Genomic DNA, 60,948 nt, shown 5'->3' with positions numbered 1-60,948 from the left:
GACCTGCTTCACAGCTTGTGAAGCGACGCCCCTGCAGGTGGGGAGCCAGGGGCTCCAACCCGGATCCTTACACCAATACTTGGGTTTTGTGCCAAGTGCGCTTAACCCGTTGCGCTACTGCCCAACTCCCTTTGAGACCTTAAAGACCTTTGAGGTAATGGAATTGTCTTTGTCTCTGATGTAACATACAGAACCCTCTAGTCTGAAGTGACTACTGAGTATTTGGAATATGTTTAGAGTAATAGAGGTGGAAATATTGAAGAACTTTGAAACTTAATTTGCATTTCATTTAATTCTAATTTAACCAATGTGTCCAAATTTGCGCCTTTTAAAAAATATTTATTTAGCCTTTTGTTGCCCTTGTATTTTTTCTTTTTTTTTTTAACCAGAGCACTGTTCAGCTCTGGCTTATGGTGGTGCGGGGGATTGAACCTGGGAAGATAGAGAGGGGGAGAGAAAGACAGACACCTGCAGACCTGCTTCACCGCCTGTGAAGTGACTCCCCTGCAGGTGGGGAGCCTGGGGTTGGAACCGGGATTCTTACTCAGGTCCTTGCGCTTTGCACCACCTGCGCTTAACCCGCTGTGTTACCGCCCGACTCCCAAATTTGCACCTTTTAACACATGTCAGGAAATTGTTCTGGGCCAGCAAGATAATTTACCTGATCTTTGCCAGGCTCGATACTCAGATTTGAGCCCAGCCCCTACCGGGGTCTTCGAGCTCTTGGTTTATTATTATAACTGTTGTTATTACCACCATACCACTGCTCAGCTCTGGATTGTGGTGCTGCTGGGGACTGAACCTCAAGAAATGAAAGTCTTTCTGCATAACTATTACCCTGCGCCCACTCGCCCCCCCACCTCCGTGTAAGTCTTAAATAACTAATCCAGGGTCACCCAGCCAGTACTTTTTATTTATTATTCACCATAGCTCTGCTAAGCTCTGGCTCATGGTGGTGCGGGAGATTGAACCTAAGTCTTTGAAGCCTCAGGCATGAGAGTCTCTTTGCATAATTATTACCTACCCCCCACCCGCCAGTACCTTTTCATTCAGCTGGACTTTGAATTCAGGTAGTTCCAGCTCCTGCGCTTTAACTCGCTCTGCAGTGCTTCTTCAAAGGGCGGGTCAGTAAACTATTCCTAACAGTGTGCCTACTGTGACTGCTGTATGTGCATGCGTCCACAGCAAAGGTTTACGGGGGCCCTCTTTGTACAGGTGGGCAACGTGAGGCTTTGTAAATTGCTCGAGGTCACATAAGCAGGGACTCAAAACCAGGGAGCCAGCCCCGCAACGTACAACCCAAAGCCCCAAGTAGCTTGCAGCAGAAGGAAGCGCAGACCCACGCGAGCAGGTGGGCGTGGCCCCGTTCGACCCCGCCCACTCCCCGGGCCCGCTCCCGCGACACGCCTCCCAGCGCACGCGCTCTGGGGCTCCGGGGGGTCGGCGCGCGGCGGGCGCGAGGACGGCGTCGGGGAGCGTGCGCGCGGTGACGTGCCTGGCGCCATGTTGGAGAGCTGGTGGTAGTGGCTCGGGCAAGTGCTCGCTCGCTCGCTCCGTCTCGCTCTCTCGCTCGCTTCCCCCGGCTCCCTTCGGTGCCCCCCCCAGTCGCTTGCGTGCCAGAGTGTGTGCGAGGCCGGGGGAGGGCGTCGGGGGGGTGGGGGGAGGCGTTCCGGTCCCCGGGAGACCCGCGGAGGGAGGCGGAGACTGCGAGGACTCCGGGAAGCCATGGACGTCGAGAGGCTGCAGGAGGCGCTGAAAGGTGGGGGTAGCTGCCCCTCTCCCTTCCCCCCTCGCCCTCCGAGGGCTTCTCCGCTCTCTTCAGGCAGGGTGGCTTCGAGGGCCGCGGTCGGGGCCGGCCGGCGGGGAGCTCCCCCCTCCCATCCCCCTTCCACCTCCCAAGGGGCGGGGAGCCCTGTGGGCAGCTCCCTCCCGCCCCGCTCCGGGCTTTGTGTCGGCCGCTGGCGGCGGCGCTGGGGGAGGGGAGCCGGGGCCGGTCCCCGGGGGCGAGTCGAGGGCCACAGCCCCTTCCCGGGCCGTCGCGGTTCTCCGGCCCCCGCACGCAAGGCGTCGGGATGGGGAGAGAGAGAGGGAGGGAAGGGAAGAAAAACAAAGTAAAAGGTTTTTCTTTGGGGGAGGGTGGGGGCTGGGGGCGCGGTGCGGAGGAGGAGCCGCGGAGCAACTTTGAAGTGTCTCGGGGACCCGGGGCCGCGGCTGCCCGAGTCGCCCTCCACGGGCGCCTCGCCCCGGGGTCGCCGCTCGCCACGCGGAGCAACAGGCTGGCCGACCCCGAGCCGCAGGTTTCAGCCCTGCTGACACCCAGAACCATCCGGTTCCGATCCCGACCCGCAGGTTTCAGCCCTGCTGACATCCAGAACCGCTTGGTTCCGACCCCGAGCCACAGGCTTCAGCCCTGCTGACATCCAGAACCACCTGGTTCCGACCCCGAACCACAGGTTTCAGCCTTGCTGACATCCAGAACCTCCTGGTTCCGACACTGAACAGCAGGTTTCAGCCTTTTTGACACCTAGAACCATCCGGTTCTGACCCCGAGCCACAGGCTTCAGCCCTGCTGACATCCAGAACCGCCTGGTTCCGACCCCGACCCGCAGGTTTCAGCCCTGCTGACATCCAGAACCTCCTGGTTCCGACCCCGACCCGCAGGTTTCAGCCCTGCTGACATCCAGAACCACCTGGTTCCGACACTGAACCACCAGAACCATGGTGGGGGGCTCGCGGGCGCAGCTGGTGTTTTTTTAAAGACGGGTTTGCGGTGTGTCAGAAGATGAATCCTGAGAGGTGGGGGGGAGGGGGGTTGTATCTGAACGTGGTTCCCAGGTCAAAACTGATGCTAGTGTCGTCCCCCTCCCCTTAAATCGCACTTTGAGAAGGACTGCTGTTAGGACGGCGGTGACCCGCCCAGAGTTTGAGTGCTCTCTTTAGGAGTACTTCGGTGATCGCTGAAGGAGCTTTGTTGCAGGGAGACTTGGAAGAGTGGCGGTGGGTAATTTATGAGAAGCCAACTGACAACGGGTTGATGATGGACTGGAACAAATTTTGGCTTTCGAGGGGATTTGGAAAGGGTTGATGGAGGAATACTGATAACTTTTCTTTCCCTGTTCTAGACTTTGAGAAGAGGGGGAAAAAGGAAGTCTGTCCCGTCCTGGATCAGTTTCTTTGTCATGTAGCCAAGACTGGAGAAACAATGTGAGTTGAAAACAAACTCGTTGCTATAGACTTAGGTATCAGTAAGAATCGCTTAGGAAGAGGAGGGAAGGGGGCTCATTTCAGAAGAACTAAATAAGCCATCAGCAATAAGCCATCCAGACTCCAGTCATTTAAGTTGTTTATGAAGTGCATGTACTTTATTTACCTTGTATACAGTACTGTTAACGAATTTTGAATGTTGAAATTTTCTTTATAGCTATACTTTTGCTGTTAAAACTAAAGAGTTTTTGCTCAGGAGAGCCAGAGAAAAGAAAGAACTCTTTTTGGCCATAGCAACAGGCTTGTTTCTAAATGCTTTGTATTTGATTATGTTGCAGATTCTTTTGTTGGTATTTCTTTATATTGTCCTACATGCGACCTTTCATGATACACATTCTGAGTGTTTGAAGTGTCACTCCTACTTATTCTCCTAAGGACACAGGGTTATTAGCTGACAAATTCCAGATGCTAAACTTTCTAGGACAGCTAACTTGTTACATATGCACAGCGCTATGTTATGCTTGTTTCCAAATACTGTGAATTTGAAACTTTAAAAACTGTGGAGTTAGGGTTCTAGTTGATTGTGTGTAGTTTGTATGACAATTTGTTTTCACAGTCTTGCAGTTTATAGAGCATCCTTAAACTTTGGTGGTTTTCTTGTCTTTTCTCTGGGTAGGTGGGAGAGAATAGATGGGGCAAAAGTTTCTTTGGGAGCAGTTTTAACAAGTAGGGTTTTTTTTTTTTTTAATGTTTATTGCATGAGAGAAGAGAGAACCATCGTGATTTTAGAAAACCGGCACAAGATACCTAATTGATATTAATGTAGGTAAATTTCAATTAGTTTTCCAAGATAAATGCTTAGATTACCATAATTTATTTTGACTTGCTAGTTCTAACTTATTCCTCTTTCAAGAGGAAGAACATTTTACACAGATTGTACCAAAATATTTAAAGGTAAATGCTTAAAGCCTTTGTATTCAGCTTAACAAGTATATATCACCATCTCATTTTGACAAAATATGCTGTCTGTGAATATATAGTTATTTGCATGTTTCTAAGAGGAAGCTTTTTTATATAGATACTTATTTACTTATTAATGAGAGGGATAGCAGGAGAGAAAGAAAGAACCAGACATCACTCTGGTACATGTGCTGCCAGGGATCGAACTCAGGACCTCATGCTTGAGAGTCCAATGCTTTATCTACTTTGCCACTTTGCAGACTTTTTTTTTTTTTTTTTTTACTCCAGTGTTATTGCTGGTGCCCAGTGCTGGCACTACGAATCCACTGCTCTAGGAGGCTTTTTTTTTTTCTTTTTTTCCTTTTTTCTTTCTTTCTTTTTTTTTTTTTTTCTTTACCAGAGCACTGATCAGCTCTGGCTTATGGTGGTGCGGGGGATTGACCCTGAGACTTCGGAGCCTCAGGCATGAGTGTCTGTTTGCCTAACCATTATGCTGTCTACCCCACTCCCATTTTTTTTTTTTATTATCTTTATTTATTTATTGGAGAGAGACAGCCAGAAACTGAGAGGGAAGGGGTAGATAGAGGGAAGAGAGAGACAGAGATACCTGGCAGCCCTGCTTCACTCGCAGAGCTTTCACCCCTGCAGGTGGGGACCAGGGGCTTGAACCTGGGTACTTGTGCACTGTAACATGTGTAGTCAACCACGTGTGCTACCACCTGGCTATTTTTTCCCGTTTTTAATTAGGAAGGATAGAGAAATTAAGAGAGATGGGGAGAGAATGACACCTGTAGACCTGCTTGCCACCTCCCCCCCCCCCCCCATTAATTTGTCCTGGTAGAGGATTTAAACACTTCCCCCACATTTAGGTGTTTGTTCATTTAAAATTTTTGGTTTGTACATTTTTCTTTTCTTTTTTTTTTTTCCTCCAGGATTATTGCTGGGCTCGGTGCCTGCACTATGAATCCACCGCTCCTGGAGGCCATTTTTCCCCCTTTTGTTGCCCTTGTTGTTGTAGCCTCGTTGTGGTTATTATTATTGTCATTGTTGATGTTGTTCGTTGTTGGATAGGACAGAGAGAAATGGAGAGAGGAGGGGAAGACAGAGAGGGGGAGAGAAAGACAGACACCTGCAGACCTGCTTCACCGCCTGTGAAGCGACTCCCCTGCAGGTGGGGAGCCGGGGGCTCGAACTGGGTTCCTTAACACCGGTCCTTGCGCTGTGCGCCACATGCGCTTAACCCACTGCACCACCGCCCGACCCCCGGTTTGTACATTTTTAAAGAATATTTTTGTTGTTGTTGTTTTGCCTCCAGGGTTATCGCTGGGGCTTGGCGCTGGCACTATTAATTCACTGCTCCTGGAGGCCATTTTTTCACTTTTTTAATGGATAGGACACAGAGAAATTGAGAGGGGAGGGGAGATACAGGAGAGCAACAGACAACCTGCAGATCTGCTTCACCACTTGTGAAGTGACCACCCCACAGGTGGAGAGCTGAGGGCTTGAACCAGGATCCTTTGTCCTGTGTGTACTTTGTCCTGTGTGTACTTTGTCCTGTGTGTACTTCACCTGGTGCTGCCTCTTGGCCCCCAGGATATTTGTTTATAGTTAGAGATGACCACTGTCTCACAACATCGTATGTGTGCCAGGTGAATGAGTTCACACTGCTTCAACTATATTTCACCACACCCTCTCTACTACCAAAGTGCCATTATTACCCTGCACTACTCTCTGTTGGACCCCTTCCAGCTCTGTGCTCTTCTCCCTTCCCTCTAGTAACCCAGTCCTGCAGTCAGAATCCAAGGGTCTGTTTTGGTTTAGTCTGTTTGATTAGTTTTTTCTTTTTTGTGTGTAAGATTTGCTGGCTCGGTTTATTACTGTGAGAGAGTGCGTGTGTGTGCATGCAGCAGGACATCAGTCTGGCATTTATGATGCTGGGGATCAGACTGGGACCTCATGATTTTAAGTCCAGCACTCCAGTCACTGCGCTATTTCCTAGCCACAAGACTATTTTTTTATATTTATTTTCCCTTTTGTTGCTCATGTTTTTTTTTTATTGTTGTCATAGTTGTTGTTATTGCTGTTGTCGTCGTTAGATAGGACAGAGAAATGGAGAGAGGAGGGGAAGAAAGACACCTGCTTCACCACTTCGCACCGAGTGCACATAACCTGCTGTGCTACCGCCCAACTCTCCCCACAAGACTATTCTAAAAGGTGTCAGTTTGAACTGGAATCAGGTTTGTAAGTCCTCAGTGGTGTCATCTTTACTAGAATACAACTTTCTAGGGAGTCGAGTGGTAGTGTTGCGGATTAAGGCGCAACGTACAGGGACCAGTGTAAGGATCCCGGTTTGAGCCCCCGGCTCCCCACCTGCAGGGGAGTCCCTTCACAGGCTGTGAAGCAGGTCTGAAGGTATCTATCTTTCTCTCCCCCTCTCTGTCTTCCCCTCCTCTCTCCATTTCTCTCTGTCCTATCCAACAATGACATCAATAACAACAATAATAATTACAACAATAAAACAAGGTCAACAAAAGGGAATAAATAATTTTTTTTAAAAATGCAACTTTTCCAAATGATCCTGTTAACTTTGGTAGTTTTGTATGGAGCTTGGATCATCTGGAGCCTACTGAGGCCATAGTTTTTTTTTTAAGATTTTTTTTTTTATTTATGAGAAAGGAGAGAGAAAGAACCAGACATCAGTCATTGTGGCACATGTGGTGCTGGGGATTGAACTCGGGACCTCATGCTTGAAAGTCCAGTACTTTATCCACTGCACCACCTCCCGGACCACGTGAGGCCATAGTTTTATCATTACTAAGTCAATTAATTTGATATAGATCAGAGTTTCCTTATCTACTAAATGAGGGACTTCTCATAGCGTGGTCTCCAAGACTCCTTCCAGGAGCCTGCAGGCCTCTGTTCCCTCCCTGGGTGTGTATGGGGCTTAGTGTCACTGCAGCAGTAGTGGTTAAGGATATAGAAAGGGGCAGCAGTGATTATGGCTGACGCTGCAGTTTTCTGTGTGGCTGGGATCTAGCTACACAGGTAAGACATTGGGCGTACACGCCTGACATTGCCAGCACTGCATGTCGCCAGGGGTGTTCAGATTTGTCTCATTATCTTGCGTGAAAATCGTGTGTGTGTGTGTGTGTGTGTGTGTGTGTGTGTGTGTGTGATTGACAGTGGTGAAAGGTTTATCCCCCCAGCCATTTTTACACCCCCCCTTTATTTGTTAAGACAGAGACATTTAGAATGGAGAGGGAGGGAGGGAGACACCTGTACCACTGCTTCACCACACGTGAAGCCTGCAGGTGGAGAGCAGAGGCTTGAACCCCAATCCAGGTCTATGCACATGGTGATGTGTGCGCCTGGCCCCTGGTGAAAGATAAAAGGATTTATTAACAGAAGAGAGAATCTGGCATAATTGAAGTCTGGAATTGAACTTGGGACCTCTTGCCTTTAGCTACTGGGCTGCACTTGTGAGAGATGGTAACTGTTGGGGAGTGTGCTGCAGAGGCAAATAATTGGGAGACAGTAAAAAATAAAATTGAGGATTTATTGTTCATATATATGGGAAAGTTCCCTCAGTGTTAACACTTACTAGAGCCACAAAAAGGGTTCCAGAGTGCTCATTTTAGTGTTACCTGAATGCACCTATGTGGTAGTTTTAGTTTACATTCAAAGGTTTTTTTGTGAATGCTAATGACTGAATTTATAAACAGCTTACTGGAAAACCTGTCTGTATTTGGGGTGGGGGTGTTGCTTCAAAAGATGGTATTAGTAATAAGGATTTCATAGTCTGGTATTTAATATGGTTGCCTGCTATTTTGTGGGCTGTAGGTCAGGCATGAGGATCTTTTTTTAAATTTATTTTATTTATTTATTTATTGGACAGAGACAACCAGAAATCAAGAGGGAAGGGGGTGATAGAGAGGGAGAGAGACAGAGACACCTGCAGCCCTGCTTCACCACTCATAAAGCTTTCCCCCTGCAGGTGGGGACTGGGGGCTGGAACCCAGGTCCTTGCGCATTGTATTACATGCCCTTAACCAGGTGCGCCACCACCCGGCCCCCTAGGCATGAGGATCTTACATAGCCATTATGCTATCTTCTGAACCCTAATAGGAACATATTTAGCAACAACAATTGAAGCCTGAGGTATTGTATATAAGGGATAGTTCCAATTAAATATGTTTGTTCTTTGTAAAGGTTTAACGTTCTACTTTTTTTTTTAATTAAAGTTTTTTTGATAACCAGAGCACTTCTCACCTCTGGTTTATAGTGATCCCAGGTTTGAACCTGGTGCTTAGGGACTTCGAGCATGAAAATCTGTTGTAAATGTTGCTGTGTGGATATTGGTCCACTCCTACTCCTGAACTGTTACTTCTTTTTCTTTTTCAAGATTTTTCTTAATATTTATTTCCTTTTTGTTGCCTTGTTTTTATTGTTGTAGTTATTATTGTTGTTATTGATGCCATCGTTGTTGGATAGGACAAAGAAATGGAGAGAGGAGAGAAAGACAGACACCTGCAGACCTGCTTCACCGCCTGTGAAGCGACTCCCCTGCAGGTGGGGAGCCGGGGGCTCAAACTGGGATCCTCACACCACGTGCGCTTAACCTGCTGCACTACCGCCCAACTCCCTAAACTGTTATTTCTGATGTCTACCAAACTGTCTTTGCAGTCACCTTCCAAAGACATATTTACAGTAAGAAACTTTAAATACAATATCTTTTTCTCTCCCACCAGCATTATGCTGGGTTTCAAGCCTGAACAACAACTCCATCACTTCCAGTGGCCTCTCTTTCTCTTTCTTATAGACAGAGAATTAAGAAAGGGTGGAAACACTGGCAATACTACTCCACCACTGGTGAAACTTAGCCCTGCAGGTGGGGGACCAGGGCCTTGAACCAGGACCCTTGTGCCTGGTAATACATGTGCTCAATGGGATATGCCATGCCCGGTCCCATCCAGTGTCTTTAATTCACATGACTGTCTTGAAAGTCTGTCCTTATAGCTGCTGTTTCTCCTCCTCCTCCTTCTCTTCCTCCTCCTCCTCCTCTCTCTCTTTTGGTAGAGTGGGGGGGGGGGGCTTGCTGCGTTAAAGTCATGGCTTGTTTAATTGTAAATAGGTCAAAGCAAACATCAGTTTGAAAAGAAATCCAGATTCTGCTTTTTTTGTTTGTGTTTTAGATAGGACAGAGAGAAATGGAGAGAGGAGGGGAAGACAGGGAGAGAAAGACAGACACCTGCAGACCTGCTTCACCGCCTGTGAAGTGACTCCCCTGCAGGTGAGGAGCCGGGGGCTTGAACCGGGATCTTTACGCCGGTCCTTGCTCTTCATGCCACGTGCGCTTAACCTGCTGCGCTACCACTCAACTCCCCAGATTCTGCTTTTTGCTAACTACTGAGAGCACTCAGATTTCAGAGGAATTCTGTTCAAGCAACAGAACTAAAACTACTAGCCTCAAAATGCACAATTAAAAACAGATTCTTAAAGATTAAACAGGAAGGGGGGAAAAAGATGAAATAGAGAGCTAGACTATCACTCAGGCACATCTGACACCAGGGATCAGACTTGGGACCTTGTGCTTCGAAATCCAGAGCTTCAGTCACAGTAGGTAAACCCCCCACCTTCTGCACCCCATAAAATATTTGGTCTGGGGTTGGGCAGTAGCACACCCGGTTTAGTGCACATGACATGAAGCACTAGGACCAGTGTAAAGATTTGGGTTTGCGCCCCCAGTTCCCCACCTGCAGGGGAGTCACTTCACAAGCAGTGAAGTAAGCGTGCAGGTGTCTGTCTTTCTCTCCTCCTCTGTCTTTGCCTCCTTTCTCAATTTCTCTCCTATGCAACAACAACAACAACAATGGAAAAAAGATGGCCACCAGGAGCAGTGGATTCATAGTGCAGACAGTGAGCCCCAGCAAATAATGCTGGAGGCAAAAAATATATATTTAAAAAAGTAATTTTTGGTCCATACTCCCAGAGGGGTAAAGAATAGGGAACCTTCCACTGGAGGGGGGGGGTGGGTATATGGAACTCTGGTGGTGGAAATTGTACCCCTCTTATTCCCACAATATTGTCAATCATTACTAAATCATTAATTAAAGAAAAGTCCAGAGCTTTATTCCATTCATATATATATATATATATATATATATATATGTTTTTTTTTTTATTTAATTTTTTAATTTTTTTTTACCAGAGCAGTATTCAGCTCTGGTTTATGGGGGAGGGGGGATTGAGCCTGGGACTTGGGAGCCTAAGGCATGAGAGTTTCTTTGTATAACCACTATGCTGTCTATTACCCCCCCACCCCCCTGCACAGAAGTCCAGAGCTTTAGCCACTGCACCATGTCCTGGGCTAAAAAAAAATGCATTCTTTTAAAAAATTAAAAAATGCACATTTAAAAAAATTTTTTTTAATTATCTTTGTTTATTGAGTAGAGACAGCCAGAAATCAAGAGGGAAGCAGGTGACAGAGAAGGAGGGAGAGAGACAGAAAGAGCTGGAACCTGGGTCCTTGCTCAGTGTAACATGTGCACTCAACTAGGTACACCACCACCTATAGCCCCACACTGTTTTCTTTCAGTTTTTTTTTTTTTTAATTCTTTTGGGGGTGCAGAAAGTCTGGCTTCTGTAATTACTTCTTTGCTGGACTTGGATGTTGGCAGGTCGAGCCATACCCTCAGCCTACTTCTTTTTTTAAATTTATTTTACCTTTTGTTGCCCTTGTTTTATTATTGTTGTTGTTACTGATGTTGTTTGATAGGACAGAGAAATGGAGAGAAGAGGGGAAGACAGGGAGTGGGAGAGAAAGATAGACACCTGCAGACCTGCTTCACCGCCTGTGAAGAGACCCCCCCTGAAGGTGGGGATCTGGGGGCTCAAACCGGGATCCTTACACCAAGTTTTTTTTTAAACTAAAGCACTGCTCAGCTCTGGCTTGTGGTGGTAGAGGGAGGAGGGGATTAAACCTGGGACTTGGAAGCTCAAGCATGAGACTCTTTGCATAACCATTATGCTGTCTCCTCACCAAACTATCCTTTTCTTTTTTTTCTTTTTCTTTCTTTCTTTTCTTAAGATTTTATTCATGAGAAAGAAAGGAGAAAGAACCAGACTTCACTCTGGTACATGTGCTGCTGCCGGGCATCAAACTCAGGAGCTCTTGCTTGAGAGTCCAAAGCTTTATCACCGCACCATCTCCCAGACCACCCCCCTTTCTTTTTCTCTCTTTTCCTTTCTCCCTTTCTCCTAGAGACAGAGAAAGGCAGAGAGAAACATATTAGCACCTAAACTGCTCTTCAGTGTAATGAGAAGCGGGACTTGAGGCTGGGTTGTGCATGTGGCAAAGCAGTTTACTAGCTGAGTGAGCTAATACTTAGCTAGTTCAAAATGCACATTTCTTAAAATTTCTTTTTTATTGTTTTTTTGTTTTATTTATTGTTTATTTTTTATTTATTTTTTAAATTTATTTCTTTATTGGGGAATTAATGTTTTACATTCAACAGTAAATACAATAGTTTGTACATGCATAACATTCCTCAGTTTCCCATTTAACAATACAACCCCCACTATGTCATTCATCATCCTTCATGGACCTGTATTCTCCCCACCCACCCACCCACCCCAGAGTCTTTTACTTGGGTGCAATATGCCAATTCCATTTCAGGTTCTACTTGTGTTTTTTTTTTTAATAATTTATTTCTTTATTGGGGAATTAATGTTTTACATTCAACAGTAAATACAATAGTTTGTACATGCATAACATTCCCCAGATTCCCATTTAACAATACAACCCCCACTATGTCATTCATCATCTTTCATGGACCTGTATTCTCCCCACCCACCCACGCACCCCAGAGTCTTTTACTTTGGTGTAATACTCCAATTTCATTTCAGGTTCGACTTGTGTTTTCTTTTCTGATCTTGTTTTTCAACTTCGGGCTGAGAGTGAGATCATCCCATAAGATTTCTTTCTTTTTTAACCAGGGCACTGTTCAGCTCTGCCTTAGGGTGGTGCAGGGGATTGAACCTGGGACTCTGAGCCTCAGGCATGAGAATCTCTACATAACCATTTTGCTATCTACCCCGCCCAAGATTTCTCTATCTTAAAAATCCATTTTGAATACTACCTACTTTTAACTAAAAATATTTAATTTGAGCAATTCTGTTTACTTAAGCTCATAAGACTTGACAGTAAATCGGAAGCAACATTAATTGGAAATGTTGAGATTTTTGAAGTGTGTAGTTTTCCTTAAAATTCGTATTTAGGGGGGTCGGGCGGTGGCACAGCAGGTTAAGCGCAGGTGGCGCAAAGCACAAGGACTGGCATAAGGATCCCGGTTCGAGCCCCCGGCTCCCCCCCTGCAGCGGAGTCGCTTCACAGGTGGTGAAGCAGGTCTGCAAGTGTCTATCTTTCCCCCTCTCTGTCTTCCCCATCTCTCTCCACTTCTCTCTGTCCTAACCAACAATGATGACAGCAGTAACAACAACAATACAACAATGATAACACAACAAGGGCAACAAAAGGGAATAAATAAATAAATATTTTTAAAAATTCGTATTTAGTTCTCTTTGTTGTCCCAACAGGGTTATCACTGGGTCTTGGTGCTGACACTATGAATCTACCATTCCTACTGGCCTTTTTTCTTTCTTTCTTTCTTTCTTTCTTTCTTTCTTTCTTTCTTTCTTTCTTTCTTTCTTTTTTCCTGTCTCTAAATTTGATATGAAAGAGAAATCAAGAGGGGAAAGAGATACCTGCAGACCTACTTTACTGCTCATGAAGTATCCTCCTTACAGGTGGGAGTGGGGGCTCAAGCTTGGATCCTTGTTCATAGTAATGTGTGTGCTCAGCTGTGCCACTGCCCAGCCCCTGTATTTAGTTCTATATTTGTATTCACTTGAATTTTTTAAAAAGGTTTATTTGCTGCTGGGAGAACCAGAGTATAAATCACTCTGTTAATGCAGTACAGGGGGAATTGGCACCTCTGCATTGCTTTACCATCCAGTGAGCTAATGGAACCATCTGTAGTGTTGTCATGTAATTCTAGGGCTCAAGTTTAGCTCCTCATGCATGGTAAGATGCTCATCCTACTGGGCAAGCTATTTTCTGACCCCTAACTTAGAGCTAAATTATAAATGATTTTATTAAAAATTGAGATCCTCCCATCATTGTGTCACATGGAAATGAAAGTGTGGAAAGAGGACTAGAACTAGCCCGGGGTTTGAAGCTATCTCAGTATATACGACTTTGGCGTGTTGCTGCATGAGGTTTCAGGTTGACTGGCTGTAAGAGATGATTAGAGAATGGAGTTGGGGAGATGAGAGAAAGTACATCTCAAATTTGGCTGCAGGTTCTTGACAGAATCAAGAAACAATTTCAGAGGGATACTTGTGGAAAATTGTATCCTTCAGGTTCAATCCCCCACAGCCCCATAAACCAGAGCTGAGCAGTGCTCTGGTTAAAAAAAATTTAATTAATTTAATTAATATTAAAAAAGTAAAATTATATCCTTATTCATGATTAAAGGTGTTTAATTTTTTAATTTATTTATTTATTAATGAGAAAGATAGAGGAGGAGGAGAGAGAAAGAACCAGACATCACTTTGATACATGTACTACTGGGGATTGAACTCGGGACCTAATGTTTGAGAATTCAATGCTTTATCCACTGCACCACTTCCCTGACCACTAAAGGTGTTTTTTTTTTTTTTTTCCCTCTTTTGTTGCCATTGTTGTAGTTATTGTTGGCCTTACTGATGTCGTCATTATTGGATAGGACAGAGAGAAATGGAGAGAGGAGGGGAAAACGGGGAGACCTGCTTTTACCACCAGTGAAGCGACTCCCCTGCAGGTGGAGAGCCAGGGGCTTGAACCGGGATCCTTATACTGGTCCTTGTACTTTGCGCCACATGCGCTTAACCCTCTGCGCTAATGCCCGGCTTCCTAAAGGTGTTTTTTAAGTTTAAAAAAGATTTTATTTTTATGAGGGAGAGACATCAGAATGATGCTATCTCCTATACCCATGTTATTGATTGATTGATTGATTGATTGTGTAGAGACAGGGTTCCTGAGGGAAAGGAGAAACACACCTGCAGCATTGTTTCACCATGAGGCTTTTTTTTTTTTTTTTGCCTCCAGGGTTATTGCTGGGGCTTGGTGCCTGCACCATGAATCCACTGCTCCTGGAGGCCTTTTTTTTCCCCCTTTTGCTGCCCTGTTGTTATTGTTGTTCTTGATGTCGTTTGTTGTTGGATAGGACAGAGAGAAATGCAGAGAGATGGGGGGGAGAGCAAGATAGACACCTACAGACCTGTTTCACCGCCTGTGAAGTGACTCCCCTGCAGGTGGGGAGCCGGGGGCTTGAACCAGGATTCTTAGCTGGTCTTTGCGCTTTGCGCCACATGCACTTAACCCGCTGTGCTACCACCCGACCCCCAAGGCTTTTTTTGTTTTTCATGAAGCTTCCTCCTGTAGGTGTGTGTGGGGGGGGACTGAGGGCTTGAACCAAGGTCTTTATACACTGTGTAATGTGCACTTAACCAGGTGCACCACTGCCTGGTCCCATGTATTTGAATTTTGGTTTTTTAAATACTTATTTATTCATTCACTTTTATTGCCCTTGTTGTTTTATTGTTGTAGTTATTATTGTTGTTATTGATGTCATTGTTGGATAGGACAGAGAGAAACGGAGAGAGGAGGGGAAGACGGGGGGGGAGATAGACAGATGGAGAGAGGAGGGGAAGACAGAGGGGGAGAAAAAGATAAGATACCTGAAGACTTGCTTCACCGCTTATGAAGAGACTCCCCTGCAGGTGGGGAGCCGGGGGCTCTAACTGGGATCCTTACACCCGTCCCTGTGCTTTGTGCCACGTGCGCTTAACTTGCTGCGCTACCGCCTGAGTCCCTGTGAATTTTTTTTTTATTGTGATATCAAGGAATCAACTTTATGAGCATGCAATGACATCAGCAACAAGTGGCCTCCCAGTCCCAATGTTTTAATTTTATTTAGAGGAAGAGAGAAAGGTAATACTGTAGCACTGCTCCTACATCTGTGTTGTTCCCATATGGTGCTAGGACTTGCACCTGGTAAAGTTCAGGCTCTACTAGTCAAACTCCCTCTGAGTCCCCTAAAGTAAGGTATAGAACATTAAAATGAAACTGGGCACTTGGAGAGCGGTCACTTAGTGGAGGAGTACAGAAACTGCACGGGTGAGGTCTTCACTGCATTATTGTGTCTGCAGTCTGGACCAGCTTATCACAGAGGCATATGGAGGTGCTGACGCTTTAGCCCCAGTTCACTGCAAGCAGGCACTCTCCTAGATGAGCTATCTTACCCAGCCCTTTTAGAAGATATTTCTTATTTGTTATTAATAGTAGGTTACAAGATTGTAAGATTATAGCGTAGAGTTCCACACACCAACACCAAAGTTCCCCTTTCTACCTCCCAAGATTTACTATATGCGGGTTAATTTTGTTTGGCATGAAGTGGGGTGTTAGGCCCCAGATAGTGCCAGGGGTAGAATTGAGCTTCAGGCATACACACCCTGCATTCTGTCAGCTGAGACATTTTCCAGAACTGCTTTACAATTTCTTAAGGCTGTAACTTTTGCGGAGTTAGTATCAAAGTGTTTTTACATTTTTTATGTTTTTTATTTATTTTCCCTTTTGTTCCTTGTTTTTCATTGTTGTTGTACTTGTTATTGATATAATCATTGTTGGATAGGACAGAGAGAAATGGAGAGAGGAGGGGAAGACGGGGGAGAGAAAGAGAGAGACCTGCACACCTGCTTCACCGCCTGTGAAGTGACTCCCCTGCAGGTGGGGAGCCGGGGGGCTTGAACCGGAATCCATATGCCAGTCCTTGTACTTTGTGCCACATGCACATAACCCGCTGTGCTACCACCCAACTCCCTGTTTTTACATTTTTAAAAAACTTATTTATTTCGGTAGAGACAAATCAAGAGGGGAGTAGGGAGATAGGGAGAGAAACAGACACCTGCAGCACTGCTTCACCACTTGTGAAGCTTTCCCCCTGAAGGTGGGGCCTGGGGCTTGAACCTGAGTCCTTGCACTTTATAGCATGTGCACTCAACCAGGTGTATCACTGTCTGGCCCCTCATAGTGTTACATAACAAAAACAGTTTCCTCCCCAAAGATAAATTTTGTTGCAGGATTCTTGACTTATTATTAGTAGAACTAGTGGTTATAGTCTGGGGCTGAAGGTAATAGTTGCTTTTAGGAAGCTGTAAACAATGCTTTGGGAGCAGTAGAGTAGGGAGTTGAGGGGCCTGGTAGTGGGGCACTTCAGGTTGAGGTAGAGTGTACATGGTACCATGCACACAGATGGGGGTTCAAACCTAGGCCCTCCCTTACCTGCAGGGGGGAAGTTTCACTAGCTGTAAACAGTGCTGCAGATCTGTCTCTGTCACTCTGTGTGTGTGTCTGTCTGTCTCCCCCACCCCCTTCATAGTTTTCTCTCTGTCCTATCTAAAAAAAAAAATTTTGCCAGGAGCAGTGGATTCATTGTGCAGTCAGAGCCCCAGCAATAAATCCCAGGTAACATTACTACAATAATAATAATGAAATTGGTTTCTGATAAAAGAGAACTGGAGAAAAACTTAGAAGCAATTCAGTTCAGGCTGAAGGAACAGAAGGAAGAATGAGCAAGGAATAAAAAGGAAAAAATATGGGGGTATGATAGTAAGTTGGAATAAATCAGAGTGTGTCTTGCTTTAATGCATAGAAGTTTGAATTTAGAAAGATCCTATGATTCTTTGGTTTTCCAAGAGGGAAGAGAGAAATCAGAACTTTGTCCTGTGGAATGTATCTGAATGGGGAGTTAAGTAAAATCTCTGAGGAGGGTGTTTTGGGATTTGAGGGTAGGAGGGAATGAGAATGTGATCGTGTTAGTGGTGGTGGACATCAAGATTCACGGAAGACCCTGGGCAGTATTTCTATAGACGTTTCTTATATCAACCTTTCTTAGTTTCTTTATAGAAAGCTCTTCCCCCCTCCATAACTGCAGTTTAGCTTGCCTCTCCTAATCTGTTCTATCTGCTGCCGTGTCGTACAATATAAGCATCATGCCATACAAGTGATTTAAAAACCCTTACTCTTCCTCTTACTCGAGTTAAAATGAAGGTCTTAGCTCACAACCAGTGAAAAAGTAGCTGAACTGACATTTAAACCCAATCGAACTTTTGGAATCTACTCCAGGTGGCTTTCTTAGGACAATAAATACATTTATATTCAGCAAATGTTGATTTGCTGGATATTGTTATACACTGGAACAGAACAGTTTCACATTTCCCCGAGACAGGTACTTTTTTTTTTTTTTTTTTGCCACCAGGATTATCACTGGGGCTCAACAATGTATGAGAGAAAAGCAGAGGGAACCAGAACATCACTCTGGCACATGCAGTAATGGGGATTTAACTCAGGACCTCATTCTTGAGAGTCCAACACTTAATCCATTGTATTTTTCTCAGGCCACAAGCTATTATTTATTATGATGATGATTTTTAAATTTTAGGGTGGAGGAGATAGTATTATGGTTATATAAATAAACTAATGCCTAAGGCTCCAAAGCCCCAGGTTCAGTCCCCCAAGCTACCATAAATCAGAGCTGAGCAGTGCTCTGGTAACATAATTAGTTAATTGTAGATAAGAGGAGACACTTATCTACACTCTTCTGCTATCCATGGAGTAGTCGTGTTGTGTCCCGTTATCCCCCCCACCCTACCCCCCGTCCTTGGTTATTTTTTCCTTTTTGTTGCCTTTGTTGTTGCTGCTGTTGCTGGATAGGACAGAGAGAAATCGAGAGAGGAGGGGGAGAGAAAGATGCAGACCTGCTTCACTACCTGTGAAGTGATCCCCCTGCAGGTGGGGACTGAGGGCTTGAACTGTGATCCTTGTGAATTGTAACGTGAGCACTCAGCAGGTGCACTATCACCTGGCCCCTGAATATTTTTATTGTGGTAAAAGAAACAACAAAATATGTCATTTAACCATTTTCTCCTGCCCTGCTCAAATATAATTGACATATAGCCATTTTAAGTGTAACTCAGTTGCATTAAATTAAGTACTTTTACAGTATTTACAGTATTCATCTGACCATCACCAATATCCATTTTTAGGTCTTTTCCCTGTCACTTCAACAGAAATTCTAAACCCATTAAGCAGTAGACTTTTCATTCTCCCCTTCTCCTAGCCCCTGAGAATCACCATTCTGCTTTCTGACTTTGATTTACCTTTTCCAGCCACTTACAAATGGTGCCATGCTATTTTTTTCTTTTCTGTCTAGTTTATGACATTAAATATAATTGTCTCAGAGTTCATCTGTACTGTACGTTTTGTCAGGATTTCCTTTTTAGGCTGAATAATATGTAGGGGTCCAGGTGGTGGTAGCGCAATGGGTTAAGCGCATGTGGCACAAAGCGCAGGGACTGGCATAAGATCCTGGTTCAAGCCACCGGCTCCCCACCTGTGGGGGTGGAGGTCGCTTCACAGGTGGTGAAGCAGGTCTGCAGGTGTCTATACCCCTCTTATCTTCCCCATCTCTCTCCATTTCTCTCTGTCCTATCTAACAATGACAGTAGTAACAACAGTAGCAACAATAACAGTAAACAACAAGGGCAACAAAAGGGAAAAAAAATGGCCTCCAGGAGCAGTGGATCATAGTGCAGGCACTGCGTTCCTGCGATAACCCTGGAGGCAAAAAATAGTAATAATAATAAATAATATGTAGGTAGATGTCTCTCCATATGTATATTATACATGTGTGGGCTCGCTCTGGTTTAGTTGGTTCCACCTGTAGACTGTCATGAACGATGTTGCTGTGAACATTAGTATTCAAGTATCTGTTTTGCTACGAGTAGAATTGCCGCACCATATGGCGGTTTCATTTAACCGTTTGAAAACCTTTTCCACAATTGCTGTGGCACTTTACATTCCCGTTAGCACTGCCTGGGTCACTCTTCTTCCCAATGCTGATATTTTTTTGATTCTCCATTTTCTTTTCTTTTTACTTTATTTACTTACTTATTGTGGATAGAAGCAGAGAGAAATTAAGAGAAGGGAAGAGAGAGAGAGAGGCAGGCACAGCACTGCTCTCACTGTGTAGATGGGAACTAGGGCCTTGGACCCTGGTCCTTGTGCCATCTGACTTTCCCCTGGGTGTGCCACTGCTCACCCTACTTGCCTCCATTTTCTGTATTCTTACTTTTTTGACCATGGTTGTTTTGATTTGGACGTCTAGTACTATTACTTTTCTGATTTGCTTCTCTTCCCTGTTAAGCAGCGTGCCGCCTTTTACCAAGTGTGTTATGGTGGCTCGCGCGCGCAGTAGAACACACTCATTACCATGTGGCGCTCTTCCCCATTCTGTGGGGAGTCTCTCTGTGGGTGGCGTTTTCTTCTGCTGTGCAGAGGCTATCCAGTATGATGATGTAGTCCCATAGGCTTGTTTTTTGTTTTCCTTTTGAGTAGACAAGTTATTGAAGTCACCTTTAAAACAGAATGAAAAGAGCTTCTGCCAATGTTTTCCTTTAAATATTTGATGGTGTCTGGTTTAACATCCAAACCCTTGATCAGTTTGGAGTTTACTTTGCTGTGCAATGCAGCGGTCCAATTTCAGTCTTCTGCATTTTTCAATGCAGATTCCCCAGCATAACTTGCTGAAGAGATTCTAATTTCTCCATTCAATATTTTGGGCTCCCTTGTCAAAAATTAGATGTCCATAGGTGTGGGGGCTTGTTTCTGGGCACGCAGTTCTGTTCCACTGGTCAGTGTGTCTATTTTTTTTTCCCCTCACTATCAGGCAGTTTTGATTATAATATAGTTTCAGATATGGGAGTGTGATGCCTCCAGCCTGTTCTTTTTTCCAGGATTGTTTTGTTGATCCTGGGTATTTTCTGAAACTTTTGTAGTTTTTGTTGTCTTCTCTTATGTTTCTTGTGACCTTGAAGGAGATTGCATCAAATCAGTATACGGCTCTGAGTAGTCATGTTGATGTTAATTCTTCTGATCTGTGAACATAGGGTATCTTTCCATTGTTTTTTTCTGTATTTGACTATTTTTAGATACCTAGAGTATATAGAATCACAAAACATTTAGCTTTTTGTCTGACTTAACAAGAAGTACCTGTCTTCAAGATAAACTAATATTGAATTTTCTTATAAGGCTAAATATCATCTCATTGTGCATGCCATGCTTACACCAACACCTGGCTATCCATATTTCCTTTTTTTTCATTTTTTTAATATTTATTCCCTTTCGTTGCCCTTGTTGTTTTATTGTTATAGTTGTTGTTGTTATTGATGTTGTTGGATAGGACAGAGAGAAATGGAGAGAGGAGGGGAAGACAGAAGGGGGGAGAAAAAGATAGACACCTGCAGACCTGCTTCACCGTCTGTGAAACGACTCCCCTGCAGGTGGGGAGCCAGGGGCTCGAACCGGCATCCTTAAGCTGGTTCTTGTGCTTTGCGCCACATCCACTTAACCTGTTGAGCTACCGCCTGACTCCCCCACATTTCCTTATTTTTTTAAATTTTACTTTAAATTATTTTACTATTGGATAGAGGCAAAGATTTGGGGTGCAGGAAGATAGAAAAGAGACAGACACACCTGCAGCCTTGCTTCACCACTCATAAAACTTTCCCCCTGCAGGTGGGGACCAGGGGCTTGAACCTAGGTCCTTATGCACTGTAATATGTGTGCTTACCCAGGTGTGCCACTGCATGGCTTCTGCTTTTTTACATCCTTACTAGCTGATACTTGTTATTTACTTGTTTGTGGCTAAATGTTAATTTTGAATGTGGAGTTCTATCTTACTGTGGTTACATTTCTTTTGTGGTTGACATAAAATGTGATTTATATTTCCGTTAAGACTTTTCTCCCATTACTTTAATTGCCTTTTTATACTTGTTACTAGTTTTTTGTTGTTAGTTTTTATTTTGATGAGACAGATAAATTGAGAGTGAATGGGGAGAGGGAGAGACAGCTACAGCACTGCTTCATTGCTTGTGAAGCTCCTTTTCCACCCTCCCCTCCCCCCGCAGGTGGGACTGGGGACTCGAACCTGTGTCCTTGTGCTTGGTAATATGTATGCTCAACCAGGTGTGTCATGGCCCACACCTCCTCCTCCTCCTTTTAATGTATTGTTGCTTCTTCTTTAGGTGTCCTATAGTATCAGGAATATCTAAGCTTTCAGGAACAGTTCTAGACTGAGGTTTTTGTTCTGTATTTCAGACTTTATTATTGACCACAAATATTTCAATTACTTCTCTTGAAAGGATAGGCTTACTTATTTTATTTTTGAGATGATATATGCCAAGTTCTTCTGATGTAGATAGAGCATTAATTATTTCAAAGCTTTTTTTTTTTTTTTTAAGATTTTATTTCTTTGTTAATGAAAGAGAGAGGAGAGAGAACAAAAGCCAGAACATCACTCTGGTACATGTGTTGGTGGGGATTGAACTCAGGATACTTTATCCATTGTGCCACCTCCCCGGCCACTGTTTCATAGCTCTTGCAAGTAAACTATGACTGAATGAGGGGCTAGAGAGAGAGAGTTCACTGGGTAGAGCTTGTGCTTTGCCATTAGATGTGGCCCAGGTTTGAGCCCTAGCACCACATTGGAAGTATCAGGGCACTAGAGGGAGCTGAGCTTCGGGGCTGTGGCTATCTCCCTCTCCCCCACTCCCAAGCTACATAGGTAGATGTGGATACATGGACCAGAGATCATACGAGCAGAAAGCCCTGGCTCAAAAAAAAAAAAAAAAAAAGGCGGGGGGAGACTCAGTTACAATTAGGAGCTACTTTAAGCAACAGTAATATCCAGCTGTTCTTGAGATAGCCATAGTGTTTGGTATACAGTAGCAGTCCTTTACAAAGACATTTTGTTACCTAGAAAATTAAAAAAGATGTGTAGTTTAGGGTTGAGATGTAATAAATTTTCATTTAATTTAAAGTGAATTTGTGATGGTGAAAAAGTTCTAACCGGAGGCGGGGTGGTGACACCCGGTTAAGCACACATAGCACTAAGTACAAGGATCTCAGTTTGAGCACCTGGCTCCCCACCTGCAGGGAGGATGCATCATCACAAGCAGTGAAGCAGGTCTGCAGGTGTCTATCTTTCTCACTCCCTCTCTGTCTCCCCCCTCCCCTCTCAATCTCTCTCTGCTCTGTCCAATTAAAAAAAAAGGAAAATAGCCATCAGGAACAGTGGATTTGTAGTGCCAGTACCTCGCCCTGGCAATAACCTGGAGTCAAAAAAAAAGTGATGACTATTAACTAGTACAGTTTGGTTCCTACTGCCTTGATGATGTGTTAGAGTGCCATCAGTTTTACTCACTTATGCTTTTGCAAGGGAGTAAGCACAGTGGAAAAGTCAATTTTTGTTTTTACAAAAATGATACTGGCTTCTTGGACCGTACTGCCAAGCAATAGCCCTGGCAGCCGAGGTTGTTGAATAGGATGGGAGAGTTGTGTGCAGATCAGTACCTCTTGCTCAAGTAGACATCTGCATAAGGGATCTGTATGCTGCCACTGATGGTTTGTACTGTCTGCTTGAGGAAAATGGTTTATTCCTGACTCCTGCATCTCCTGGGACTTAGGTTATTTTCTTATACTAATAAAATGGTAAGGGGACAGGGATAAAGATGTTTATTTTTAGTATTGAGTAAACTCTAGACATATTGGGTGGAGCCTTTGAAATGTGTCTTATTTTTTAAATTTCTTTTCCCTCATTTCCTTACTTTAGTATTTTCCTTTAAAATGACAAAATGTATGGGTAATATTTGAAAGCAAAAAGGAAAAACTAAAGTTTGTTACATAACAGATATAAGGTAGGAAACTTATTAGTCTTTGTGTTGATCTTAGCATATTATGTATGATCTTGGTATATGGACTTAATTCTGACTCAACTGCTTCAATTATGTGAACTTCACCAATTTCTAGTCTATCTAAAATGGAACAGAGTCATTTCCCTGGCTAGATTTTTAGGTAGATAAAGTCGAAACTAAATAGTGTTTTTAAATGTAAAGAATAGAATTTAGTACACAATAGGATTTCTAACCAGAAGTAGTTTTTATTTCAGTGATTTTTATCAGAGATTTGAATTTCGTTTGGGTAAGGAGTTGGGAAAGTTGGAACTTTTGAGTCTCACTGCTCAGGCATGGTGCCTGCTACTGAACAGAACCGTTCTCACTAGTCTCAGACATTAATTTTGCTAGCATTAAGGCAATTTTTGTGTTGCTGCTATGTGTTCAGGTATTGTAAAGCTACATAGTATTTTTCCCCCCTTTTCTGTTTATAGGATTCAGTGGTCCCAATTTAAAGGCTATTTTATTTTCAAACTGGAGAAAGTGATGGATGATTTCAGAACTTCAGCTCCTGAGCCAAGAGGTCCCCCCAACCCTAATGTCGAATATATCCCCTTTGATGAAATGAAGGAGAGAATACTGAAAATTGTCACTGGATTTAATGGGTATGCACTTAATACTACTTTAAAACTTTAGTAAAACTTGGCAGTTTTTTTTTTTTTTCCTTTACACTATGGTGTGTATAGTTATTTGCTACTAAGTATCCATTATTGCTACTAAGTATCCATTAGAATAAGTTTTATGTCTAGAGTAACATAAATATTTAAAATACTTTGTTTCTTTAACTTGAATCTCCTGTATGAGCTTCAGTGGCATTTAAAGTTTAAATGGGTATGACAGTGGAAAAATTTGTCATTTATATATTCATGCTTTCAAACATTTTGCATTTGATATTATACATCTCTATACTTTGTCTAGAACCTATATATTGGGTTGTCAGAAAAGTCATGGCTTATTCTTTTTAAACATATATATATATTTTTTTTACTTTGGGTAGAGACAGAAATTGAGAGGGAAAGGATAGTTGGGGGAGGGAGTGGGGGAGAGAGAGACAGACAGACACACATGTACTGTTTTATCACTAAAACAAAAAAAGTGAAGCTTCCCTCCTACAGGTGGGGAGGTGGGGACTAGAGGCTTGAACCTGTGTCCTTTTGTGTATTGTAAAGTGTTTGCTCGGCCAGTTGTACTGCCACCTGGCCCCTCATGACATATTTACTTATGCAAAAAATTGCATCATGACCTTTCTGACAACCCAAATGAGATAAGTCACATTTCTTTTAAGATGAAAAATGCCAACTTCTGAATGTATTCATTTACTTAGTGACTTTACATTTAAAAGTTATTGGGGCCTACCATGGCTTCCCAACAAGTAAACTTTTTTTTTTGGGCCAGATCACTGTTCTGATCTGGCTTTTATGGTGGTGCAGGGCTTGAACCTGGGACTTTGAAACCTTAGGCATTAGAGTCTTTTTGCATAACAGTTATGCTATCTATTCCCACTAGTTTTGATATCAACTATTTGGAGTACTAGGTGACAATACCAAATTTAATGAAGTGTAGATCTGTTAAGCCTTCAGGGGCAGGTTTTACTTGTAGAGGTGTCAGTTATGGCTGGTGTAGGTAGCATAATCTTCAGATATTTAATTATGATTTATAACATGAGAGTGTAATTCATAGAATCATTTGTTATGTGTCATGTTCCTCTTTTAAGTATAAATATTTTTTGTTAAAGTATCAAATTTGTATACATGGGTTTCATGTGTGTTAGAAAATTCTCTCTTTGAGCAATTACCTTTGAAGCCCAACAATTATAGTTGCCATTTAAGATTTAGGGATTGGGGAAAAATCTTTACCCTGTACCTTGTTGTACTGTTGAAAGCACTATTCGACCACGTATATATTTTTTCTGTAAATACAAATTTTTTAATATATTTATTTTCCCTTTTGTTGCCCTTTTTATTGTTATAGTTATTGTTGTTATTGATGTCGCCATTGTTAGGACAGAGAGAAATTTAGAGAGAAGGGGGGAGATAGAGAGGAAGAGAGGGAGAGAGAGAGACCCCTGCAGACCTGAAGCGACTCCCCTGCAGGTGGAGAGCCAGGGGCTTGAACCGAAATCCTTATGCCATTCCTTGTGCTTTGCATGCACCACATGCGCTTAACCTGCTGTGCTACTGCCTGACTCCCTATTTTATTTTATTTTATTTTAATTTGCGGTCTTATAAGAGTCCCAGGTTCAATTCCCCACCACCATAAGCCAGAGCTGAGCAGTAGTCTGGTTAAAAATAATAAATAAAACTAAAAGACATGTTTTTTTTAAATGCTTTTAATTTTAAAAAGATAACATTTAAAAATTTTATTTTAATGAGAGATACAGAGATAAAGACACAGATGCAGCACTGTTCAGCTCTGGCTTATGGTGCTGCTGCAGATTGAACCTGGAACCTCAGAGCCGCAGGCATGAAAGTCTTTTTGCATCACTATTATGCTGTCTCCCATCCTTCATGGATAACATTTAGTTAAGAATTAGTTAAGAAGCAGGTCACATTGTATCACTGTTTTGTGATATCTTGATAAGCTAATATTCTTGTGATTTTGAAATGCCAGTTCTTTCAAATAAGTTAAGCATACATGTTAAATACATCTAAATTTTGTAATTTCTTAGTCTGTAAACCAGGTAATTGACTTCTACTTCAGAAACAACTTGAGCAGTCATTTAATGCCTGAGCATACTTAAGCATAATTGCCTTAAAAACAGGTTTGTTTTTTTTTTAATCTTTGAACTACAAGTAACGTTGAACTTAAAAACTTTAAGCTTAAATTTTTAGGATAGCAGTTTATAAATCATTTCTCAAATCGCAAAATCATTTTTCAAATCATTTCTCATAATCGCAGAATCTGATTTATGAGTGGCTTTACATTCATTTCCCATTTTTAAGTTATCCTCTTTTTGTCTAATACTGTCTATGACCAATTCTAGGTTTGGGGTGGGTACAGGGGAATGAAGCCAGGGGTTTGTGCATGTGCACTGCCAGTTCTCTGGCTGTTAGCTGTCATTACCCCCACCCCCTTTTGGTGGATGGGAGTAGAGTGGTGCTTTGTCACTCTAGATTAAAAATTGGGGCCTGGTGGTGGTGTGCCTGGTTGAGCGCACATATTACAATGCACAAGGAACTGGTTTTGAGCCTCCTGGTCCCCACCTATAGGGGGAAAGCTTTGATTACCCCTCCCCTAGATTTTTTACTTTCTCTTTTTTTTAGTTTTTAAAAATTATCTGTATTTATGTATTGGCTAGAGACACTAATAAATATAAAGACAAAAATTGAGAGGGAAGGGAAGATAAAGACAGTACTACTTTATCACTTGAAAAACTCTCCCATGCAAGATATAACGGGGATGGGGTGGGAACGTGATACAACACCCCCCCCCCCCCCCGTTCTTGCGCATTGTATAACCAGGCCTCCTAAATAATCTTTTTTTTTTTTTTTTGCATCCAGGGTTATTGTTGGGGCTCAGTGCCTGCACTATGAATCTACTGCTCCTAGAGGCCATTTTTCTTTTCTTTTTTTTTTTAATTGAATAGGGCAGAAACTGAGAGGGGAGGGGAGATAGACACCTGCAGACCTGCTTCACTGCTTGTGAAAGTGACCCCTTGCAGGTGAGGAGCTGGGTCTTGAACCAGGATCTTTGTCCGGACCTTGTGCTTTGTACTATATGTGCTTAACCTGGTGTGTCATGGCCAGGCACCCCCCCCCCCCAATCTTTCCAATTATAAAATGGTAGATGTTCATAATTTTCAAAAGATTTTTTAAATGTTATGGGAGTATATAACCAAAGTAGAACCATGGCATATTGCTAGTTATATTTACCTTTAGAAGAAGTTTCATATCTTTCAAAGTACATTTAAAGCCATGCCTTTTGCTTATTTTATTTTAAATGGCTGCATTATTTTCTACTAGGCTATAATTTATTACTCTGACTTCCAGGTAGGTGTTTAATTTATAGAAATGGAATTGCTAGACCATAGTATATATGCACACAGATTTTTTTGTTTATTGCCTGAGGGACCTCCTAAGATGCATTCATTTATACTTTGTATATAAGTTCAAATAGGGTGATACTTCCTTATTTTTTGATTTCCAGTGAAATTGCACACTTGAATATTATTGACTTATAAATTGTGGATTTGTAACTTTTTGGTTTTGCTTTTAATTAATAAAATTTTTGTATTAGATGCTTCATAGTATTATGCCATAAAAGACAATCACTCAATTTACTTTAGTGTATTTTTAGCATATAAATACTTCCTCTTTGAAGTGGAAATTGTCATTTTGCTTATTGGTTTAATTCTCTGAACAGTGCAGTAAGGATCTGGACAGTAGCCTTTTTCCAAATAAGACCTAGAACAGAAGATTTGTGTTCACATTCGGGTTCTCAGATTCGTTGAACAAATCATTAAAAGGAATAAACACATTTCTTTTTTACCTACTTTTTATTAGTGATTTACAAAATTACAAGGTAATAGGGGCACAATTCCACACAGTTCCTACCACTAGAGTTTTGTGTTCCCATCTCCCTCGAGTGGAAACTCAGTAGTTCTCCCAAGATCACAGATAATGGGTTAACTTACATTTCTGTGTGTGAGTCTATGTGTGTATGTGTTTTTATTTGTCCATTAATAAAGCCACATTTCTATACCTTTATTTTGCCTATGGAGCATGGTATATAGAATTACATATGGTTGAATACTGATTTTTTAAATTTAGTTATGTTCTCTTAAAATTACTCTTGAACTTTAAAATTTTATAGGAGACGATGGATTTTAGCTACTCTCCAGAAGTGAAGTTACAGTATTTTAGGTGAGAAACACCAACAACTAAAATTAACAAACATAGAAACTTGAATGGAGTGGTCAAATAAATGATACCTTCTGCCATTTTACGCCCAGTGCAAAGGATTCTAATGAAGGGGCTTACAGAGACCAGAACCATTTACGAAAACCTGCTGGTAGATACCGTGAAAGGAGCTATTGCTCGTAGCTAAGAGTTCACTCCAGTAGTGGTACGCAGAGAAGGTTTCTGAGAGGCGTAACGTATTCCCAGTAGTTGTGAAAGATCCTTTGATGTCCTAAGTGATAGGGGTGGGGGGGTGAGTCTGAGTGTAGTTACTGAGTCTTACCCCTTCTTTCTAATTTTACTTTTTATTAATGATTTACAAAATTTACCCCTTTAATGCTACTAAAATAATAGTAAGTTGCACTTAAACTGTGTTAACTAAAGTAACATGACTACTTAGGAGGCGATTTGGGGAAAGTGCACAACCACTAGTACCTAAAGCTCCCTTTGTTGCATTATCTCTTAGATCACCTTCGAGTAGGTCACAGCTCAGAGAACTTAATTTCCTTTCGGCATGATAATCTTCTAAACATTTTAATGTAGCTGACTGACCAGATTTTGCTTTGTCATGGAAACTTTTACATGGTTATTTTACACGGTATGTAAGTAGAGACACTTCTAATTTCTGCACCTTAGAATGTGCCACATCATAGTTTTTTTGGGGGGAAATGTCAGGTGTAAGATTTTCATTTACATTTGTTTATCAGACTTTTTTTTTTTTAATTGCTATCTTTACTTACTGGCTAGGGACAGCCAGAAGTCGAGAGGCAGGGGGAGTTAGGGAGAGAGACTGATGCCTGCAGCACTGCTTCGCCACTTGTAAAAGCTTCCTTCCTGCAAGTGGGGACCGGTAGGTTGAATCTGGGTCCTTGCGCATTATAACGTGCACTCAGCAAGGTGCATCACCACACAGCCCCCGGCTATGTGGCTTATTCTTATGTTTCCTTTTAAACTCGTACCTTTTTGTTCTTGGTTTATGGCGTATTTCGTCTTTATAATACTGTAAATATTATTTTACTTGCACTTATTAATGTGATTTTAATTATATATTTGCTTCATCAAGTATAAGTGAGCAAGTATTTCTAGCTGTTAGTAGGTTCTTGTATTAATTTACAAGGTTAGAAAGTACAAACTGTGTAAAGAGACCTTACAGTGTAGTTTAATGTTTCCAGCAGACATTTATGTCCCAAGTAATGTTTGTATTAATCTGTTCAGGTAAGATAGGGGAGTGTTATATAAAGTTTTAGTGCCATCTATTGGACATTTGGTAAACTGATTTTTGACCGGTTGTGCTTAAAGTGTGTAAACTCATTTTATCATAGGCCATCATTGCTAACAAATTTCCAGTTATGTCTTATTTTTATAGGAATGAAAAAAAAGAAATGGAGATTGTACCAGGGCCTCACACATGCAAACTGCTACCACTTTTAGGGTGACTTTTTATGTTTATCAAGAGAGAGAGAGAGAGGTTGATTCATTCATTCTCTCACTCACTCACTTAGAGGAGGGCTGGAAATGACAGTGCTGTCGTGCCCACATGTGCTGTCTAGGCTATAACCCAGGCCCCCTTGCATGGGTAAAGCTCACATTCTATTGGATGAGTTATTTTTTCCTCCCTCTCCTTCTCTCCTCTTCTCCTCCTCCTCTCTCTTCTCTCCCTTATTGCCCTCCTCCATCTCCTTTTCCCTAGAGCACTGCTCAGCTCTAGCTTCTGGTAGTGGGGGGTTAACCTGGGACTTAACAGCCTCAGTGAGTTAATTCTTGTCACTCTCTCACTCCACATTAAAAAATTTTTTTTAAGAATTTATTTATTTTTCATGAGAAAGATATGGGGAGAGAAAGAACCAGCAGCCATCACTCTGGTACATGTGCTGCCGGAGATCAAACTTGGGACCTCATGCTTGAGAGTCTAGTGCCTTAGCCTCTGCATGACCTCCTGGACCACTTTTTTTTTTTTTTTTTTTTTCCCTCCAGGGTTATTGCTGGGCTCGGTGCCTGCACCATGAATCCACTGCTCCCGGAGGCCATTTTTTCCCTCTTTTGTTGCCCTTGTTATTGTAGCCTCGTTGTGGTTATTATTATTACCGTTGTTGATGTTGTTCCTTGTTGGATAGGACAGAGAGAAATGGAGAGAGATGGGGAAGACAGAGGGGGAGAGAAAGATAGACACCTGCAGACCTGCTTCACTGCTTGTGAAGCGACTCCCCTACAGGTGGAGAGCCAGGGGCTCGAACCGGGATCCCTACACCGGTCCTTGCGCTTTGCGCCACGTGTGCTTAACCCACTGCGCCACCGCCCGACCCCCCATTTTTTTTTTAACTCGGGCTACTCTATCTCAGATCTAAAGAAATTTCCTGATGATCATCAAAGAAGTTCTGTATTTCTCTTTTTTAAAAAAAGATTTTTTAATCTTTATTTATTGGTTGATTTATTGGATTGAAAAAGCCAGAAATTGAGAGGGAAGGGGGTAATAGGAAGAGAGAGAGACAGAGAGACACCTGCAACCCTGCTTCACCACTTGCAAAGTTTTCCCCTTGCAAGTGGGGACCGGGGGCTTGAATCTGGGTCCTTGCACACTGTAACATATGTGCAGATGCGCCACCAACCGGCCCCAAGTTGTGTATTTCTCATTTCCTCTGAATTATATTGGCAGAATGGTGGTTGACTAGGTTTTGATATTGAGATAAGATTGATTTTTTTTTTTTTGGCCTTAATAACAAAAAGTTTGTTTTCATGTGAATGATACTTTTCACCTTTCTAAAACTTAGACTAGGAAAAAAGCATAGTATTGATAGTAAGAATGAGTACTACATGTAGTTTTCCAAGGTAGAAAATAATCACTGGAAAGGATTTTGAAGTTGGAGAAGCTGGATTTGAGTCCAGGCATTAATTGCTTTGCTTTGTGGGGCAGGATATTGTGTCAGACTAACTACACACAGTATCAAATTTAGTAGGTAACTCGTATAAGTTGGGAATTTTGCAGTCACCTTTACAAGGAGAATAGATAGACGTCTATGATAGAAAATGAAGTCTGCAGTTGATATACTCAGTGCTCACTTACGCTTGCTGTTTAATATTTAATAGCGTGAATTCAAAACCAGCTTACGTTTAAAATGACTGCTATAATCAAATGAAATCCGGATGATAGTTAATGAGATACAGATTATATGTACAATTACAGTTATGGAACAGAGCCATTTTTATTAGTTTCTCATTAGAATAGAGCATTCTAGCTGGTAAAGTACTCGGTTTTTACTTGAACATTAGGAAGAAATATTTGGGTCCAAAAGAGTTTGTGCAGCCGGGGAGATACTGTTGTGGCCATGAAAACAGCTTTCATAACTGACTCTCTAAGGCCCAAGGTTTAGTGACCAGCACTTCCAGGAGCTGGAGCTTTTTCTGACAAAAACTTAACTCTAACTTGACTATTTGTGTTATACCTCTCTTATAAAATAAAATTGAAATTATCAGAATTCAAAATGTTAATTTTTTTCAGTGTGAAACTTTGTTTATTTTGTACGTCCTTTTTAAATGATTTCTTCTTTTATTTGTGCTTTTTTTAAACGTTAAGGCAAGGATGGGAATTGTTTTCTTGCTGATTAGGTGTGATTATTGTCCTATTTTTAAGTACTCACCCAATTCCTTTTGTGATTTAACACAAGAGTGACTAGATAAAACTTTTTAAAATAATAAGACTAATAAGTAAAGTTACTAATTCTCTTGATAATTATCTTAAACTGTAAAATTACTTTCTTTTGCAGTATCCCTTTTACTATTCAGCGACTATGTGAACTGCTAACAGATCCAAGGAGAAACTATACAGGAACAGACAAATTTCTCAGAGGAGTAGAAAAGGTATCTTAGTGCTAAAATGATATCCACTGTAATTTAAGGGCCAGGTGGTGGTGTACCTGGTTGAGCAGACCTGTTACAGCTCAAACCCCTAGCCCCCACCTGCAAGGGGAAAGCCTTACGAGCATCTTTCTCCCCCCCCCTTTTTTTAATAATTTATTTCTTTATTGGGGAATTAATGTTTTACATTCAACAGTAAATACAATAGTTTGTACATGCATAACATTCCCCAGATTCCCATTTAACAATACAACCCCCACTGTGTCATTCATCATCTTTCATGGACCTGTATTCTCCCCACCCACCCACCCACCCACCCCAGAGTCTTTTACTTTGGTGTAATACTCCAATTCCATTTCAGGTTCGACTTGTGTTTTCTTTTCTAATCTTGTTTTTCATCTTCGGCCTGAGAGTGAGATCATCCCATATTCATCCTTCTGTTTCTGACTTATTTCACTCAACATGATTTTTTCAGGGTCCATCCAAGATCGGCTAAAAACGGTGAAGTCACCATTTTTTACAGCTGAGTAGTATTCCATTGTGTATATATACCACATTTCTCTGATTGTCAGAGAAATGCAAATCAAGACAACAATGAGATATCACTTCACTCCTGTGAGAATGTCATACATCACAAAAGGTAACAGCAGCAAATGCTGGAGAGGGTATGGGGTCAAAGGAACCATCCTGCACTGCTGGTGGGAATGTCAATTGGTCCAACCTCTGTGGAGAACAGTCTGGAGAACTCTCAGAAGGCTAGAAATGGACCTACCCTATGATCCTGCAATTCCCCTCCTGGGGATATATCCTAAGGAACCCAACACATCCATCCAAAAAGATCTGTGTACACATATGTTCTTGGCAGCACAATTTGTAATAGCCAAAACCTGGAAGCAACCCAGGTGTCCAACAACAGATGAGTGGCTGAGCAAGTTGTGGTATATATACACAATGGAATACTACTTTCTTCCCCTTTTATCTACCCTTTCACTCTCAACTTCTCTCTGGCTCTCCAAAATAAGTAAATAGAATATAAAAAAGACAAATTAATTTTTTTCTTTTTTTAACTTTTTTAATTTACGTACTCCCTTTTGCAAGTTGCCCTTGTTGTTTTATTGTTGTAGTTATTATTGTTGTTGTCATTGTTGGATAGGACAGAGAGAAATGGAGAGAGGAGGGGAAGACGGGGGGAGAGAAAGAGAGACATCTGCAGACCTGCTTCACCGCTTGTGAAGCGACTCCCCTGCAGGAGGGGAGCCGGGGGCTCGAACCAGGATCCTTTTGCTGGTACTTGCACTTTGTACCACGTGTGCTTAACCCGCTGCATTACCGCCCTACTCCCAAGACAAAATAATTTAAATAGACTCCAGAAAAGTATACCAAGTTAAGATCTGACTCACTGCATCTGTTGCTCTTGTTTCATGTAAAATAAAAGCTAATATTGACTGACCAAAAAAAAAAAAAAAAAGATCTGTTACGAGCTCCTTTTCTTGATTAGGTTTCTCAGTCTTTTCCAGATTGTCTTCTCAGTGCCTAAGACAGATTTAATGACTGGACAACTAGAGTTTGGGAAAAGCATGTTGCCTCTTGGAAATTTGTAGTGTCTGACATCCTATTATTCTGGAAGTTCAGTGATTGATATTTTAATGCTAATGTTTCACAAGCTTGTTTATTCATGTAGTTAATTTTCTTTCCGCTGTTGTGTTAAGGGACACACAATTTTGGAAATTCATTGATGTGAAAAATTCTAATCTAATTCTAATCAAATTCAAATCAAATTCAGATTTCATTTGTGTGTGAAGGGAGTTAGTAATAAAGGAAAAAGAATAAATGACTTTCTGAACAAAGGAAAAAAGCGAACAAAGTTACTAGTGTGAGCAAATGAAGAAAGTGTGAATGAAAGAGAAAGGTAGTAGTAGCATTAGAGAAGTTGCTAGTTAACCCAGTTGGTGATTGAGCTTAAAAAATACAGGGGCCAGGTGGTAGCTCAGCGGGTTAGGCACACATGGCACAAAGTGCACAGACTGACATAAGAGTCCTGGTTCAACCCCCGGCTCCCCACCTGCAGACGGGTCGCTTCACAAGCAGTGAAGCAGGTCTGCAGGTGTCTGTCTTTCCTCCCCTCTGTCTTCCCCATCTCTTGTTTTCTCTCTGTCCTGTCTCAACAACAGCAGCAATGGGAACAACAAGGGCAACAAAACGGGGAAGATGGCCTCCAGGAGCAGTGGATTCATAGTGCAGGCATTAAGCCCCAGCCATAACCCTGGAGGCAAAAAACAAAAGAAAACAAATCAAAAACAAACAAAAAAGCAACTCCCAACTTTGATTTTTTAAGGTTACAACTCAAATTCAATTTGGAGCAGTTTTTTTTTTTAAATAGTTATTATTGGATAGAGATACAGAGAATTTGAGAGGATTTGGGAAGATAGGGAGAGGAAGACATAGACACCTGCAGTCCTGCTTCACCACTTGTGAAGCTTTCCCCCTGCAGGTGGGGACCAGGGGCTTGAACCTGGGACCTTATGCATTGTGATGTATGCGCTTAATCAGGTGCACCACCGCCTGGCCCCAGCCATTTCTTTTTTTTTTTTATTTCCTTATTGGGGAATTAATGTTTTACACTCAACAGTAAATACAATAGTTTGTACATGCATAACATTCCCCAGTTTCCCATATAACAATACAACCCCCACCAGGTCCTCTGAATCCTTGGACCTGTATTCTCTCCACCCACCCACCCCAGAGTCTCTTACTTTGGTACAATATACCAATTCCATTTCATGTTCTACTTGTGTTTTCTGATCTTGTTTTTCAACTTCGGCCTGAGAGTGAGATCATCCCATATTCATCCTTCTGTTTCTGACTTATTTCACTTAACATGAATTTTTCAAGGTCCATCCAAGATCGGCTGAAATCGGTGTACAGCTGAGTAGTATTCCATTGTGTTATATATACCACAACTTGCTCAGCCACTCATCTGTTGTTGGACACCTGGGTTGCTTCCAGGTTTGGCTATTACAAATTGTGCTCCCAAGAACATATGTGTACACAGATCTTTTTGGATGGATGTGTTGGGTTCCTTAGGATCTATCCCCAGGAGAGGAATTGCAGGATCATAGGGTAGGTCCATTTCTAGCCTTCTGAGAGTTCTCCAGACTGTTCTCCACAGAGGTTGGACCAATTGACATTCCCACCAGCCGTATAGAAGGGTTCTTTTGACCCCACAACCTCTCCAGCATTTGCCCAGCAGTTTCTTAAAAATCATTAGTGATTTACAATACTAATGTGTCTTGTTGAACTTCCATTCCCTTAGCATGATTCCTTTATGAAAGGAAGCAGATGTTTGTTGGTACTTATTTTCCAGTCCAACAACTTTTTTTTAATCATTGAATGAAGAGACCCCCCCCCCAAAAAAAAAATATCAGTATCACAGGCTTAACCCTGCTGTCTAATCAGGGCCACAGGTGTCACAGACATGCCACTATGAACCAGTTACTTGACCCAAGTCTTAGTTTCCTCACCTGTAAAATGTACATAATAGATCTGCAAGGAAGATTTAGTACAAAACACATGTTCTTCCTCCTAATAAGATTTTAGTGAGTATTGACTATTGATAAAGTTATTATCCAGAAGTGTCTATTTTTATTTATTTATTTATTTTTGCTACCAGCGTTACCATGGGGGCTTGGTGCCTGCATGAAGAATCTACTTCTGGTGGCTTTTTTTTTTTTTCCTTTTTATTTCATAGGACAGAGAGAAATTGAGAGGAAAAGGGAAGATCTTGAGATAGAGAGAAAGAAGGACCTGTAGACCTGCTTCACTATTCATGAGGTGTCCTCTTGATAAGTGGGGACTGTGGGCTCAAACCCAGTACATGGTAATGTGTTTGCTTAATCAGGTGCACTACCACTCCCCCCCCCCCTTAATGATTGCCTTTATTAATCAGGGAGAAAGAACCAGACATCACTCTGGTACATATGCTGCTGGGAATTGAGCTCAGGATCTTATTCTTGAGAGCCAAATGATTATCCATTGTATCGCCTCCTGGACCATCCCCCCCCCCTCTTTTTTTTTTTTTTTTTAAGATTTGAATGTCTTCAGTGGTATGTTGCTAATCATTAAGCACTGTTTTGTAAGAAAATACATTAGGCTAAATTTACAGACTTAAATTTTTTAGATATTTTGGGGGGTTGGTGTTACATAAAATAGGACCATGATTCAGCTCTGCTATATATGTCAGAGCTTCAAAGTACTTAAAGAAAAAATATGAGAGAGGCTAGGTGGTGGTGCACTGGTTGAATGCACACATTATGGTGCGTAGGGTTCAAGCCCCTTGTCCTCACCTGCAGGGGGTAAGCTTCACAAGCAGTGAAATAGTGTCGCATACCTCTCAACTTCTCTCATCTCTATCCTAAATAAAGATGCTTTTTAAATAATGTGGACATACTGAAGTAGACTACTAGGTCTTGATCTTTGGGTTTTTTTTTTTTTTTTTTTTAATTGCCTACATGGTTATTGCTGTGCCTTGGTGCTGCACAATGAATCTACTTCTTCCAGCAGCCTTTGTTCACCCATTTTTTTTCTTCCACTTTTATTTTTGATAGGATAGGGAAATTGAGAGGAGTGGGGGGAGAGAGAAAGAGGAGGGAGGGAGGGAAGTAGAGAGAGAGAGAGAGACCTGTAGCACTGTTTGACCACTCATGAAGCTTCCCCCCCTGCAGGTGGGGACTGGGTACTTGAACCTGGCTTATTACACCAGGCAATGTGTGCTTCACCCGGTGCGCCACCACCTGGTCCTGATATTGGTCTTTTATTGTTTTAAGTCACTTTCCTCTTAGTAAAATTAGGATAAGTGAAAACTTACCCAGGTGATTTTGAGAAATTGAAATCAAAAGTTGACACCTCACAGTGCTTTTTCTTGCTCAATAAACAATTTTTGTTATTGCAGAATGTGATGGTGGTTAGCTGTGTTCATCCATCCTCAGAGTAAGTAAATTGTCTATTTCTAGTATATTCTAATTAAACAAGTTGCATTTTTTTTGGTAACTAAGCATTGTAAAATACGTAATAATGTGGGATCCATTCCCTATGCCCCAAAGTAGTAGGGTATTACCAAACCATTTGTTGCCTATATATTTTCCAGTAAAGAGACTTTCATGAATGATTTGGACTGAAGAGGAGATAGCAGAAGGGCTATGCAAAAGGCTTTCATGCCTAAAGCACCAAAAGTCCCACATTTCAGTCCCCAGCACCACCATAACCAGAGCTTAGCAGTGCTCTGGTAATAAAGAAATAAGATAGATTGTGATTTACTACACTGGTTTTGTTGGGTTTGTGTATTATTGCAGTAGTGAAATGATCTCAACCTAGATCCTTTGAATTTCTCTAGAATAACTCCTAGGTTTGGAATAGCCGCTTACTGCCATTCTTTTCCATGGTGGAAAAGTATTTCTAGGTTTTAAGATATATTTAACAAGTTAAAAGTCCCCGTTTGATGCACATTCTTTAAAAGTACTGTTAATAACCTTGATAGAAAATAACAGGTTCAGGCGGTATCCTCTGACCTCTATTGGATGCCAATAGCTTCTCCCTGGGTGCCTCCTGCTGGCTTAAGGTTAAAATAGCTGTTTTTTTTTTTTTTTTTTAGGGGGGGGCGGTAGCGCAGCAGGTTAAGCGCAGGTGATGCAAAGCGCAAGGACTGGCGTAAAGATCCCGGTTCAAGCCCCCTGCTCCCCACCTACAGGGGAATTGCTTCATAGGCGGTGAAGCAGGTTTGCAGGTGTCTTATCTTTCTCTCCCCCTCTCTGTATTCCTCTCCTCTCCATTTCTCTTTGTCCTATCCAACAACAACAACAGTAATAACTACAACAATAAAAAACAAGGGAAACAAAGGGAATAAATAAATATTTTTTTAAAAGGCTGTTTTTCATTTTAAAAAAGTAGCGAGTTTAAGAGCTTTTACACATACTGTTAAATAGGGATACTAATATCCTATGATAGTTAATTCCTGTGTAAGTTCTTGGTTATTAGAAGTCTATATTTGATTGTCTGATAATGAGATTAAAAAATCAGATGCGTATTATCAAACTTAAAGAACTAAGTCAGTCCATTACTCTCTCTCTCCTATAGGAAAAACAATTCCAGTAGTTTAAATCGAATGAATGGTGTGATGTTTCCTGGAAATTCACCAAGCTATACTGAAAGGTAAGATCATTTTGAGGGTTTGTTCTTGTTTAGCTTTCACTGCCAGTGTTATTACTGGAGCTCAGTGCCTGCCAACAGCTTTAGTGCCCAGTGGCCATTTTCTCCTCTTCCCTCACCCCCTCTGGTTTTCTTTATTTTACTACTATTTTAAATGTTCAGGTTTAATTTTTTATGTATGGGGCATGCACCAAAGGGGAGGGGCTAGCATACCAGAGCATCACTCAGACATATTTGATGCCAGGGATTAAGCTCATACTTTTGAGTCCAGTGCTTTATCCATTGTACCACCTCCTGTGTTGCTTTCTGTTTCTGCTGGAGAAAAGAGTGATATCTGTAGCACCCCTCCACCACTCACGAAGTATCTCCCCTCCACCCAAGAAGGGGACCAAGGGCTCTGAGCATAGGTTGTCACTTATAGTAATTTATGCACACTTTACTGGGCACACCACTGCCAGCCCCCTTATCATGAGAAGGAGAGAGGTATATTTTCCTATTTTTGAGTTCTAGGTTCAATATGATTTTTTTTTTTAATTCAACATTCCTTGGAAGACATGAAAAAAACATAAATTTAAAAAAAAATTATTTCCCCTTTTTTGTTGCCCTTGTTGTTTAACATTGTTGTGGTTATTGATGTTGTTGTTGGTGTTGGATAGGACAGAGAGAAATGGAGAGAGGAGGGGAAAACGGGGAGAGAAAGATAGACACCTACAGACCTGCTTTACTGCTTGTGAATCGACTCCCCTGCAGGTGGGGAGTTGGGGCCTCAAACTGGGATCCTTATGCTGGTCCTTGCACTTTGCCCAAGAAAAACATAATTTTTTAAAAAATATATTGTTGACTGTTTTTTGTTTGTTTGTTTTTACCAGAGCACTGCTCAGCTCTGGCTTATGGTGGTGCTGGGGTTTGAACCTGAGACTTTGGAGCCTCAGGCATGGAAGTCTGTTTGCATAACCATTATGCTATCTACCCCCTAGAAAAACATAATTTAACTTGACTTTTTTCCTCCTTCACCAGACCACTGCTCAATTCTGTCTTAGGGGGATTAAACTTGAGACCATGGAGCCTCAGGCGCAACATCTCCCAGACCTAAACAGAATTAATTAAAAGCCTCATGAATCTGTAAGAGTTACAGATGAACGAATGTTAACATGATTTATTCATTTAAATAAGGCTTTGGAAAAATGACTTTTTGAATATGTTTATATATTATATACATACATAGCACTGATCAGGTTTGCTTTATGGTGGTGCTGGGGATTAAACCTGAGACCTCAGAGCTTCTGGCATGAAAGTCTTTTGCATAACCATTATGCTGTCTCCCCAGCCCAGGAAGAATGACTTTTTGCAAAAATGGAGAAATGACATTCATTTATCTTAACCATAGGTCTAATATAAATGGGCCTGGAACACCCAGGCCACTTGCTCGACCAAAGGTTTCTTTGTCAGTCCCAATGGCTACAAATGGCTTACCTGAGAGCACTGACAGCAAAGATTCAAGTTTACAAAAAAATGAGGACAAAAACCACAGGTTTGTATGGAATTTGTATTTTAAAACAAGCCTTTAAAAAAGTTAATGTTTTTAGCACTCATTCACTATTCTGTGGGTTAGGAGGTTTTGATACACGTGCACAATACATGAGCATAGAAAAGATTTTGAAGTGCTAATTTGAGATTATAATAGGATCTTACAAAAATAAGGTCACGATGGGTTTTATTTTTTTCTTTTGTAAGTTACTAAAAATAATTGTAAATGAGTTGAAATTTGTGAATAAGATAGCACAGTTTACTTTTTCATTATAGATCATAGCAAAATATCTGTTTATCTGAGTTACATTACAGGGAGGTTAAATTAGTGTATCTATTTGAAACCCTTGTAGTTTTAACTAATAAACTGAACAGAAAGCCTTATAACTTGTTGAGTAGTCTCTAGTGGGAAATATAATCTAGCTGAGGTCCCCTGGAAATTATTCTCGAGTTTTTCTTTGTCTAAATATTACAGTTTAACTTTTAACACTGAAATACATTTTAAAAAGTGATTAGACTTTAATAAAGAAAATGTGGGAGTTGAAGGAAGCACTTTTAAAATTTTATTATTTTCCCTTTTGTTGCCCTTTTTTTTTTTACTGTAGTTATTATTGCTGCTGTTGTTGTCATCGTTGTTGGATAGAGAGAAATGGAGAGAGGAGGGGAAGATGGGGAGAGAAAGATAGACACCTACAGACTTGCTTCACCGCTTGTAAAGCAACTCCCCTTGCAGGTGGGGAGCCAGGGGCTTGAACCCAGATACTTAACGCCGGTCCTTGCACTTCGCGCCATGTGCGCTTAACCCACTGCGCTACCATCCAACTCCCATTTTTAAATTTTATTTATATTTATTATTTATTTTCCCTTTTGTTGCCCTTTTTAAAAAAATTTTTATTGTTGTAGTTATTATTGCTGCTGCTGCTGTTGTTTAAGGAAGCACTTTTATTGATGACACTTTGAACATCATTTACAGTGACTCTCTGACAGCTGAATCCGAAGGTTCTTCTTCGAGCCCTGTAAAAAACAAGCATCCAGATGGAGATACTATAGAACCTGAGGGGCACGAGGTAAAAAGACTCAGGTTTGACAAGGAAAGCGATGTCAGAGAGACAGCCAGTCAAACAGCTTCCAGTGAAGTTTCTTCAGTTACGGTGGAAGAAACAGAAGCATCATCTTCGTCTCAGGATAAAGACAAAGAAAGTAATTGTCCCAGGCAACACTGTATGGAAGAAGATGAAGAAGAGGATGAAGAGGAAGAAGAAGGTATTTAGAGACCTTAAAAGGGTGGAATAAGGAGATCCTCAAATTCTTACACTTTTCCCCCCCTCTGGGCATGAAAGGATTTAGCATAATGGAATTCCTTATAATACTGATTTAGGCTTTTCTCCCACCTGTATGTAGTTGCTGCTGAGTTTCAGGGGATATGATTTCAACTTTAGAATATCAGAATTCATGAAACTTAAATTGGAAGTATTTTAAGAATAAAATTTAACTACAACAACGTTTGCTTATTTTTAGAGTCTTTTATGACATCAAGAGAAATGATCCCAGAACGAAAAAATCAAGAAAAAGAAACTGACGATGCCTTAACTGTGAAGGAAGAGACTTCCGCGGGAAATGATCAAATGGAGGAGTCTGATCTGGCTCGACCTGAGAAAGCTTTGCATTCTGAAGATAGTGAAAACACAGGCCCTGTAAGTAGTGGTTCTGATAGTCACGAAACAGAAGACATAGCAGGATCCAATTCCAGTAAAACTGGAGAGGCTCTTCCAGAATCCTCTATGGGAAACAATGATGAAACCACAGATGAACCAATGGAACAAGACTAACTATTTAAGGACATTTAGATGCAGTATGTTACATACAGTTTTTGGTTTTACACTGTATAAAACTTTGATGTAATAAAGTGGACCTTTAGTTTTACAAGAGAAGCAGGTTGTAAAATAAAGTACTTTATGGGATAAATCCTAAGAGTTGTACATGTCAGAACTGTGACTATCAGACATTCTGGGGTCCTGCTTACTGCTGGCCTTTTTGGTGGGGTAGGGTGGGGTAGGGAGGGTCTGGTCAAATCAGTGGTTTGTGTATAGATTTTTAAATAAAAAATTAGAATTAAAGTTTTTAAACTGGAAGGTAATAATTATAATTTTGAAGATCATATTTAGTTTATACATATGCAAGAAGGCTTTTTTTCTTAAGTCTTTCTGACATCTTTAGCAGTTTTCATATTTTGGTCATACGTTCAGCATTTTAACAAGTGAATTATAGGGGCTTCATGTTGGTTTCCAGATTTTATTGTTTGACTGTGTACAATGGAACTTTAAGTCATATATACATAACATATATATATGTATAAATATATATATTATTCTAAGGGGGAAAATGTTATATTTTTCTGTTTCTATAAGAGATGAATACAGTGGATACTTTTTCTATTGGTAATGATTGAGTTCACCTCTTTCAGAAGACAAGTTTTTTTTTTTTAATCTTCTGAGAATTTAAATAAAATCTGGCCCTTGTGAAACCCTTAAGTCTGTTTAAATACCTGGTCAAACACATTCCAAGAGATACACTCAAACTAATATTCTTTTGTATACTTCTGAGGTGCCTGAGAAAAAGACTTCATTATTTATAAGAAAATGTGCTTTATCTTGGAAATTGTGTTCAAATGTTAGCTTACTGTTTTGTAGAATGAATGCATACAAAGCTGACATGAAACCATCTCAGAAGAACTAGGCAGGTTCCTTTACCTTTTGCTTGCTTTTCTGAACATTGTGAATATTAACACATTTCCTCCTAAATTATTCTAATAGTATGCAAATGTCAATGGTATGAAACACCGCTGTACTGGAAGAATTAATATATTCCTTTAGTAATGTACCAGAGCTAAGTGATTGAAGCTTTAGGGGTGCATAGAAACCACCATAATTTGTATGACATTTTGAAGTGAATTAAATATTTTTGAACATGCTTCTTTGACAGCCAGTGTTATATTTTTCAGATCAACACAAAGCACAATGATTACTCAAAACTCAATATTTTCAAATTCACATATTTAAAGTCATACAAACTACAACTTCCCTGTTCAAATGACTGGCTGCCAAATTTATACCTGTTTCTTCAGCTGTACCTTTTGATATTTAGAATTTTTAAATTTCTGTAAAGTAGATTTTGTAGAGTGTAATGTGTTCACTGCCTTTGTAAAGCGGTATATAATTGTATAATTCTGTGTGTAAACTGAATGCTTGGGCTTTCAAATACAGTATTCATATAAAGCAATAAATAGTAATGTTATGAAATATTTGAGTACATTTTTATCAAAATATGAAATAATCCCTTTAAAATTTATAAATACTTGACATACATTTATGAACTTATAAAACTGCAAAAAATTTATGATACTGTATCATTTGCTTCGGGGTGATTTGGGTGGCAACCACAAGTTTTACATTTTGACTACTTAAATTACTCTGAGGAAAAATACCCAAATGATCTGGCTCTGTTGATATTTATAGAGTAATAAATATACTACTGACTGACCTGCCTGTCAGGTTCACAGCAGCTGGGCGATCTATTTGTGAATATGTCTGTTAATTGAAATAAAAACTAAATCTTGACTTACTGTACCCATGAAGGTGATTAAAAAAAAAAATCAAACATTTTTAAGTGTTTTTCCAAACGATGTTAAAATGAATCAAAATTTAAATGTGACATTTGTAGTGACCTACCACTTTTTTTTTTTTTGGTTGAATATTTTGCCAATGAGAATAGAATTTAGACAGTTGAGGTTGAGAAATTTAGGATTTTTCCTTTTAGAATATTTATGTAATTATTGTCAATAAACCTACTCATTGAGGTCCTATGACCTTTTTTTTTTTTTTTTTTTTTTTTTTTTTTTAGTTGTGCCATGGACCATTTGTAAACAGATTTATTTTTGTTGGTTATAAACTGACGATTTAGCATCATGACTTTGTGGTCTGTGGTTTTATTTGTAAACTTGCAATTGCTGTTTTTGCAAGGACGAATGTATTTCTTTATTAAATAAAGTATAATAATGGTGAACATACCAAAATGCCATCCCTTAACTCTATGAGAGATCTGCATTTTAATCTATAGTTTGGTAGTTGCGATATTTATTAGATACTCCTATGTTGATCATAGATCAGAATTGTTGCTGTTCATACAGATAATTGTAGAATGCTCCTGGAATATCTTTAGGGTAAGTGGAATTCTTTTGTTAAACTAGGACACTGTGTTCACCTGCTTTAAAATACTGATATCCATTTGGAAGAAAATTTTAACAAATATGCAAAGGTGCACATACTTTGGCAAAGAAAACGTCAACTGTAGTAGAAACTAATTTGTTTCATTTTTAAAGACCAGTTAATTATAGGCACGTTCCTCTTAACACATGGGCAAAAGTTAAAAGATCTAGATGGATGGAGACCCAACTTGATGAAAGGCCCTATTTTCTCCCTTTTAAGCTTAGTTTTTAAGTTCTTGCCTTCCTTATTTTAGAGAGGGGCAGTGAGGCAGAGAGAGTAAGAGTCCACAACACTGAAGCTTCCTTCAATGCAGTGGGGATTTGGCTCAATCGGGGTTTTGCACATGGCAAAGCATTACTCCATCCCATTTTCTGTCTTTAACTTTGAACCTATTATGTAAAAAGAATTTGAAATGCTAATGATAAAAGTGAGAATATTTGTAATATTCTTAACACTTTTAAAAAGTGGGAGAAAGACTAGTACAAAATTCTAAGTTCTGGAAATACAACAGCAGAAATAAGTAGTAGAAAATGTCATTTTAAATGCTGATTCTTTTTTAATCTCTTCATAGAGTTTAATTACATCTTTTAAAGGTGTGGACAGAGCAGAGGAATTGTCCTACCAGGAGCTTGGAAAGACATCCCAGAAATTCTGGGCCAGTAGATAGGGTCTGTTAAAGCATGAGGACTTAAGAGTACTTTGCTTGTGTAGATAGGCATGTTTTTGTTTTTTTTTCTTTTTTGGTTTCTTTTGCATTTGTAAATCAGCACTTTTCAGATAATGTAAATGTAATGTAATGTTCTAGTTTACTTATACAGGTTCTTGGGTAGAATAAAACTGCTAGTGTTTGATTATGAGAAATGTAATTTATGGCAAGGATAAAAATGCAACTTGTATAGAACCAAAGAAATTAAATTTGAATAGTGTTTCCATATATCTTCTGAACAGGAATTTCTTAAATAACGTTGACTCAGATCAAAATGAATCACTTTCACTCTTGAGATTTGTGTTAATTACACCTTGTAATTTCATCTGAAACTATTTTAATTAGGCTTACTGGATTACTGACAATAAAAATGCTAGTATGTATTGATTAGAACACATCTAATAGTTCACATTAATCAGTACACTTCAGAATTTTATTTCAACTTGGATCCTAGATTACTTTGCCAAATAAATGTATTATTTTCATAATGCAATAAAATATAAATTAGAAGGATATCTTTATGTGTGGAATTATTTTGTCATAACAGTTCCCATAGCCTCAGCTGCCTGATTGACCTCAGATAATTCAGGATCCACACAACTCTCCTGATGTGTAGGGAGAGACAGTACGTGGGAATATGACAAGACTGTGTCTGAGTTGAGTGGACAAGTGGTTCTTTGTAGGACTTCTCCAACCTGGTTTCTGACAAGATCCATACATGCCCTGTATTAAGTTTCTTGTGGTACTGACTGCACATGCCCTCAACAACTGTCTTTAGTCATCCTGTCACATACCTGTATAGTTAAGTATGGAACTGCCCCCAAGTGAACAGGATGGGTTCTGTTGCCAACTCTGGGTTCTCTGCTGTTTGTACATGTTGCTGCACAATAGGTTATTAATGACATTTGTGAGTCTAGAGGACCGAATAGGAAGGACTGAATGGGAATAAGATGCATAATCCGGCTATTTGCCCATGTAGAATGAGTGTATACCATTGTCTTGTGGGGTGGTTTTAAGTTTTTTTATTTCATTGCATTTCCTTTTTTATTTTTTTGCACAAAATAGATGGGAATGAGTTGACATTATCAATGTGTCACCACTATGTGCACTGTTCTGGTAGAGAGCAAAAAAAACTAAGTAGGAGACCATGTGGATTCCATTCTAGTCTTTTTTCAGTTTACTTTGTCTATTTGAAAATGAACTAGAAGTTGTGGGCTTTTTTTTTTTTTAGCTCAGATTTTGTGTGAAGCGACGTCCCTGCAGGTGGGGAGCCAGGGGCCTTGAACCAGGATCCTTACCCCAGTCCTTATGCTTTGCGCCACCTGTGTTTAACCCACTGTGCTACCGCCCAACCCCTAGGGTTTTAGTTTTTTATCCTTTTTTTCATTACATCATAAACTGGAAACTTGTTACTTTGATTTTTTTTTTTTTACCAGAGCACCACTACCCAAAGCAAATCTGGTTTATGGTGATGCTGGGGATTCAGAGCCTTAAGCATGAACATCTTACATAGCTACTTTGCTGTCTTCCCAGTCCCTGTTTTTCTTCATAAAGGCAATTATTTAAAAAAAAAAAATTCTTGGGGAGAGAACCAGAACATCACTATAGCATCTGATGCTAGGACTCAAACTAAGAACCTCACATCTGAACTTGAAAATAATGATGGGTTGGGGGGTAGCATAATAGTTATAGAAACAAGACTTTAATGGGGAGTCGGGTGGTAGCGGCAGTGGGTTAAGCTCAGGTGGCGCAAAGCGCAAGGACCAGTGTGAGGATCCCAATTTGAGCCCCTGGCTCCCCACCTGCAGGGAAGTCGCTTCACATGCGATGAAGCAGGTCTGCAGGTGTCTGTCTTTCTCTCCCCCCCCCCCCGTCTTCCCCTCCTCCATTTCTCTGTTTTATCCAACAACGATGAAATCAATAACAATAAAACAAGGGCAACAAAAAGGACTATAAATTAAAAAAAAAAAAAAGATTTTAATGCTTGAGGCTCCAAAGTTCCAAGTTCAATCCCCTATACCACCATAAGCCATAGATGAACAGTGCTCTGGTCAGCCTCTCTAATAAAAAAGTAGTACAAATAATAATGACAATTATACAGAGAAATGCCAGCAATTCTGTATCCTACTCTACAGACCATTGTTTTGCTTATCTCAATATTACAAGCTATCTTGTATTTGGCATGTGGTAACAGTAGAGGTAATAAGAACTTGGCATGTTCTGTCTACAGGGTTAACTTTGGATTCCTAAATTGCACTGAACCTGTTTTTTTTATATATAATTTATTTCCTTATTGGGGAATTAATGTTTTACATTCAACAGTAAATACAATAGTTTGTATATGCATAACATTCCCCAGTTTCCCATTTAACAATACAACCCCCACTATGTCATTCACATCCTTCATGGACCTGTATTCTACCAACCCACCCACCAACCCCAGAGTCTTTTACTTTGGTGCAATATGCCAATTCCATTTCAGGTTTGACTTGTGTTTTCTTTTCTAATCTTGTTTTTCAACTTCGGCCTGAGAGTGAGATCATCCCATATTCATCCTTCTGTTTCTGACTTATTTCACTCAACATGATTTTTTCAAGGTCCATCCAAGATTGGCTGAAAACGGTGAAGTCACCATTTTTTACAGCTGAGTAGTATTCCATTGTGTATATATACCACAACTTGCTCAGCCACTCATCTGTTGTTGGACACCTGGGTTGCTTCCAGGTTTTGGCTATTACAAATTGTGCTGCCAAGAACATATGTGTACACAGATCTTTTTTTTTTTTTTTTTTTTTCCTTGCTCCTGCCTGATTGCTATGGCAAGAACTTCTAGTGTTTTGATCAAAAAGGGATGTTGTATTTTGTCAAAGGCTTTCTCTGCATCTATTGATATGACCATGTGGTTTTTGGTCTTGCTTTTGTTGATGTGGTGGATCACATTGATTGATTTACGTATATTAAACCAACCTTGCATGCCTGGGATAAACCCCACTTGGTCATGATGAACAATCTTTTTGATACACTGCTGTATCCGGTTGGCTAGAATTTTGTTCAATATTTTCACATCTATGTTCATCAGAGATATTGGTCTGTAGTTTTCTTTTTTGGTTGTGTCCCTGTCTGCTTTTGGTATCAGGGTGATGTTGGCTTCACAGAAGCTGGCAGGGAGTATTCCAGTGTCTTCAATTTTCTGGAAGACTTTTAAAAGTAGAGGTATTAGTTCTTCTTTGAAGGTTTTGTAGAATTTATTTGTAAAACCATCTGGTCCAGGACTTTTATTCTTGGGAAGGTTTTTGATAACTGTTTCAATTCCATTAGCTGTGATGGGCCTGTTCATGTTATCCACGTCCTCTTTACTTAGTTTTGGAAGTTGGTTGGTATCTAGGAAATCGTCCATTTCTTCCAGGTTCTCTAGCTTGGTGGCATATAGTTGTTCATAGAAGCCTCTCATGATATGTTGAATTTCTGCAGTGTCTGTTGTGATATCTCCTCTTTCATTTACTATCCGATTTATTTGTTGATTTTGTTTACTCTTTCGAAGAACCAACATTTACTTTCATTGATCTTTTGTATGGTTTTCCTATTCTCAATGTTATTTATTTCTGCCCTAACTTTAGTGATTTCTGTCTTCTGATTGTTTTAGGATTCCTTTGTTGTTGTTCTTCTAGGTCTTTAAGATGTGCAATCAGGCTATTTGTGCTTTTTCTTGTTTCCTAATGTGTGCTTGTATAGCTATGAACTTCCCTCTTAGGACTGCTTTAGCTGTGTCCCAAATATTTTGATAGTTTGTGTCTTCATTTTCATTGAACTCTCGAAACATTTGGATTTCTTCCTTAATTTCCTCTTTGACCCAGAAGTTGTTAAGAAGTGTACTGTTGAGCTTCCACATTTTGAGACTGTTAATAATCTTTTGTTGATTGTTAAGTGTTAGTTTAATTCCACTGTGGTCTGAGAAGGTGCTTGGGATGATTTCAATGCTCTTGAATTTGCTGATGCTGTCTTTGTGGCCTAACATATGGTCTGTCCTTGAGAATGACCCATGTGGATTTGAGTAAAATGTGTATTCCGGTTTCTTGGGATGAATGACTCTGAAAATGTCCAATAGTTCTAGTTTATCTATCTCTTCATTTAGCTCCCTTATGTCTTTATTGATTTTCTGCCTGGATGATCTGTCAAGTTGAGAGAGTGGGGTGTTGAAGTCCCCTACTATGGTTGTGTTACTGTTAATATATTGCTGTAGCTCTTTCAGTAGAAGTTTGATGTATTTAGATGGCTTCTCATTGGGTGCATAGATGTTAATAATTGTTAAGGCCTCTTGATTGACTGATCCACTGAGCATTAAGTAGTGTCCATTCCTATCTTTTTTAATCTTATCTATTTTAAAGTCTATCATGTCAGATATGAGAATAGCTGCTCCTGCCCTTTTTTTGTGGGCCATTGGCTTGTATGATAGTTTTCCATCCTTTCGCTTTAAGTCTTTGTTTGTCTTGTTGAGTTAGGTGGGTTTCCTGTAGACAACATATTGTTGGGTTGTGTTTTCTGATCCATCTTCCTACTTTGTGTCTTTTAATAGGTGAATTCAGGCCATTGACATTTATTGATATCAAAGATTGAAGATATTTTAACGCCATTCTTGTAGAGTTTTAGAGTGTTTTGATATATGTTCTATTTGTGGTGATCTGGTTGTTTATAGGAGACCTTTCAAAACTTCTTTCAGGGCAGGCTTGGTGATGGTTAATTCCTTCAACTGTTGCTTGTCTGAGAAGGTTTTGATGCCTCCATCTAGTCTGAATGACAGTCTAGCAGGATATAGTATTCTTGGCTGAAAGCCTTTCTCATTGAGCACTCGATAAATATCTTGCCATTCTCTTCTGGCCTGTAGTGTTTGTATGGAGAAGTCTGCTGCTAATCTTATGGGTTTTCCTTTGTAGGTGACTTTTTGTTTTTCTCTTGCAGCCTTGAGGATCCTTTCTTTATCCTTACTCCTTTCCATTCTAAGTATGACATGTCTTGGTGTCTTTAGGTCTGGGTTAATTCTGTTTGGGACCCTCTGGGCTTGTTGAATCTTTATGTCTTTGATGTTGTCTAGACTAGAGAAATTTTCAGCTATTATGGCCTGGAGAATGCTTTCTTCCTCTCCTTCTCTTTCTTCCTCTGGTATGCCAATAATGCGTATATTGTTTCTTTTGAAGTCATCCCATAGGACTCTGTTGTTGTTTTCAGCATCTCTTAATCTCTTTTTGAGATCTCTTACTTCTTTTTTAGTTGTCTCTAATTCATCCTCAATCTTGCTAATTCTGTCTTCAGCCTCATAGATTCTATTCTCTCTGCCCTCTACTGCTTTCTGGAGTTCATCTATTTTGTTGCCCTGCTCTGATACTGTTTTAGCTTGTTCAGCTAGTTGCATTCTTAGCTCAGCTATTTCAGCTTTCAGCTCTCTAATAACCATGAGATAATTAGAATTTTCTTCCATATTCTCATTTGTTTTTCCTGCATTTCTGATTACAATTTTTTCAAATTCTTTACTCCTGTTATTATTTCCTTAGCTAATGTTTGGATGTTGAACTCATTGTTTGTGCTTCATCCTCTGGAGGACTTTTAGCTGGACTCTTGTCCTGGTTCGAGTCTCCAATATTTTTTCTTGTTGTTTTAACCATTTTATATATTATGTTATGAGTTCCCTTTATCAGTACCTTTCAAATTATTGATCACTATTGCCTGGATTGACTTGTGTCTAAGTAATTTAATTAAAGGGTTCACAGTGATGGAAGTTAACAGTTATTTCAATCCCTGAGTTGGAGCTCAGTGGTTCAAAAGCCTCTTTCTTTCTTTTTTTCCTTCCCTGTAGGCTATGGGAACCTGAGGGCTTTTAAACTATAAGTAGGATTCTCAGCTTAATCACTGACTCCTGACCAAGAGATAAAGCAGGGTGTGGCAGAGATAATCCAGTTGTTATGCAAAGAGACTTTCACAGCCCCTCAGCTATGCCACCGAGGTATAGGTCTTCTCCTGAGTTTCCCGGTTAGATCTCTGTCCCCTGGTGTCCCTCCCTGCCACTGCTCCAGACTCTGAGGGTAGTAGCAATGGAGACTTAGAGTTGGTGAGTCTCTGGGGAGTCCTCTCCTCCCTTCAGCTGTCCCCTCGTTGGTGGAGCAGACTGGAGGTGGTGTCTCCACTGATAAACTGCTGAACTGTTAGCAGTCACTTAATCTCTCCTTAGGCCCCCCTCTCTCCTCTCTGTCACCAGCCACACGTGTTTGTACTCACCGGTGATTTAGTGGGTTCCTGTGGTCATTCTAGTCCTGTCTTGTTTCGGTCCCGGGTGGTCTCCTTTGGTATTCCTTTTGTTGCCCTTGTTGTAGTTATTATTGTTGTTGTCATTGTTGGATAGGACAGAGAGAAATGGAGAGAGGAGGGGAAGCCAGAGAGGAGGAGAGAAAGATAGACACCTGCAGACCTGCTTCACTGCCTGTGAAGCCACTCCCCTGCAGGTGGGGAGCCTGGTTCGAACCGGGATCCTTATGCCGGTCCTTGTGCTTTGCGCCACCTGCGCTTAACCCGCTGCGCTACAGCCCGACTCCCTCCTTTGGTATTCCTAGTTGATCCGGGAGAGGAGATGAGAGGAGAGGAGAGGAGAGAAAGCGATCTGCTCCTGTTTTGTTTTTTTTTTTAAAGATTTTATTTATTCATGAGAAATGATAGGAGAGAGAGAGAAAGAACCAGACATCACTCTGGTACATGTGCTGCCGGGGATTGAACTTGGGACCTCATGCTTGAGAGCCCAAAGCCTATCCACTGTGCCACCTCCCGGGCCACTGTTTTTTTGTTTGTTTGTTTGTTTGTTTTTAAGATTTATTTATTAATGAGAAAGATAGGAGGAGAAAGAACCAGACATCACTCTGGTACATGTACTGCCACGGACTGAACTCAGGACCTCATGCTTGAGAGTCCAGTGCTTTATCCACTACGCCATCTCCTGGACCACTGAACCTGTTGTTAATTACTTGCTACTCACTTTGAGGGTGCTAATTTTATCCTTTTAACTTTAACCTTTTTGTTATGTTTGAAGAGTAGAACGGAGATATTGATGTCCTTTTTTATTATTATTATTATTTAAGAAAGTCTTAACAAAACCATAGGGTATTGAACCCCGGCTCCCCACCAGCAGGGGAGTCACTTCACAGGCGGTGAAGCAGGTCTGCAGGTGTCTATCTTTCTCTCCTCCTCTCTGTCTTCCCCTCCACTCTCCATTTCTCTCTGTCCTATCGAACAATAATAATTACAACAATAAAACAAGGGCAACAAAAGGGAATAAATAAATAAAATAAATATTTTAAAAAAACATAGGGTAGGAGGGGTACAATTCCACACAATTCCCACCACCCGTTCTCCATATCCCACCCCCTCCCCTGATAGCTTTCCCATTCTCCATCCCTCTGGGAGCATGGACCCAGGGTCATTGTGGGTTGCAGAAGGTAGAAGGTCTGGCTTCTGTAATTGCTTCCCCGCTGAACATGGGCGTTGACTGGTCGGTCCATATTCCCAGTCTGCCTCTCTCTTTCCCTAGTAGGGTGGGTCTCTGGGGAAATGGAGCTCCAGGACACACTGGTGCGGTCTTCAGTCCAAGGAAGCCTGGCCGGCATCCTGATGACATCTGGAACCTGGTGACTGAAAAGAGAGTTAATATACGAAGCCAAACAAGTTGTTGAGCAATCATGGATCCCAAGCTTGGAATAGTGGAGAGGAAGTGTTAGGGGGGTACTCACTGCAAACTCTAGTGTACTTCTGCTTTCAGGTATATATTTTGCAGTAGTTTATGGATACATGTGAACATATGCTCTCTCTCACAGAAACTGGTGTATATCTAGGTTTTGGGACTTTGTTAGAAAGTGAACCACCTGAGATGGAATTAGAGTATACTATGAAAGGAAAGGTCTCACCCGAGTAATGAAGCTGAAGGCTTGTCATTCCACACGTGAAGTCTCTGGACACAGTCTGAGCTGAAGCATGTTGAGGTGGCAATCGTTGCGTTGGTTAGGTTGTGATCGGCGGATGCAATATTATTTGATATGGATTGGGAGAGGCATACGGGAAAGTGGGCCCTATCCAAGGGTTCCAGGACTGGGGGAAGTAGAGGCTCTATAGTGGAGATGTGAGGTTCCTGCTGTCTTAGGGTTCAAAAAGACAATCGATAGTTAATGTTATCATCACATTATTTGGTAATTGGGTTAACTTTGAAAAGTCCTCTTGTTAGGGTTTGATGTCCTTTTTAAAAAATTATTATTGGATAGAGACAGGAATTCAGAAGGGAGGAGGAGACAGGGAGAGAAACACACCTGCAGCTCTGCTACACTCATGAAGTTTTCCACCTGCAGGTGGGGACCAGGGGCTTGAACTCAGGTCCTTGCGCACGACAGCATGTGCACTTAACCAGATGGGCCGCAACCTGCCCCTTTGATGTCCTTTCCATGAAATTCCATAACAACACCTCCCTTACCTGATAGGGGAAAGGGGTTCTTACAAGGAATCGCATCAGTAAGCCTGCCAAGTCCTGTTTTAGAGGTGTAGTGTGGTGGGACCTGAGGTATGACTAATGCTTGCACTGAGACTTTGAAGTAGATTGAATCAGCTTTCAAGTATTTTAATGTTACATTTGCTGAGAACTTGAGGACTAAGTATGAAATGAGGTCAATATTCCACTCTTAAGTTTGGATTCTTTTTTCCCCCCTTATTTACACTGTTTACAATGTCGCAGACTGGAAGGGGAAATTTAGTTAATCGATGCACCCCATCTTCCACTTTCAGCTTCACTGGGAACCTACAATTATTTGGTTACATTATTTGGTTGGAATTCAGAAAACAGCTTCTCATAAATTAGTAGAAAATAGAGCTAGCCTTCAGCTCTTGGTGCATGAGGCTATTTAGTATTATTATTGTCTACTTACTGGATAGAGACAGCCAGAAATCAAGGGTGAAAGGGGTGACAGGGAGAGAGACACACACCTGTAGCACTGCTTCACCACTTGCAAAGTTTTCTCCTGCAGGTGGGGCCCAGGGAAGGGCTTGAACCTGGGTTCTTGAGCATTGTAACGTGTGCTCAACCAGTTGTACCACACCACCAGGCCCCCAAGGCTGCTTAGTCTTCAATGAGAATGAGTTCTAGTAGTTATGCATTTGTTTCTATTGGAAAGTGTGGACAAGTTCCTAATGTGGGTTTATCCGACAAAGGCCTCTCCTACAGTCATGGCAGCTCAAGTAAGGACTCCATCCTTAAACTGATTGTGTGAAGGAGGGTCCGGCTGCCCTCCAGATCTGTAGTTACGTTGAAACAGGCTTATCCCAAACTACTAAATAACCTCTCAATATTTGTGATTCAGAATGCAATAAAATGCAAGTGTCTTCGGTCATAATGTGTTTAAATTGAGTATAAGGGGGTATTTTTCTTAGATACAAGAGGTGGAGACAAGTCTACAAAATATTTTACAGTTCCCTATAAAAATTAAGATAGTGCAGGAAAAAAAATGACAGGTATTTTCTGCAAAGAGGTGCACACCACACAGATGCAAGAAAGTATTCCTTTCATAAGGTGGCAGCTTGTAGGAGTTGTGTATTTGAAAGGGGGAGGGTGTGGAAAAACAAACAGATCATGGATATGTGTGACTTAAACTGAGTCATTTGGGAGAACCAGAAACAAGATGGGTGTCAGCTTTTAGCCAAAGGTAGCATTTAGCTTGGAGAGAGCCAGATGAGTGGTTTAATAGCTGAGTAGCCTTCTGGGAGTTCTCCAGACTGCTTCCCTCAAGGGTTGAACCAATTTATATTCCCACCAGCAGTGTAGTAAGGTTTCTTCCCCTCCCCCCAATCTCTCCAGCACTTGTTACTGATTATAGGACATTCTCACAGAAATGAAGTGGTATCTCATTGTCTTTATTTCTATTTCTCTGACAGTCAGTGACCTGGAACATTTTTTAATTTGTTGGCCTTTTGGATCTCTTGGCTGAAATGTTCTGTTTATATCCTCTCCCCACTTTTGGGTGGGGTCCTTTTTTTAAATTATTTATTCCTGAGCTCTTTTTTTGGTAAATATTTATTTATTCCCTTTTGTTGCCATTGTTTTATTGTTGTAGTTATTGTTGCTGTTATTGATGTCCTCATTGTGTTAGATAGGACAGAGAGAAATGGAGAGAGGAGGGGAAGACAGAGAGGGGAGAGAAAGATAGACACCTGCAGACCTGCTTCACCGCCTGTGAAACAACTCCCCTGCAGTTGGGGAGCCGGGGGCTGGAACCAGGATTGTTACGCTGGTCCTTGCGCTTCACACCATGTGCGCTTAACCTGCTGCGCTACCTACCACCTGACTCCCTTCCTGAGCTCTTTATATATTTTGATTATTAGCCTTTTGTCTGATGTATGGCCTGTAAAGATCTCCCATTCTGTAAGGAGTCTCTTTGTTTGGGTAGTGGTTTCTTTTGCTGTGCAGAAGTTTTTCAATTTGATGTAAACCCATTGGTTTATTTTTGTTCCTGTCTTCCTTGCAGTTGGGTTTGTATCATTGAAGATGCCTATAAAACTTAGATAGAAAAGAGTTCTGCCAATATTTTCCTCTAAGTATTTGATAGTCTCTGGTTTAACATCCAAATCCTTGTTGCATCTCTAGTTTTCCTTTTGTGTCTGGTGAAATATAGTGGTTCAGTTTCATTCTCCTGCACATTTCAACTTGATTTTCCCAACCATTGTTGACGAGACTCTGCTTACTCCATTTAATAGTTTGGGCCTCCTTGTAAATAATTAGATGTCTGTAGATGTGGGGGCTTATTTCTGGGCTCTCAATTCTATTCCACTGGTCACCGTGTCTATTTCTGTTCCATTACCAGGCAATTTTGATTACAATGGCCCTATAATATAGTTTGAGATCAGGAGTCGGGCAGTAGCGCAGCAGGTTAAGCACAGGTGGCGCAAAGCACAAGGACCGGCATAAGGATCCCAGTTTGAGCCCCTGGCTCCCCACCTGCAGGGGAGTCACTTCACAGGCGGTGAAGCAGGTCTGCAGGTGTCTCTCTTTCTCTCCCCCTCTCTGTCTTACCCTCCTCTGACCATTTCTCTCTGTCCTATCCAACAACAACGACATCAATAACAACAACAATAAACAACAAGGGCAACAAAAGTGCATAAAGAAAGAAAAATTAAAAAAATTAAAAAATATATATATTGAGATCTGGGAGCCTGATGCCACCAGTTCTGTTCTTTTTTCCTCTCAGGATTGCTTTGGCAATTATAACATTTTCTTTTCTTTCTTCCTTTCTTTTTTTTACTAGAGCACTGTTCAGCTCTGGCTTATGGTAGTGCGGGGGATTGAACCGGGAACTTTGGAGCCTCAGGCATTTGAGTCTCTTTGCATAACCATTATGTTATCTATCCTAAGATAGATAAGATAGATTCTGAGAATTTTCTAGTTCCGGATAAATGTAGTTTGTGTTTTATTCTCTCTCTTTCTTCTTCCAGGGTTATCACTGGGCTTGGTGCTGGTACTATGAATCCATTGTTCCTAGAAGCCATTTTTTCCATTTTATTGCATAAGACAGAGAAATTGAGAGAGGAGGGGGAGATAGGGAGAGAGAAAGATAAGACACCTGCATGTGAAGCATCCTCCCTGCATGTGGGGAGCCGGTATTCAAACTCTGGTCCTTGCACTTAGTATTTATTATGTGTGCTTAGGGATGCATTGGATCGACCTTCTCGTGGTGCATCCCGTGAGTACCCATTCTTGGGGAAACTGACGATCCTACCTAGCCGACTGAATCCACATGGATCCCAGTCACTTTCAAAGCCAGCAACAAGCAGCTCCTGACAGCTTTCAACCTGACGCTGTTGACTGGCTACGGAAGAAGGGCAAACGCTAGAAGAAAAAGATGTGTGCTTAACCAAGTGCTCCCCCACCCAGCCCTCTTGCTCTATGTTCTTGAAGGAATTGGCTGGGACTTGATGGGGATTGCATTAAATCTGCATATGGCTCTGGGTAGAATGGTCATTTTGATGATGTTAATTTTTCCAGTCCATAGACATGGGATGTCTTCTTTCCCCTTCTTTGTATCTTTCACTTCTTTTTTTTCTTTTTATTGCCTTCTGTTGCCCTTGTTGTTTTATTGTAGTTGTTGTTAGAGATGTCGTTGTTGGATAGGACAGAGAGAAATGGAGAGAGGAGGGGAAGACAGAGAGGGGGAGAGAAAGATAGACACCTGCAGACCTGCTTCACCGCCTGTAAAGCGACTCCCCTGCAGGTGTGGAGCCGGGGGCTCGGCCGGAATCCTTGTGCCGGTCCTTGCGCTTTGTGCCACATGGGCTTAACCCGCTGCGCTACCGCCCAACTCCTAGTATCCTTCACTTCTTGTGAGGCTTATTTCTAGACATTTTATTGGTCTTGCTTCTATAGTGAATAGGAGTGCTTTTTGGATTTCTTCTAACTTAGTGTTTGCATAAAGGAACGCCACAGACTTTTGTATATAGCCTGACACCTTATTATATTGCTTGATAATTTCCAGGAGCTTGTTTCTTAGGTTTTGCTATGTATACTACCATCTTATCTACAAATAGTGACTATATAACTTCTTTTAAAAATTTATTTTCCCTTTTGTTGCCCTTGTTTTTTTATTGTTGTTGTAGTTATTCATGTTGTCGTTGTTGGATAGGACAGAGAGAAATGGAGAGAGGAGGGGAAGACAGAGGAGGAGAGAAAGATAGACACTTGCAGACCCGCTTCACCACCTGTGAAGCAGCTCCCCTGCAGGTGGGGAGCCGAAGGCTCGAACCAGGATCCTTACACTGGTCTTTGGGCGTCGCGACACATGTGCTTACCCCATTGTACTACCGCCTGACCTCTTTAATTAATTAATTTGTGGGTCCACTACGACCCTTCTCAGTTCCTCATTTAGGTGGTGGGGAGGTGGATTAGTGACGGCATGAGACCCTGAGTTCACTCTGGAGCGCTGTGTGTCAGCAGGGTGCTCTAGCTTTTTTTTTCTTCTTTGCCTCCAGGGTTATTGCTGGGGCTCAGGGCCTGTACCATGAATCCACTGCTCCTAGAGGCCATCCCCCCCCCCTTTTGTTGCCCTTGTTTTTGCAGCCCTGTCGCTGTCATCATTGTTGTTGATGTCGTTCGTTGTTGGATAGGACAGAGAGAAATGGAGAGAGGAGGGAAAGACAGGGGGAGAGAAAGACAGACACCTGCAGATCTGTTTCACTGCCTGTGAAGCGACTCCCCTGCAGGTGGGGAGCGGGGGCCTCGAACCAGGCTCCTTACACGGGTCCTTGTGCTTTGTGCCATGTGCGCTTAACCTGCTGCGTTACCGCCCAACCCCCAAGAACTCTTTTTTAAAAGATTTTTTGATGAGAGAGAGAGAGACCAGAGGTCCATTTCTAGTGTTCTGAGAATTCTGCAGAGCAGAACTCTTCAGTGGGTGTGGTGCTTGAAAGCAAGGATTTGGGGGCTGGATTCCCCAGTTTGAGTCCCAGTTCTGCTAGTTACTAGGACTAAAATCAGGAAAGTGCTTGATACTTGATACATATGGATTTTAAAAACTAGTATTTTGGGAGTCGGGCGATAGTGCAGCGGGTTAAATGCACGTGGAGCTCAGTTCAAGCCCCGGCTCCCCACCTGCAGGGGAGTCACTTCACAAGCGGTGAAGCAGGTCTGTAGGTGTCTCTCTTTCTCTCTCCCTCTCTGTCTTCCCCTCCTCTCTCCATTTCTCTCTGTCCTATCCATCAACAACGACATTAATAACTACAACAATAAAAAAACAAGGGCAACAAAAGGAAAAATAAATGAATAAATAAAACTAGTATTTTAAAGGAAATCTCTTTAAGAACTATTTTAAAATGTATCTTATTGAGAGAGAGAGAGAGAGAGAGAGAGAGAGAGAGCATCACTGTAGTACATGTGATGATAAGAGTTCAACCAGGAACCTCAGGTATGAAAGTCCTAGCTAGGCTCCACCAGCTGAGCCATTTATTTCCCTGTGTGAAAGGCAACTTTATGGAAATGCTGGAAGTGCAAGCTGTTCATGGTTCTCTTTCCCTTTTCATAGTGAGTGACCGACACATTCATCAAGATTCACAACCCATGTTGAGATGCACCTTGCTTTTTCCCCTTTCTAAGTCAATGCATTTTGTGAGACAGCTGCATTGGTACCTAGAATGCAACCCAGTCATCTTGAATAGCTACATAGCATCCCAGTATTTAAATGAACCACCATGTATTCTACCAGCCCTCCCTTAGACCTCTTGCTATTAGAAGTGGCCATTGCTCAAAGCAATTCTGCACTAGGATATTGCAAACCATCCTCCCCTGGAAAATCAAAGTAAGGAAGCTACTGCAAGGGTTGGGCGGTGGCCCACTTGGCTAAGCGCACATGTTACCAAAAACCTGGGTTCATTCTTTCCTATCAGGTAAAATAGACAAAAAAAAAAAAAAAAAGGCTGCCAGGAGCAGTGGATTTGCAGTGTTAGTACCAAACCTGGTGATAACCCTGGGGGCAATTACAAAAAGGAAAGAAAGAAAGAAAGAGGGAGAGAGAAAGAAAGAAAAGAAAAGCCGAGCCTGGTGGTGGTGCACCTGGCTCAGTGCTCACATTATAGTGCACAGGACTCAGGTTCAAGCCCCTGGTCCTCACCTGCAGGGGGAAATCTTCAGGAGTGATGAAGCCACAAGTGTCTGTCTCTCTCCCTCTCTGTCTCACCCTCTTCTCTCAATTTCTGTCTCTATCCAATAACAACAATAAAAGTCATTACACTTTATTCCCCAGCGAATCAAGTAGTAACCTAGTTCTTCGGGATGTGGTGAAGGGGAGGATGGAGAGTTACTGTCAAGTAAACCACATACATTCTCTCAAATCTTTTGTTATTGGAATGTAAAGAAAAGAAGTCACCCTTTGAGACCTGACCCCTGCTTAGTGATGGTCTTTCACAAAGGACGGCCAGTCACGATGTGCTCTGAGGGCTGACAGTTCCATCTCTCCCCCTAAAGTCTCTCCCTGCTTTGCACCGCTTTGGTTTGTGAGGGTCAGTGCTGCAAGTAACAAGGTAGCTTCAACTTCTCAGGGTTGGTTAGCGCTGTGGAATGTGCGAGAGTGTTGTACCATTCCCACTAGCTGTCTAAAATTCCTGCTGCTGTATATGGACAAGAAGCACTGCCGCCTCGTGCCCTCTAGTGGTCATATTGTTAGTTGCAAGCTGGTGGTGAGAGTTTTCCTTTTAAGAATGTTAATTACTGTATGTACCATTTTTTTCGTTTTTGTTTTAACCGCAGCCCAGAAGGCGGTGCACTGGATAAGGCATTGGATTCTCAAGCATGACATATTTACTTTCACCTCAGCATCGCATGTGTCAGGGTAATGTTTAGTCTTCCCACACCTTCCATTAGTAAATAAATATTAAAAACGTGTTTCAACCTTGACTTAGGATACCATAAAATTTGGGGGCATTGTTTTGCACTTTGTTGTGTCTAAAACTCCCCCCACCTACCAAGTTCCAGGGACAACACAGAAAAAAAGGGCCCCTCCTTTTATTTAAGTTTTTTTTTTTTTTTTACTTTTATTCATTTAATTTGATAGGACAGAGAGAAATTGAGAGGGAAGGGAGGCAGAGGGAAGAGAGCAAAAGAGAGACACCTGCAGACTTGCTTCACTGTCTGTGAAGATTTCCCCCTGCAGGTGGGGACTGGGCACCAGGTCCCTGGGCATGATAATATGTGTTCGTAACCAGGTGCGCTACCAGAAAAAGGCTCTCTTGGGAGCCGGGCGGTGGGGTAGCGGGTTAAGCGCACATGGCTGAAGCTCAAGGCCCAGGGATTCGAGCCCCCCGGCTCCCCACCTGCAGGGGAGTCGCTTCACAGGCAGTGAAGCAGGTCTGCAGGTGTCTATCTCTCCCCCTCTCTGTCTTCCCCTCCTCTCTCGGTTTCTCTCTGTCCTATCCAACAACAATGACAGCAGTAACAATAACAACAATAACAATAATAACAACAACGACGATGATAAACCAGGGCAACAAAAGGGAAAAAAATAAAGTTTCTAAAGAAAAAAAAAAAGGCTCAAACTGGAATCCTTACGCTGGTCCTTGCCCTCTGCATCACGTGAGCTTAACCCGCTGCTCTACCGCCTGACTTCCCTGCTTACTCATTTTTATTTGATAGGACAGACAGAATATGAGAAGGGTAGGGAAGATAGAGAGGGAAAAAGAAAGAGATGTCTGGAGCACTGTTTCACCGTTCATGAAGCTTCCCTCTTGCACGTGGGGACAGGGGGCTTGAACTCAAGTCCTCACGCATACTAATGTGTGTGCTCAAAGAGGTGTGCCACTACCTGGCCCCTCCTTTTTATTTTTAAAATAAATATTTTTTATATTTATTATTTATCCTTTTGTTGCCCTTGTTTTTTATTGTTGTAGTAGTTAT

At 41.3% G+C, this 60,948-nt stretch overlaps 1 protein-coding gene across 3 annotated transcripts; it reads left to right on the top strand.

Moving 5' to 3' along the window:
• Nucleotides 1-1,456: 1,456 nt before the first annotated feature.
• On the top strand, nucleotides 1,457-45,019 carry PPP4R2 (protein phosphatase 4 regulatory subunit 2). 3 transcript variants are annotated; one of them, XM_007535560.3, is made up of 9 exons: nucleotides 1,457-1,759; nucleotides 3,123-3,204; nucleotides 23,490-23,660; nucleotides 31,715-31,808; nucleotides 36,754-36,791; nucleotides 37,935-38,009; nucleotides 39,394-39,537; nucleotides 40,507-40,796; nucleotides 41,052-45,019. In XM_007535560.3, the coding sequence occupies exons 1-9, from the start codon at nucleotides 1,726-1,728 to the stop codon at nucleotides 41,360-41,362; spliced, it is 1,239 nt and encodes a 412-aa protein (XP_007535622.1). In that variant the 5' UTR covers nucleotides 1,457-1,725; the 3' UTR covers nucleotides 41,363-45,019. The 3 variants fall into 3 exon arrangements, with proteins under 3 accessions (XP_007535622.1, XP_007535623.1, XP_060058841.1); XM_007535561.3 differs by lacking the exon at nucleotides 23,490-23,660 and having other exon boundaries at nucleotides 1,516-1,759; XM_060202858.1 differs by lacking the exons at nucleotides 1,457-1,759; nucleotides 3,123-3,204 and adding an exon at nucleotides 27,868-27,917 and having other exon boundaries at nucleotides 23,523-23,660.
• The last annotated feature ends 15,929 nt before the right edge of the window (nucleotides 45,020-60,948 follow it).

This window comes from Erinaceus europaeus, chromosome 12, assembly GCF_950295315.1.
Source record: "Erinaceus europaeus chromosome 12, mEriEur2.1, whole genome shotgun sequence".
NCBI lineage: Eukaryota > Metazoa > Chordata > Mammalia > Eulipotyphla > Erinaceidae > Erinaceus > Erinaceus europaeus.
Note: the sequence above shows the minus strand (reverse complement) of the source record. Positions and strands in the feature narration are given on the sequence as shown.

Bases quoted from the DNA above. Each gene is read 5' to 3' on its own strand.
- PPP4R2 (XM_007535560.3), top strand. From the start codon at position 1,726: ATGGACGTCGAGAGGCTGCAGGAGGCGCTGAAAG. The intron at 31,809-36,753 runs GTATCTTAGTGC...TTGTTATTGCAG, and splicing joins TTCTCAGAGGAGTAGAAAAG to AATGTGATGGTGGTTAGCTG. The intron at 40,797-41,051 runs GTATTTAGAGAC...GCTTATTTTTAG, and splicing joins GGATGAAGAGGAAGAAGAAG to AGTCTTTTATGACATCAAGA.